Source organism: Apteryx rowi, unplaced genomic scaffold (assembly GCF_003343035.1).
Source record: "Apteryx rowi isolate R43461 unplaced genomic scaffold, aptRow1 scaffold_976, whole genome shotgun sequence".
Classification (NCBI taxonomy): Eukaryota; Metazoa; Chordata; class Aves; order Apterygiformes; family Apterygidae; genus Apteryx; species Apteryx rowi.
The window spans coordinates 12,943-79,944 of NW_020451289.1; the positions used below are offsets into that span (position 1 = coordinate 12,943).

At 39.9% G+C, this 67,002-nt stretch overlaps 3 protein-coding genes across 4 annotated transcripts; 1 reads left to right on the forward strand and 2 right to left on the reverse strand.

Annotated features, from left to right (window-relative positions):
• Positions 1 to 2,084: 2,084 nt before the first annotated feature.
• On the reverse strand, positions 2,085 to 25,739 carry SUCLA2 (succinate-CoA ligase ADP-forming beta subunit). Its single transcript, XM_026054953.1, has 11 exons — positions 25,507 to 25,739; positions 23,426 to 23,609; positions 13,250 to 13,349; positions 12,885 to 13,047; positions 10,047 to 10,175; positions 9,459 to 9,597; positions 7,636 to 7,797; positions 7,411 to 7,553; positions 4,988 to 5,108; positions 4,594 to 4,682; positions 2,085 to 2,894 (listed from the first exon to the last, which is right to left on the reverse strand). Exons 1-11 carry the CDS (start codon positions 25,591 to 25,593, stop codon positions 2,820 to 2,822), a joined length of 1,392 nt encoding a protein of 463 aa, XP_025910738.1. The 5' UTR covers positions 25,594 to 25,739; the 3' UTR covers positions 2,085 to 2,819.
• Positions 25,740 to 29,995: 4,256 nt separating this feature from the next.
• On the forward strand, positions 29,996 to 40,516 carry NUDT15 (nudix hydrolase 15). The gene is made up of 6 exons (XM_026054949.1): positions 29,996 to 30,091; positions 31,016 to 31,174; positions 36,538 to 36,634; positions 36,752 to 36,944; positions 37,045 to 37,235; positions 38,321 to 40,516. The coding sequence occupies exons 1-6, from the start codon at positions 29,996 to 29,998 to the stop codon at positions 38,464 to 38,466; spliced, it is 882 nt and encodes a 293-aa protein (XP_025910734.1). The 3' UTR covers positions 38,467 to 40,516.
• A 2,233-nt stretch (positions 40,517 to 42,749) lies between these two features.
• On the reverse strand, positions 42,750 to 51,980 carry MED4 (mediator complex subunit 4). 2 transcript variants are annotated; one of them, XM_026054954.1, is made up of 7 exons: positions 51,818 to 51,980; positions 49,355 to 49,421; positions 48,837 to 49,007; positions 48,421 to 48,478; positions 47,339 to 47,425; positions 46,477 to 46,608; positions 42,750 to 43,517 (listed from the first exon to the last, which is right to left on the reverse strand). In XM_026054954.1, the coding sequence occupies exons 1-7, from the start codon at positions 51,904 to 51,906 to the stop codon at positions 43,345 to 43,347; spliced, it is 777 nt and encodes a 258-aa protein (XP_025910739.1). In that variant the 5' UTR covers positions 51,907 to 51,980; the 3' UTR covers positions 42,750 to 43,344. The 2 variants fall into 2 exon arrangements, with proteins under 2 accessions (XP_025910739.1, XP_025910740.1); XM_026054955.1 differs by lacking the exons at positions 49,355 to 49,421; positions 51,818 to 51,980 and adding an exon at positions 51,396 to 51,583.
• Between the last annotated feature and the right edge of the window lie 15,022 nt (positions 51,981 to 67,002).

Below are 67,002 nucleotides of genomic sequence, written 5' to 3' on the forward strand. Positions count from 1 at the left end.
GGGGACATGAGAACACCCAGTTTCTAAATTCCGGGGCTTGAGAGTGTTTACACTATTCTTACAAAAAGTTATTTGCTTTTATAATATCAAGACCGTTACACAACTCCATGCCAACTACTTCAGAAGGCAGCATGTCCTCTAGTACAAATTCCTTTACTGCCACATCAAAATTCCTGGTCCTTTGAAGCTCTTAATCTGTACCAGATTTATACATTTCATGTTCTGTTGTACTTTGTTATAAGTTTTGCCATTAGCTGTATAAACTAGTTTTAGGAATTTTCCATTCTTATGCATCTTTGATAATTAATATTGCAATAAGGTACAAGTAAGCAGGTTGTTTTTAAGGCTTCARGAAGATTCAGATAATTCCTACATCAGCTTTGAGCCTTTAAATTATCAACTACACACCAAATGGAGTAACCCTTCTTGGTTGCAACATACTTTGATTCAGGCAAACTGGTCTGAAGAACRATTAAAACACACACAGAATTAAAAGATCCCACAGCACTCTTGTACCTTGTTAATTAAACCAAATTCCATACGCTTTAGTTTCAAGATACTCAAGTCAGCCAATCACTAGTTCTATTTCATCAAGTGAAGTGACAGGAAATAAGTTTTCCAGACCTCTATCTTGCAAAGGAACATACCTGACATCTATACATCCCCCCTCAGGCCACCATCAAGGACACTACTGTTCAAGCTCCTTCCATGCCTCTCGCCCTACCTGTGACACCATACTCGGCCCCTTCCACATTGCTGTTTCCAAGGGAAGTTCAATTTTTTCCAGTTAGGCAGTTATATTTGGATTTAAAAGCTATAAACATTGCCAAAGTAATGTAAAGCAACTTCCATTCTACATATTGCTATTTTAATGTTACAGAGTGATTCAGTCCATACTGAACGCTCTAGTTAGCTCCTTGCATGCAGCCATCTTCCTGTTCTGCATCTATTCCTCATCCTGTTTTAAAGGGATACTTCAAGGTTTAGATTTACTCTAATGGCAAAAGACTATTTTCTGACAAGCTCGTTTCTGAATATACTTTACTGAGAATTCCTGGATTTTACATTCCTTTTTTAAAGAGAGAAATGGTTTATAATACCGTTTTTTCTTTCCTGCTTGTCTCCCTCTCCCCATTCAACTACATTTAACAGTTCAAACAGCGTATAAGGACGTTCTTGATTAACAGCAGGATCTAGTTTTGTCTCCATTCTATTCCATTATTTGCACTAATAGACCATTTTCAATCTGTCACTTTTAGCAACATCAAATCACTTTTGTTTTATTTTCCCTCCCCCTTATTTAAAAAGATTTAGGATAGAAGTATATTTAAAAAAAAATACCTACTTATGCACCTGGAACATTATCATCCCATATAGATTTCAAAAGTAAAATACAAGAATAAGTGCAAAACTATAAGCTAGAAATGAATTATATTCTCTGAATTATTCAATGCTTAACAAGTCTATTCAAACTAATTATCTCTACAAATGCATTGAAGGCCACTGAATGAAAGCAATTCCAAGTACACCCACAAGACCAATTTAGCATGCCAGACTGACAGCAGACACTAGTCAACTAGAATCCAAAATAATCCAGTCCGAGTTCAGAGTGAAAAGAAAATGGGATTTTAAGCAAAGAAACAACACAACAAAAAATGAGAAATAGCAATTTAGAATCAAGTTTTAAACCAAGTGATAAAAGTATTATCAGCCAAGTTCCAAGTTTTATGTAACACCAAAATCAACAGCATTGCAAGGGGAGAAAAACTAGTACCGAGTATTAGATTTGTAGGTAGAAGCACCATTTCTCATAAAGGGAATATTTCCCTGCATCTTTGTTCATGCCAAGATCAGTTTTGGTCACTTTAGTAAGATGCTATACGCACAGTATTTGTCCGAGCTTTTCAACACAGCCCAAGTTCACATTTTGATTAGGCAATGCAATTGAAGGGGAAAACAACTGAAGAGATGTGATATTATAAATTTACTTCTAAAAAGCTTTTAGCTTACCACCTTAAATCACAGATTAGTCAATGAGCTTATGCTACTAATCAGAATGGTGACGTATAAAGAAAATCTCAGTAAAAGTTTTGGGAGACATTTTATTAATGTACAGTTTTATTAGTGATGTACAATAGACATTCCAGTTCTCCACGTGTTTCATCTCCTTGAAGCATGGTAAATGCTTGTTCATATACAGAACTACATGATGCTTTCTTATAAGGATGAGAAATCATGAAAATCTAAGTGCTACAGTATATTTTGTAGTGATTAAACATGTTGCCCAGAAGAGTAACCAGCCACTTCAGAGAAGCACTTCTAAAAAATGCTTCTGGGCAAGTTCAAATGCACCTGTTCATAAATAATGATTGGTTTGCTCAAGTTCATTATACTGCTAAGTACAACTGTCTCCAATATAAAATACCGTTTCAATATGTTTCTCCACATGGACAACTAGAGTCTTGTCATATTTATTTTTAACCAAGGCTAATATAAATTTACAAGTAAAGTAACTTTAGAATTTATTCAGAATAATTATTTTTCAACCAGAAGCTTTGCTTTGGACAATGTAGAAGTATATTGCCAGTGACATTCTGCAGCAGAAGCTGGTGGCTTGCAAACAGCAACTAAGGACTAAATATCAGCAATACACACTTTTACAAGAATTCTGACCATTCTGAATGTTAACATTAAAGACCAGGTACTTTAAGTTTGTGTGCCTGTCAAACAAGTTAAACCTCCACACAAAAAAAGAAAGATATCCCACAGAACACAGTATTTCAGGGAACATATCAGACAGTGGCATGACATTTCTCAGATCAAATTGGCAACTGAAATTTAACATCCACCTGAGCTTGTTTTGCTAGGCTTACTATTTCAGAGAGTTTCACCACCTGGAAAAGAGAAGATAAAGGCTTCATTTTAAAACACTCCTAAGTTGACTGAGTTGGACCAGATAATCATTTTAAACAAAGTAATGCCAGAGAATAAGATTCTTAGTGTTTAAAAACAACCACCACGACCACCCAACACACTGACCTAGTCCAGTGCTTCTTAACCACCTTTAATTGAAGAATTAGCCAAGTCTTTTGGAAAACAAAACCCAAACCATCTCACACAGTTATACAATGTCTGGTTCTCATTTACGACCAAGCAAACATCAAGCTAAATGCTGCAAGTTTACCACTTTATCGACCATGCTGCTGGGGGGCAGGGGAAGCGGGAGAAGGCTGCAAGGGTTGCCTATTTACAAGGGATTTTAGATATCTAGGATCTTTTCCTCCCGTAAGTTTTTGTTACAAGCACTTCTGGACCATACTTTGATACCTTACAGGGGCTCAACTCCTCTTGCATAATTAGTCAAAACTTGTGTGGATTAATTCCTGCTTAGAATCAAATACTACAATTGAGCAAGAGGATCATCAGGAAAGAGAAGATTCAGAACTTTAAGTTTCCCCATGATACAAAATCCACCAGACCCCTTCTAAAATTTTTTGTAGATCAATCATCTTTTTTGTTGCTACACATTTGTAATGTTTCCTTTTCCACATTACCTAACTTCAAAAGCATCTAAAATCCTAGTTAACCAAAATCATTTATGAACATCTATTGAATATTTAGGTTAAAAAAAAAAAGCCTTTAATATCTCTGGTTATAATCACTGCTTGGAATACTCAACTCATCATGCTGATTCTGTTTGTTTATCCCATTCATTCCATCATCTTACATAAAGCTGTTTAAAGAATTACCTATGTACAACATACAAATACAACTGTAACCCTTTCAAAAAGGGTCTCTGCAGACAATCTAAGATTACAAAACTAATTCAAACTCCACTTGCATGACCCAATGCATTTAATTGCCAGAACATCAGCAGGTTTAGGAGACACATTACATAGATGCAGTATAGCATAGAGACCCATATATGCTGTTAAGGAAGCTTTCTGTTGACTAAGTACAAGCTTGATCAGCCTAGCAGGACTTTACACTATTCTCTAAAATGGGAGGACATACTGTCAGGCCAAGCAGATTCTTCCTCCAAGTGACCCACAGCTGCTTCTGCAGCTTCAGCCCCAGGAAGCAAAGTAACCTGTCTGTATATATAACTACCTGATGAGGCAACAAGGCAATCAAATATGTATGGCCTTAACTATGCACACTGAAATATAGTGCTCTATCAAAGGAAATGTTGCCTTGCATTTTTCAGCAATCTAGATTTAAGTATTTTCTTCCAATTTATAAAACCAAATTCTTACCCATTCCCTACCAAGGAGGATGACTGATCTGGTAGTTTACCTGGGGGGGGGGTTGTTTTTTTCTTCAATTAAACCTATTTTTTAACCTTTTTTTTTGGGGGGGGGGGGGGAATTAAAGTCCCAAATACAGAAACTTTTGGAATGTAATAGCTTCTGATTACATAGTTCTTTGCTTTATAAATTATGTACAAATTAATTTGTAAAATATTTGCTGCAAGGGCTTGATCATAACTGACACTGTGATTTATCCTAGGATACCTTTAGTTGACTGAAAGGAGTTTCACTTTTGAATATTCTGTAACAGATGCTGTGTTCTGAATGTAAACAGCTCTCTTACCATTTTAGCGGCTTCATCCAAGTCATCACAGGCAAGGATCTTGAGGCCGCTAGCTGTTATTAAAGCTTTGGCATCATCAACCCGTGTACCTTAAGAAACAGACAAAAATGCAACCGTTACTGAACGGCATACTACTACTTCCAGAGTATGCTTATATTTTCTAGTGAAGGTGTTCCAAAAGTAAGCTGGTGGACAAAACTAGAAGACAACTACTTCAGTAGTTGTAAGAATAGGAAATCTCTATTAAAGTTGTCAATCCTTAACTCCTAAATTCTAGGTTTGCCTATTTTTCCATAGTCTTCAACTTGCAGGCAACTTGCTATGCAAAATATAAGCTTCAGAATATTTGTCAGTACAGATAGAAATACACTTACCACCCATGAAGAATACTCACCTTGCAACCGTACCACAATAGGTACTTTTAGGTCCAAATCCTTTACTGCCATAACGATACCTTGTGCAATCACATCACATCGCATAATGCCACCAAAAATATTTACCAGAATAGCCAGTACCTACAGAAAAAAATGACAATATTCAAATTAAAAATGGCCAGAGGCACAGCAGATAAAAGTAGTACTCAGCCTTTCAACTTGGGGAAAATTAAAGTTCTAGAAGTGCAATGAGGGCCTTAGCTCAATAAAGCGAACATCTGTGTTCTAGAGAACATCAGGAGCAAAAGTAGAGTTCACATACAGCAGGACATTTACTTCAGGAAAATGCTTTTGCAAAAATGCCTGTCCCTGGAAATTTCCACATTTGTCCTTCAAATCAGCATGAGATGCAGGCAATAGCCATTTCCCTTACACAGAATACAAGCTGTAAATAATTACATTAACAGAAACACAAACATTTTCTGTACTAATCTATCACTGCCCATTACTAGTCATGCTCTGAAGTCATGCTCAGAATATTCTAAAGAGAGCTGCTTTTCTTCAAGCAAATCAAACAGATGAAACCTCAGCAATTAAAGCTATTTAACTACTCAGTTTGTCAACAGTTTAATTTTCCCCTTTCTAACATTATCCAAGCAGAGGTATTTTCCACACTGGTCCCTCAGCATACTGAAGAAACCACCCTGAAGAACACAAGAAAATACACAAAACTCATATGCAAGATACTTTATACAGTTTACATCAAAAGCTATCATGTTTAAAGGTAAGACATCTGAAATATTTTTCATTCAGAAGGACCAAGTCTGAGCTTAAGGAAAAGACCTTTCCTACTTAATTGGTAGAAAGGAGGAGTGAAAAGATTTCAGTCAGTGGGTGAAATGTGGAAAAAAGTAGGAGCAAAAAAATGGACAGCCTTAAAACACAGAATAAACTTAACAAGACAAGACACTGTGCAGCTGGCAAACAGTAGCTTGGTTCCCACTTTCTTGCTATTAGACTGGCTCATCTGTGTCACATTGCTACCACCCCTCAGGAACAGGAGCAAGAGCAATCTAGACTGGCACCTACAAGGCTTTTCCAAACAATCCCTGAACTAGACCCAGCTAGAATCCAGTCCATGCCACCAGTGGGCTGCACTGCTGTTTTACTTTCAGCACCAGGATACCAGCTAGTCACCTTTTTGATAAAAGAGTAAGCAGCTGAAGACAGACAGAAAGGAAAAGAGAGTAGGAATTGTGCTTGAACAGCATCTCATGAGTCAGCAGACAATGTGGCATTGTAAGAACTTGTCTTCCAAACTGCCAATCCCCAGTTTTTTCCTCCTTTTTTCTTCTTGCTTGAGGACCATCTTCCTTTTCCCTCAGGTGTTCTGTGCCTGTGTCCCTCACTTTCTCCTCAGTTTGCTGAAAACAGGTGAAGTAAGAACATTCTAGGAAAGAATGTTAGACCCTGCATTTAATAAGAATCTTTCTAAAGGGGAAGAAACTAAGCACTGCCCTTGTGTGCACAACAAGCAGCCTCTATTTGTTTCTGGCACCTTCCTTGAAAGAAGGGCAAGAGCTGCGCTAAATTCTGGTGCAAAAGTAACATATCATTAACAGTTCCTGCAAGGCACTCCCACCTTGTTACCTCCTTTTTTGTTTTTTTGCTTGTTTGTTTTTAAAAAGTCCCAAACTGACATCCAGTTCCCATTTGGAATAGTCAACTCTCACGCAGACAATCAAGTCAGTCCTCCCGTTACCTTTCTGGGATAGTAAAGTTCTTCCCYTGGTTACAACCAATTTATTATTCTAATAATGTTCAAGCATCTCTGAGAAATTTTGAATAAGACAAAGCATTAATGGCCTTCCAAGCCCATTGTGAAGTTATTTGATCTTATATTATCATATAATTAGTACCTTAGAATCTTATTGTGTACAGCACAGAATATCCACCCTGCAACTCCATGTGCAAATCAGATCCAGCTGCAAAACAGGCACCCAAGTGCGAAAAGAAAAGAAAAGAAAAGAAAAGAAAAGAAAAGAAAAGAAAAGAAAAGAAAAGAAAAGAAAAGAAAAGAAAAGGAATGGAAATCCATTTGAATACTGGTTTCTGCTTAAACAGCAGGTGGAAGGAATTTCAGACTCAAAAGGATTTCTGGGAAAGAGTCAAATACAGCTGTTCCTTCAGTGGGGGGAGTGAGGGGGACACAAACGGCCTACTCAATATTCAACAAAAGAATATCTTTCAAAAAGGAGAGAACTTCAAAACTTTTTCAAGCCTTCATCTTTGTCAAGATTTAGCTAACATCTCCATTTTCTTCCCTTTTTAACTCTACGCTTGTAAAACCTGTTTTCTAAAGAACACGTACTAAGCATTATATTTTAAAGCACAGCTTGTCTTTCCACCATATAGTACCTTGATATGGCAACTCTTCCCTCACCTTTTTATCAGAGGTAATAAGTTTAAAGGCTTCTGTTACTTGCTGCACTGTAGCGCCACCACCAACATCAAGGAAGTTTGCTGGAGTTCCTCCATGAAGTTTGATTATATCCATTGTAGCCATAGCTAAACCAGCACCATTGACTATAAAAAATAAAGGTAACATTTAGGAATTCAGTTTATAAATCCATTAAAAGTCACTTAACATTCATCAAACAGGACATACCTAAACAGCCTATGTTTCCATCTAATCCTATATAGTTGAGATCAGCTTTTGCTGCATCCCTGTCTCTCTGATCTTCCTGTGTCCAATCTTGCATATCAAAGATCTTCTTCTGACGATAGGCTGAATTACTGTCAAAATTTATCTTTGCATCCATACACATAACTGAAAGGAAAGAAGGAAGAAAAAAAAAATCAACATGTCATTTAATGCCRTTGCTACTAAAATAATAGGTCATTTGTTACATGAACATGTTAAGAGTGTGTGAAGTCAAACTTGGTGGCTAGCTTATGCAGTGCAAACTTAAGTTTTGCTGAAATGACACATTTCACAGGAGGTAAGACTGCCAGATGCTCTCCAGTTACCCACACAGACAACCAATTAAGTCCCTTTAACTGTGCAAACAGCAAAGATAACCATATTTCTTGCGACACGCTAAAAAGAAAGAACTCCACAACAAGCTGTTTGATAAATCTGGGCAAATTATGCTTAAATAGTTAGCACCAGATTAATCCCTACAGAAGGCCTTCTTTTGGTATTTTTTTTTTACTCCTCTTAGATTTCTGCTTCTAGATTAAATATATATAGAGAGACTGTGTGTATGTGTGCATGCGCGCACACATAACAGAAAAAGCTAGCTGAGTTGGAAGAAAAGGTGTCAGAAGAACACACACACAAAATAAAGTTTCACTTAGATACAGCAGCTGAAATGGAAAATCTAGAGTATTCTTTACATCAGAACACAGTTACTGAGGGCAAGGGAGAATTCCCCAACTTCCTTTGGCTTAGCCAACTTCAGAATATTAACCACAGATTCACTGATGCATATATCAGTGTCTGGTACAATGTCCTCTTCAACATAACTCTTGTACATGTACTAAACTGTCTATACAAAGTTAATATCCACACAGCAAAAATTCATATTGGAACTCTGCTCTCTTACAACATTATATTGTGTTTCAAGGACAATACTAACTACTCTTTTTCTGTCTGTACAAATGTAATGTCATTCCCACCCCTCACTAGAGATGATATAAAAATGGCAAAGCAAGAGAAACAAAGGTGAGCTACTGCTCCATACGGTTCTAAAGCCCTACCAACGAGCATTCTACCAAGAGTAGCATACTCATTTAAGTGAATGACTTAAAAAACATAGTAAAGGTGGAGTAACTGTAAACTTGGACAAAGGAGCTGCATGCATCATTAAATTTAAAATTGTTACACCTGAGTTCAAGTACAAACATTCTCCACAGATTTTCTGTTGCTGTTGAGAGGGGAATTGGCTGTGATGGGTTATCAGCTAACTTCTCTACAACTGGATATGCTAAAAACCTGATTAAAAAAAAAAAAAAAAAAATCAAGAGACCACTTGAAAACCTGTTGTCCTTAAAACACATTGTCAAAATTAGTCTTTCTGCTGCATGAGTAGTAAAGGCAGGAGATTTTTAGAAGTTGCTGCTATTCTGGCTACCTTTTCAGTACCAACTGTGAACACCCAAGAGGGCTCAAGTTTCAAATCATGAACTTTGAAAAGACCCAGTTTCCAGGAATGCCTTATGCTGGGTACCCAAACAGAAGATGTGGCTTAAAAAAAAAAGCTATTTAAATTTTAGATGATACTTAGCAGCTAAGAGCAGATACCTACTATGCTTAGAATCCCAGATTTATTTGCTATATTAAATTCATTTCTCAAAGTAGCATGCTAATGCCAAGTCCTTTTGCTGTACACAGCTGAAGTTTTAGCAGAAGTTCAGTTTATAGCAACTACCTTAGATTTGCAAAAATGTAACCTGTTACAAGAGCAATATGAAGAGAAGAAACATTACCAACTCCTGATGCATCTTCCACCATAGGGTTTATTTCTATCATGGTAGCATCATATTTCAGAAAAAGGTTATATAATTTGATCATATTTTCGGCTGCTTCATCCACCAGATTAGGAGGAAAACCCATTTTTTGGGCAAGCTGAAAGTAGAAGAATAGTTATCTGTTCACTGGTGTTCAGGTTTTGATTTACAGTTACAAATTAGGAATCTCCCAGTCTAGCTATTATTTYAGCATCAACAGAATTTGCAGAAGAAGAATTTCTCCTATCTTCCAGAAAGGAAATAACTCTTGGGTTTGAAAAGATTGTTTTTAATATTAAAGACTGCACTTATCCAAAAAGAGAGATAGTAAAATTAGAAGCAAGATCAGCATTATATACCTTTACAAATACATATAAAACACTGCTGCGCAGAGTTAGATTTATATTAACTATTAAACTGAAAATATTTAAATATCTAGTACAATTGGTTTAAAGTGTCAAAAAGGGTTTAAGACAACTCAGCAGGCTCAAGGCATGTACACTTTATAAAATTTAGAAGCAGCACTCCCATCCTCACTAATGTGTACTTTTCCACATTAACAATTACCCTAACAGCTTGCTCCTTTTTTATGCCTTCTACTATGTCAATGGGTTCCTTAATTATCGCATCAGGATTCTCTGCAGCAACATCTTCAATATTAACACCACCCTGAGAACTGCCTATCAGCACAGGACCCTAGAACAAGAAGGGAAAAAAAAAGTGTAAATAATTTTATACCATATCATTGAAACTTAGTTCTTCCCATAAGACACCCCACAACAATAAAACCATGTTGTTAGTTGGAAAACCGGGATTTGGACAATTTACTTATATGTTCCTACCGAAGAGACTGTTACTATCTTTTCTATTCAATACATCTACACAAACCCTTTTAATAAAACTTTCCAAACTGTAAGGTGTATCTTGGGTCCAATTTCTTCTAACAAGGAAAACTCTATCCTTTGTACATCCCATATCAACAGAGGAATTAACATAAAGATACTGGTTTTAAATTTTGATAGAAAGATTCAAATTAGTAGTCACGTGTTTTATCTTCTAGGTTAAACTATCACCAGAGAAGGAACAACCTTATTTCCCCCTTCTCCTCTCACGCCTACACAAACACACATCAAAGCCAAGGCACTCCTTCATTCACCCTGTCAAGCTCCAGCTCCAAGGACAAATCCAGATCCGCACAACCTAGTGCAAAGTTAGTACAGGCCATTCCTACTCAGTTGGATCATAAAGCTCACTAACTATAGCCATCACTGAAAATAAGCCAAAGAGTTCTGACAAAACAGCACTCAATTATTCAATAATAGAAGAAATTAGATAGCTGAAACTGACAACATCCTTAGCAGGGAAAAACCAAAAAGGCTTCTGTCTCCATCTCAACAGAAGCATCAAGGACTCACTACCATGATATCTGAAAAATCTCTCCCTGAGGGAATATTCCTCCAATTTACAGTCAAGATATATTCCCTTGTGTCATCTCAACTACCTGCCCTTATCACCAGCCAGCATGGATTATGACAGCTGGCGTACTAAGGCAGCACTTCCTATTAGCACAGGTTTTAAACATTAAACAGCTTTATAGCTGTTGACAGTTAATTGCAGAAAGTGCAACGGTGGTTCACAGAATGCCTAACAACCACACCACTCYCCTCCCATCACCGTCCTTCCAAACAGAAACAAGTAGATGCTGAATTATCCTACACTGAGCAGCAAGGTTCAGCACAACATTTCAGGATATTCACATCCTGAACAAAGTCAGAAAGCTACAAGCATGATATAAAAATAATTCAACTCATCATTTGGTACAGTTAACCAAAGTGAACAGTTTTGCTTAAGACATAAGAAGTCTTGTCCCATTGATGAATAGCAATTGAGACACCCAGTTGCACTGTCAACCGTCTTAGAGGTCTTTTTCTCCCTTAATTGAAGAGATTTGCAGCAACAGAAATACACAATGTATGTTACTCAACCATCACATTTCCTTCTTTTGAAAGGTATTTTCTCATCATCATCATCCTAGACAAGTTATAGAAATTATAAGCATATCTAAAAACAAGAAATAAAAACTGAACAGTAATAATAAGGAACATTTTTATCGCAAAACAATAACCTCCACAATTATGCTCAATATACACTAACACAATTTTTTTTAATACGATAGCAAGAGCAAGTCAGGAAAACATATTTGCGTTCTCTCCCTAACTTGCTTAAATCGGTTAAGTAAATTTTCTTTCCATAAGCATGCTTGCTTAAATAGTACGAAATTTCAGATTACAAAATCCAACCATTTGTAGTATTTTAATGCCACCTTGTGGTAAGTCTGGCATGGATACTATAACATTCTGATCTTCCCAGCTTTTATGCAGTACGACAGAATACAAGTGTCCAAGTCTCTTAACTGTACTAAAACCCAAGAAACATATTTACTTATCAGAAAGAACACTATGAAGGAAGAGGAGGGAACACATACAATATTTAACTTGTGATTTTGTAAATAAACAAGAGAAAGACTAGTTTCCTTATTAATCCACACAAAATTATTTCATACTCACAGCAGAGATACTCCTCTTAAACTACAAAGAGCTCTGCCTCCATAAACTCCTAAGCATGTGGGTAGACTAACCTCAGTTTGTAGGGCTTCAGAAGGCAAAGTTCCAAGATCTGCTTTACCATGGTTTTGGTAAAGTTATTTAGCAATTCATTCTCTTTGCTTGATAACAGAGCAGTATTCTACCAGATTATACACTGACAGGTTTCAGGAACTGGTTTTGCATCGCAGCCTAAAATCTACATACCCACCATATAGAATATAGGAACATGAAAACTATGGCTTCCCTCATTCCAGAAGCTCTGAAGACAGACCTCCAGGCCCAAATCTCCTTACCAGTTTCTGAGGAGTATTAGCATAAGAAAGCTACCAGCACTTCCAGAATTACAAGGGATGCTCCCCAGGAATCTCTGCACACTGGAGGACAAGATGCCCGATTTATCCAGAACCATCGGCTCTTCCAAAATACTTTTATTCATCCTGTGTGGATAGCTGTATTTTTAAACTAAACTCTAGTATAAGCATCTGGCAGATAAGTGTCAACTTTAAAAACAAAATGAAAACAATCCCTTCTTTCCACTCATCTCCCCTGCAGCCATGCAACTCTGGATTTCAGTTGGGGCTACCACCACTCTTTTTATTATTTCCTAAATTTAAATTGTAGCACAACATTGTTAAAACATTCAAAATGCTAAGGCAACCATATAGTCAGAGATACTGGCAAAGGAAGGGCAGCTCATGTATATTTCTGAGTTTCAGATACAAGTGACCCCTACAGCAAACAGTATTCTTTTAATTCAGCTATAGCAAGTTAATTGAGTTCTATTTCTAGTATTACTCACTTGAAATGACCTTTCCATTGTTATCGCAAAATAGTATTCTCTCCTGGGATATCTGCGCTCACAGATAAATACTTGATTGCATATCCTGCCCTTTTCTCCTGTCTGCTTGGTAAATAACTTCTTTCCAATCATTTTGGAGGAGATATCTTTTGCTTCTTCTGGACTAGAATACAAGAAGCTCAGAATGTGACAAGGAAACCACTGGAAAAACAGAAGTAGCATTAAAAAAAATCTTACCTAGTTTTTGTTATTTTTAAGCTTAATAATTAAAACATTGGTTTTAAACTAATCAATAGCTTCAACTCATTCTTAACATAAAATTTTGAAGTTTTTCCACTTGGTTGGATAATTTAGAAGTGACTTACGAAAAAACTATTTTCACTCCTCCTTTGAGGCCACCTTCAAATGTTCCTTTTCCTCTACCACCAGCTAAAACCTGTGCTTTTACCACAAGGTCCTTTGAACCTAGAATGAAAGAAAACCCACAATTTGACATATGTGACTCCTAAAAACGATTTGCCCCAGGTAGAATAATAAAGGCTCTTTTCATTTTATTCCCTCCTCCCCAGATTCAAAACACAAATATGTAAATCAAAAACTGTATCATAACTCATATAGGTTATCCTGAAAATCTCAAACCATCCACAAACTGCAGCTTTAGGCTGTTCTGTGAACAAACCTTGGTGAGTTAGTAGCCGAAAAACATCTTTCATCTTTGAGTGTTCTGATTTATTTTCATAACACATTTGTCTGAATCACAAGTGATTAAGCAATCAGTTAGAAAGGGTTGGTATCTCACAGACTATTAACAAGATTAAATTTATTTTCCTCAGACAAATAAGAATACCCTATGTTTTCACTTTAACCATTATCTTCTCAGCAATGATATGTAACTATGGCACTTACCCAAGTTAATTGTATGTCCATTATGGCTTCCATTCAGCAGAGCACTGATGCATAAGCATGAGTGCTTTGCAGAAGTCAGAGGCCTAAGCAAATCCACTATTTTTTCCCAGAAGAGGCAGAGCAAGCCTTTTAGTTAATTGTCTTTAACTGTTTTAAAATTCCTTTCCAAAATACTCTTCTAGGTAGGGCAGGCTGTGCATTTGGATTTTAAAAAGTAAAATTTTTATTTTTACTATATTAAAAAGTAAAATTATAAATTCATGATCAACTGGGCTATTTTACAGTGTCACTGAAAAATAAAAAGCAAATAAAGCATATCAAGTCATTTAAGGTGATAAAGGAGGAAAACCAAAGCTCTGAGATACAACTCAAGTTTAATTACACTCTGAATACACTGCAGAAAGCAACTAGACTGCAAGATGCAAGAGCTGCGCCATTCACATTTGTGTGGCCCATCCCATCTTGTTCCATGCTGCAGTTAGCTGAGCCACTCTGGTCTTTCTGGGCAAAGAAAGAACTTGCTGTCCTCTCAGATGTGAAAAGAAACCTTGGAAAAGCATCAGAGAAATTACAGTGCTTGAGCAAAACTACCCTCTGTGCATAGTGAGAAGGATTATGTCAGGCACCAAGAAGTTGTACTAATTCAAACTTTAACCTGCACACTGTAAGCCCAGACGGAATTAAATAGGCATAATATCAGAAGTTAAGGTGATTATGAGCAAAGGGAATGCTCAAGTTACTACTCCCAATTAGCTACTTGTAGATTTATGTCATTGTCAGGATGAACTGACAGAGACATTTAAATTCACAACTAATATGAAGTTCTTTGGCATGAGAAGCATGCAGGCTATATACATGCAAGTTATATGTAGATTTATTATGGTCTCTTATTATCTAAGATTTAATTCAGTTCTTGAAGGTAACTATTTTTATAGCTACTGAGTAGTGGAAATCAAGTAGATTAACATGTTTTACGGAAGCCATGCAAAACAAGACTTTGGCCTTTTTTATTCATGAGACCCACCTTTATACAATTACTTTAAGTACAAAGTTTGCTTGCTTTAAGAAAGACTAAACGTCATGATGAACAGGATTATAAATAGTAGCTTTATAGACAAATGAAAGCCACATTCTCTAGCACACAAGCTAAAAAATAAAGTTCCACTCATTTAAACACAACTTATCTTCTACATAAGCGCAAACACAACATTTGGAGGCACATGACTTTTGAGTGTTAGCATGAAATGGAGGGAAATAATTTCTTCTCTGTGAAGAGATTCAAAAGAGACATTTGCTCCCCTGGTCACAGGGGATTTATCTAGAAACCTTTACAAGGATTTGAAGTTACTCAAATATTTAGGATTCAAAATATTTGCAGCATTATTTAATTTACTATTTTGAGTTTTCCATAGAAGTTTTGCATTGGAGAAAGATTCAGAATTTATATACTCAGCAATCAAGACCAAGAAATTCAATTTACAGACCCTTAGGAAGTTGAGAAGAGAGGGTCTTATTTCTCCACCCTACTTTTCATCTCCTACACTAAGCCTAGAATGCAAAAGCTGCTTCTACAGAGAAGTTTTCACAAAGTCTTAAATTCATCCACAAGCACCTTCTTGGTAGGGTTTATTCCTCCCAGCAATAAATACCAAAACATGAACAAGTCTGAACCAGATGCCAACTAACGTTCTGATGAGATCTGATCTGGAATTTTATGTTCAGCTCTGGCCATGATCACAGAAGTAATCTTCAACTGGAAAGACGGTTACTGAGATGATCAGTGAACTGAAGAGTTTCTCTTACAAGAAGGGACTAAGAGAGCCTAGCACTTCTTTTAATCTAGCAAAGGAGACTGAAGCAGGAACCTCATTACTGTCATTAACCATACCTGGTGAAGGACAAAACAAAAGAGGAAAAAAAACTTCTACAAGTATATCAGTACACTGTTTCATGCTGTATGTCAGCCGAAAACAACCACCACCCACCAAGTGAAGTCAGTTTAAAAAAAGAAGAAAGATGCTTCTTTACACAGATGATAGTGGAAGGCATGAGAAGAGACATGGAAGCAGAATCAGGAGATTCAAAAAGGAATTAGACAAATTCTTGTACAACAGCTCCATAATCATACACTAAAAAGACTAGGCAGAGGTGTTGCCTCTAATATTCCTAGAACAATTACGGATGCTGGGGTTACATGAGGGATATGGACTGCAGAAAATAACCAGGCTCACATTCTCCCTGAATAGCACGTTCTTCTGCCACCATGAGAGACTGAATACTGGGCAGGATGCACCACTGGCCTGATCCTATAGGATCAAGCAATTTACAGGCAATTAAACTTCACAGATGTAGCTGAAACTAACTTAAAGGCATCATGACCTGAGATAACCATAACTTGATCCAAACAAAAAGCTTATTATTCAATAAACATTTTTTCCTATAGCTCCTATTTAAAGTGGCCATAGAACCACAGATGACAGAAACGTTTGGTCACACACCTCAACTGCAGTGTAACAACTGCAGCACTACCACACAATCTGATACAGCCATTCCCACAGCAGAGAAAACTGTTGCCATACAGGAGCCCTACAATAAATTGGAAAGCAGAAACTTGCAGCATTTTTAACTTAGTGTGAATAGTTGGGCCCTTCCCCATTTTATTTACACTGCTTTGAAATACTGCTAGGCTTTTATTTAGACAAAAAAATAGCAGTCTCTGCCCAGGAGCAGGTATCCACACAAGTAATTACAACAGCTTAGCACTACTCTAACACAGCACCTATCCTGTTTCCTGCCCTCAGCCTTTCACTCCAGTTTACTTGCTCATACCAGCACAAGCACTCATGTGATATCTTCAAGAATATCAGAAGAAGTAATAACTTAAAGCAAAAGCTAATCTAGCAGACTTCCACAAGCCTGTGCACTGTGTGACAGCACTAGAAAATGCACAAGGACACAGAAGTGCACAGGCCAGAAAGCTGGACCGCTGCTTTCAGCAGTGGTGAGAAAGGGTAAAGCTTTGGCGTTAACCCTGGGCACTAGATCAAATCAACAAACTTTTCAGTACACCTAAAGTCTGAGGCAAGCAAGCTACACAGGCAAACAAGCTACAGAGGCAACACAAAACTCAGTAGACCTTTGTAAGAGCAATAACATTTCCATATTAATGGGAGTTAGCGCTAAAGCATACATAAATAAAACAGACTGAAAAGAATCAGGAAGTGTTCAGAAAATTAGAGTAGACACCAATGAGAAGAAMAAGTGCCTGAAATTAGCAAAAGATTGAGTTAGCATCTGTTCAGGACAACCAAATCTATATAGTAATACTATAGGTTTCATCTATAGCAATGGTTTAATAACTAGGCAATGAAAGATAGGAAGTGCAACCAGGAAACAGCCTGATTTTATTTCAAGCAATACTGGTATTTTTTGATTGGAAGGAATAATTTCTGAGCTTTCAAATTAGGAGAAAGGCATCTTCTCTTTACATGCATTGATCCAAGAAGTACAATACGATCTTATCATAAGTTTATCTAAGAGGCAAGAAGGATTGTTGTTCTATCTCTGATATTTTCTGTGCAAGTAGAAAGTCTGATGGTTAGGACCATGACACTCTCCTAAGTATACAAGACTAATGTGTTCTGATAAAACAGGCAACACGTTTGTGTAAATAACCAAAAAAGTAAGAGACAGAGATAGGTTAATAGCACAAGTATCAATCAAGTCCTCAACTGCCATTCAACTGCAAACTTACCCTGGGAGAGAAACAGAGACCCATATCTCCTGCCTCATTAATCCTGTATTTAAAAGCTTTTAGTTCCAAGAAGAATCTCTATCCAATTGTAATGCAAATCAATCTTTTCTTGTTGCAGAGATATAATAAAAATTCTAAGTTTGGACAATATCATTGTATTTACTGGAATCAAGGAAGGAAAAGATAGGCTTGGCAACTAACAATGCATTATTAACATGTCTCACCATAAACAGCATGCCAACCCTTACTTTGAATGGAAGCAGAGAATCTCTTAGGAGCATACTGTCTGTGTTTTGTTTTGGAAATAAATAATAACTATTTAGAATTGAACTTGAACATTTTTTTCAGCATCTGAAACTTTCAAGTGCTAGATGAATCATTACATGCAAACCACAAGTATGGTTACTGAGATAATTATATGCCAGGAATCTTCATACTTTCACTGAAGGAATCATATCAGTCAGAAGAGGGAACAAGATGTTTCATGCCTATTACAAAATATTATTTTCTACRCAAATGCATTCTGCCATTAATTAAATAACTGCATCAAATTTTTCATCAACCTGCAAGTCTGGTTTGTTTTGGCAATAGCTTAAGTCAAGCAATTAAAATACAGCAGTCAAAATTTGAATCTGCTGGTTAGATGAGTTATTTGAATTAATGAATTATTATCAATATGCTTTGATATTAGGACTTCAAAGGAGTGAAGTGTTATGCAGGCAAGCAAAGGCTGAAGCAAAATGTAACCTTCAGATGTCAAAAACAGTGTTTGCCAGAAATGCAGTAAATTTTGACTTCCTAGACTACTACTGCTGGTTATCTAAAGACTTTGGCAGGTAAGCAGAAACATACTTGAAAAAACTACTTARTATCCTTAATAAATCTGATCACTACAGCAGATTTATTTGAACACTTCAGTGATCAAGGATTTCCGCACAAGTCTGTCTCTTAGAACACCATCCATGTCCTACAATGGCTGAATAAACTCCTCTGTCTGGAGGTTCAGATTCTAAAGACAATCTAAAAGACAATCAGTTAACGCATGCAAGGAGATAATTCCCAAACAAGGAAAACTGATAATGGCAAAACAAGCAAGAAGTACTAGGAACAACAAATTAGATGTGAGCTTTCAGTGTGACACAAAGAAAAAAATAATAATAATCACAGACTACCAAGGAAGGTGTGGCATCCTCTGAGGAGACAACAACACAAGCTTCTGGGCAACTGTGTCTGGTATACCAAATCTTTTGAAGAGCAAATAAAGAAAAAGCTCGTACTTTGCCTAACAGAATCATTACACACATTTTAGTAAACTTTGGTTTCTGACTAAATCAAGCCTGAGATCAGCAAATTGATTTATAAATCTACACAGGTTTATACATTACTTTTTTTTTTTAAAATGGGTACAGAGTGTACATTTAGGCAACAGACAGAAAAAGGATAAAAACACTCAAGAGAATTTAAAGCTCAATTACTTGAGTCATTCTGTAGAAAATATACAAAGAGAGATCACTCCTTATAAACCACACTGATAAAGAGACGGACTAGATCTTTTAAACTGCAGTAGCAAGAGTAGCAGTAGAGAAGACTCCATTGCTTTAAGTTGCCTTTCAAAAACTCTGGTTTAGAAAAGTGTAAGAATGTTATACACCCAGTTTCACAGTGCTTCCTATTCTATACAGCTTATTTTATTTACTAAAATTTGAAAGTCAGTCATGAACATGAAGGTCTAGGACCTACTATCTTAAAATCCTACAACACTGCCAGAATACTAAAGATGCTTCAAGACATTAATCACTTCAGAAGTCTTACCTCTCAAATCATCAGGAACAGAAATTTATATATTACATCAGCAGAAAAGTAGGCTTTTCTACAGGCATACAGCAGTCACTCCCTTCTGCCCAAACAATTGTTATAGAGGAAGGTGTCAGGAGGCATCAAAACTTCAACTACAGGGATACATATACTTTCATAGGTGCTGTCTCAACAAACCGCAATACTATAAGCCTGTAATTTCAAAGAGCCTGTTCTTGCTGAGCTATGTGCTATCGCACTAATGAAGCAGCTGTTCTTCAAGCAATAGTCATGGGGTTTATTAGTCATGTTCTTGATAGCAAATGCCTATCACCTCCTAAATCAGCACCAGTCATTACAAGTGTTAGCTAGAATGCACAGATAGGCTGAGAGGAAACCATAAACTTAGAAGCTTTCATCAAGACAAACTACAGCATCTTATGAATACTCTGGAACAGAAGTTATTCAGCTCACTTCTTTAACATTTAAGTAAGACACCTGTGTAACATATGAAGAGCCACATATTGCAAGACCACAAACAATTAGAAAAAACTTTTTTTTTTTTAAATCAATAAGATCTTTAAAGACCACATCAGATACAAGTCTTCTCAGCTCTGAGTGGAATGGATTTTTTCAGTAGCAGAACTTAGATCTGGGTTCTAAGAGACCGAATGGAGACAGTGAACTACCGGATAAAAATTAAGTGAGCAGCAACATTTACAGAAGGTCTAAAACTCTCTTAAGTGACTGAATTACTCAACGGTAGTTGTTTTGAAGGAACAGAGTTCTATGAACTACTACGTGATAATACTTCACTTGAAATGAGATAGAGGGCTTTTTATAGGGAAAAGTTCTTTGTGACAAATAACAAATTCCAATGATGATTCTCAGAAAGGCAGATAAATACGAAAAGAAAAAACTATATGAAAACCAACGTTGTAATAATTAGTGTCCAACCTTCCCACTACAGAACAAAAAAAGCTTTTTTTTCTTACAAAAAACAAAAAGCAAAACAAAACAAAAAGCAGCTGCAGAATCACAGCTAGAAGAGGAATCTGAGTTGAAGAAAGCATTTGAAGAAATCTGGTACCAGAAGCAGAAGTTAAGCAATCAAACTTTGAAAAGTTTTAAAAAAAAGAGAGAGAGAATTTTGAAGTTGCTTGCTTAAGACTCAACTCATAAGTGATCTGTCATCATTGCTCAAAAGGTTCTCACAGCATCTAATTTCATCTCATGTTAGAGGGAATAAGACAATGCAAGTTCAAATATGGCATTTTACTTCACATAAGATTCAAAATTACATATAGGGAAGCAATATGCTCTATTTAGGACACTTTGGACTTTAGCAGAAAAAAAAAATTAGTACAAGAACCTGAAGAAATGAGGGGAGGGTGGAATGCTTTCTGGTGTCCAGACTATTTCAACTTGCTTCAGACCTCAAGAGAAACAAAGCTTTGGATGAAATTCTAACAAATGTTATCATTTTGATTATTTAAGAGTTTCCTCTTTCAATCAAGCTCTAAGAGAAACAGCAACATTACTGTGTATCAGCTTGATTCTACCTCATGCCAGTTCACTTGCAGTAATAATAATCCTTGGTATGGTTGAGCTTTGGCTTTGTTTATACAAGCGGGTTACACTGATTAGCTACAGCGATACAGCTAAACTATGATAATTTCTGTTAGTGAAAAGGGTGCATTTGCTATTAACCTACACCAGCATAAAAAGTTACCCATTTCTAACCGGAATGAGGTATTTGCAAAAAGAAGGAAAACCAGTGCCAAAAATTCAAGTTTACAGAGAGCAGGTTTCTGACAAAAGGTTATCAGGAACGTGTGGATCAGCACTAGACAGATAGCTGGTAATACTGCTTGCTCTATCTTTGTAATGTTTTAGGCAAACATTTGAAAAACCAGTTTAGCACACAAAGTGAAGCAAAAGATAATCTTATTATCTACTTGCAACAACTCTTACACAATAAAAGTAAACAGTGAGCAGGTGGACAACAGCTATTTTTTTCCCCACTCTCTTAGCGATTGTATTTATGTACATACTAAAGGAAAACAAATGGAGAAATGGCTATATTAACAGAGAAAATCAAAATACTACAGCAAAGGATAAATCTGACACTATTCAGAATGACTTCTGGACAATGTTTAAGCAATGCCTCAAAACCCACGCCCCTGCAGTATGTTCTCCATCTGGACAGKCTTCCTTTCTCTTCTCTAGTACCAAACAGAGCCAGTCTGTGCCAAATACCAACTTAAAGGAAGTTCTATACAGCAGACATCCAGAAGCCCAGAATTCCTTAATTTTTGCTTATACAGGAATGTTAACTCAAATACTTCACAACTTCACTTTCCCTACTCCTGAGAAGCTGCACAGCATCCATACACAAGATATAAGGCCTATCTGTGAGGTCACATGGATGATACAGAGCTACACTACAGCAATCACAGATATATCTACTTCACTATATGTCTCCTCTCAGAAAAAGGAATAAACAAAGGAATCCTGACTCACAACATTCTCCTGTTGTCTAGCAAAGAGCCATAGGCTCATCTCATCTGCCACTAGCAGGAAGTCTATGCAGATATTAACACAAGCAAAAGGGTATGCCATATTTGTGAAGTTCAAATCATACTACAAGCTCATCCTTAACTAGAGGTGAGAGACTGAATTTTTAAATTATTCTCAGAGTAGTTGGAAGTATTTTAACAAGTTTCTTTTGTACTGATGAAATTATAATTTTGTTTGTACCAGTTACTTTTTAATGGGAACAAGGCAAAGAAGATAAGCAGACAATACCTGAATTTCTAGGACATCAGGTCTGAAGGGAAAGAGGCTTTTCAACTCTTTTGTACATTACAAAGCAGTATAACTTGCTCTAGAAAAGAATTCTTCTCTTTGCATTAAATCTACAGACAAAGCAGAAGTGAATCTAACAAAATATATAACCTCTGGAATCATGACAAATTTGAATTAATTGGAAGGTCTAAAGAGGCTTAGGCTTTTACATATGGGAATGGAATATAACAAGCAATGACCTCCATTAAAACCTTTTGACGAGTCTAATACATTTTATTTTTTCCAGAAGAAGAAAAGCTCTAAAATAAACTATATAAATTAGTATTGCAGATATAAAGAATAGAAGCTGAATTTATATTAGATCCAAATTAAAACCAAAAATTTTATTGAGACAGGTAGTAGGTAAAAGGGGCAAATCAACGGACAGAGTCAAGTCCTAAATTAAAGCTCAAATCTAAGTAAGTATTTAAGCACCAGCCAAAGGAGATTGGATGCTTTTTCACCAGCAAGCCAGGAATTTAACACATGACTACAAGCCAACATAGTTCTTCCCCCCTACAAGAAAGGAGTAGTTGTATTCTGCCAGGACAGCATGTTCACAAAAGGAAAGGATTTTGCCCTTCTGCAATATAAAGGTAGGTATCCTTCACCTTCTCTGATCTGTGGGAGTTCTGGACTACAGAGGCCTTACCTATCACCACCACTGAAGCTATTCACACAAGATTTTCTCTACCTAGCTTGAGAGGGGAAATGTAGGATTTGCACAAACCAGAGTGCATTACACATCTCAAGGAAGTCTAGGTACATAATAAGATTTATACTTTCCTCATTCTCTCAAAATACTTTCCTTCTAAACATGGATCAAAAGTTACAAGAAAAGCATTTGCAGAGTCTGGGGTATGGGAATAATAGTGCCTCTAATATACCTTCACATCCTTCCCTGGAAGGAGGGTCAAGTGTCTCTCAACCTAAATTTCAGGGATGGAATATAACGGCATAAGCCCTTCTCAACGCAAAAACAAGAGTGTCCTTATAACTAGGTCGCTTAACTGATTTCACTGTTTGCTTGTGCATTGTGGCATTAGAAAACTTCCGATTAGAAAATGTCAGTATGTAAATACTCAAATCTGCAAGGAAGTTTATCCACRGAAAAGGCTCTCTTAAAGAGAAGGTATATTCAGAACTCCAAGAAAAGTCTTACCGGGAAAGACAGAAAAAGTAGTTACACCTTGCATCACCTCCCACATCTATATTGTATATGTTCTCTTTAGTATTATACCTATTTCTTTTGCTATTTTGTAAGCTTCTTCTGGTGACCTTGCAACCAGTCCATGTGGAACAGAAATGCCAGCCTCCTGCAACAGTCCCATGCTCAAGTATTCATGTAGTGACAGCCTCCTCTGTTGTTGCCGTTGCACCTGAAACCCATGGTTATTGAGTATTCCTGGACTTCCACCAAATACCTGAAGGAGGAGGAAAAAATAAAATAAAAAATAAAAAAAAGAACATGACTGTATTTTAAACTATTCTCTTGCTTAGGTTTAAAAAAAAGTCTATTTATTAAACAAGTACAGTTTAGTGTACCAGTACAAACATCTGAACACTAAATCCTACGGTTCTTGTACTCTCTAGTCTCTTCCATGTTAGTCATTCATGTCATGTCTAGGTTTTTACTGGGGCAGAGCTGGGGCAGTTGCTAGCAGTAACTAGCAAGGGCTGGCAGGGTTAAAACACCCTTGAGTGTTTAGTTAGTATTTAAGTACTTCAAGAAGTACATCTGTAGGGAAAAAAATCTTCAGTGAGCTTGGAAGAATAAGAAAACAGAAGAAAAGCACACGGAATAGATTTGTTCAAAAATTCTGGCAGATTGTCTTCTGTCAAGCTAAGGGAACTAAGCTCTGGGGAGGAGGGGCAGTGAGAACTACTTTACATCAAACTCAGAGGTTGTACATGGCGTGGCACATCAAATTTGCTACAGAACAGACTGTCCAGCCTTCATATAACCATTATGAAACAGAAAATTAGAGATAAACAGTTTCAAACATCAATACTGAATGAGAGGGTTGACAGAAGTGCAAGGTAACTTTAACATTTCAAATACTAAGTAAAAGAAAACATGTTGAATATTCAGTCTAGGAAACTCCAGTGCGGAGTAAGTGATTCTTAATTTCTTCTACAAAACTGATGTACAGGACTCCGAGGATTTCTGACTGGATACTTCATGTACAGCAATACCAGGAGAAATCAATTTTGTTTATGAAAAATCAGAAGTAATACTACATGAACAATGCCTCTTAAAAAGAATGGCTACTGATGGACTTTAGGAGAGAATTCAGCCAATTTATCTACATTGATTAGAGCTGAAAGATTAAAGGTATAAAGAGTATAAAACAGACTTGGATACAAGTAAGACTTTATCTTTGATTAAACAAAAAAAAAAGTATTATTGGATAGAAGTACCACAAAAATCAATCTGTATTGGGAAATTTCTAATAAACTAGATTTGATTTCATTTCAAATATAACAGGCAGTGCTGACAACACAAGAGTCTTACTATAGCATTTCAGGCTAGCAAATCATCAGAACCTATTTAATCTCTGAAGGATTCCTTCTGCAAGCAGCAGGCTCTTTTCTTGGCATCGGACCCAAGCGAGAGGTGCTGATTGCTGTGGCTGCTGTTTCTGGAGCTGACTGACTGCCCGTGCCCTCAAAGACTGCAGCATAACATGAGAGGGCAACTCACAGCGACCTTCCTCCGCAGGGGGAATGAGGACCRTTGCACAGAGGATTTTACACTTTAGACTCGCTAGTTCTCTTTTTCCTATTATTTTCCACGGGTGCTGTAGTCAAGAACGAGATTACGCTCCAAAGAAGGATTCAGGGGAAACAAGACCAGGCCAAAAGGACTGACTGCTAGGGAGAGGCGAGCTAGGAGCAGCGTGTTTACTGGCATAGCCCGGTCTCGCGTGTGACTCGCACGGCGGCAGGGATGGAAATATCGGGATTTTTCAAATAAGTTAGGAGAAGGGGGAGGAGGGGGTGGAGAGAAAGGAAACGGGAACCTCCCGGGGAAGACCTGCCGCAAGCCACAACGGGGCAGCGGCCGGGGGCACGCACGTCGAGGACGGACAGACAGATGGACGGACAGACGGCTGCGGGGAGGTGCGGGAGCGGGCGGCCACCCCTGCGCCGCGGCCGGGCGGCGGCGGGAGGGCGGCGAGCCGCCCCCAACGGCCGCTGCCCCGCAGGGGGCCACCCCAACGGCCGCCGCCGCACCCGGCCCCGCTCCCGCCCCCGCCCTCCTCCTCCTCCTCCCCCCCGGCCCGGCCCGGCCCCCCGCCGCTCCCGAGCGCCCGCTACCTTCGCCGTGGCCGTGCCCAGCGCGGCACGGAGGCCGTTGCCCCTCAGCCCGGCCGACACCCGGCTGCAGATCATGGAGGCCGCCATGGCTGAACCCCTTCGCCCTCAGGTGCCCCTCTCACCGCGCATGCGCCACCATCGAGCGGAGGCGGAGGGAGCAGAGGGAACGCGAACGCGGCGGAGGAGGAAGCGCTCGGGCGGCTCCTCTTCCCCAATAACAGCGGCCTGGGGAGGACTCTATGGTCTGCTTCGCCGCTGCCTGCGCGGCCCTGCTGCCCCCTGGCGGGGAGAACTTGGCGCGGCAACAGGGTGTCCAGCCTCGCTCACCAGGGGACATCAGCGATCGTGTTTACTCCGAAGATATACTTTTCCCCCCCGTATTTTAAGGTGTCTTCATGCAATAAAGCAAACAAACCAATTGCTAAGCTGAAGACCCAATGTTTAGACATAATTATTTTGAAAACCATGTTTACTTCCCCAGTCTACTAGGCTTGGTACATGGTACAAAAAAATAATTTCTGCCTCATGCAGCTTAAAGCTGTGCGTCTGCTTTTGCAAATTAGGGTGCATATATCTACCCTGGCGAACTTGAGTCATTTCATTAACAAACTAATGTAGAAGACGGAACTCTCTACAGAACCCAGGGAATGGAGTTTGTGAGTCACAAGGAAACAATGCTTTTTCTTTAAAAGAAAACATTAACTAAGACAGACTAGTGGCCTGGGAAGCCAGAATGAGACAAGTCCTCTACTGACAGTAAATAAGAAGGAATGATACAGTTATTTCCATACATAATGAATTTCAAAACTAGATTTAATCTTAAGGAAAGCAATGCAGGAGTTGTAATTTTAACGGGTTTTGCAATTGAAATTACCCAATAACTGGCTGGGTTGCATTTTTTGTTCTGAAACTGGAAGTGTGCTATAATAGCTTTCCTTTAGGCAAGCATTGCAAAAGACATAGTAACTATAGTTCAGTTATTTCATTTCTGGTCCTCCACTGTCTTGGATATGCTGTTATTATCTGTTAGCATTGCAGTGAACTCAGCAGAGTGCTTAGTTATGCGCCTGATCTGTCCAGACATTCCAGGCATGAGTACATGTCATTGAACCTGTAATAAACTGCAAAATTTCGATAGACCCTCCAAAACTTTCCACTGCAGCTGGTAAAATCTGAGACATTTCCTTGGTAAACAACTTCTCTCTTCCAAAAGGAAAAAAAAAAAAAAAAAACACTCCAACTTTGTGTTCTTTCTCTGCCAAATACCTCTCTGCTGTAACCACACTGACTCTTCTCAGATCACCAGACTTGCCTGTGGCTCTGTCACAGGGTAGTACTTATATGTCATTCCCTCATATAAGCTCCAGGAAATTTCATAACTCCTACCAGGAATCTCACATCAGGAGGGTCTCCGAAATGGCTTCCCCTCCTGGAAAAAGGAGGAAWAAGTATGTAGCAATGAAACAAAGTTACAAAGACAGTGTAACAGAGTTTGGCAAAACTTAAGAGGGTCATCCAGAGCTACTGTAGAGAGACTAGTATTCCCTGGAGATCAGGAAACTGAGCTTACATCCTGACTCAGTTGCTACTGCAAGAAAGTCAGACAAATCACTCTGGGCTGGTAATTCATTCTTGCCTTTGAAAAGAGTTATAAGACACTCAGAGTACAATTACTATATATATGAAGTATATTATTATTTTCACTAGGGGTGTAAAGTGAACTTATCCTGCCAGTTATGTTGTTTTAAGATAAAAATAAGGTTTTTATCTCATACATCAAAAGAAGAAATGTTACTTTTTCTTGCAATATTAAAGGATTTCTATAAAGATCCTGGCAGCTGCTGCCATTTTCTATAGTGTGATAAACAGCAGCATGGAGAGCTCTAATTATTTGGATGTTGCACTGTCTTTTTTCCTTGTTATCTATGAGATTTGATCTAACCAGGATTTATTCTAAGAATGCATGAATTTGTGTCTTTGCTTTCTGCCTGATTACCAGTGCCACCATCTGGCCCACACAGCCAGTACAAGGTGGTCTGGAGCTAGGCAACTCAAACCATAAAAACATCAGTTCTTGGAAATTACAGATTCACCTTTTCTTTGCTTCCTTAGAGAAACAGGAAAAGATGATGATCTGGGTTACAACCAGGCGAATTCCTAGTAAGCCTAGTTAAAGCAACTCAGATTTGCACAGGCTCAGCCAAGTTCAATACCTGGCCCACACCCATGGAGAATGTACAGTCTCAGGAAAGGTGAATGCATTGTAGGATTGTGATAGATATCCATATGTTTGGCCAAATTCTCAGAAAAATTTAGATATAGATTCCTTCCTTCTTATTCTAAGTTTAAAATGCTGAGATTTCTTGCTAAACTGAGAAAGAATAAGAAATCCTGTTGTCAACATCAGCTATGCAACCAATTGTTGACCTGCAGAATCTGTTGCCTCCTCCTTAGGCCTTTCCCCCTCACCAGTAGGATCGAGGAGAACATGACCTGGGCCCCCGTGCCATTGACCATTACCGCCAGAGCCATGTAGTCATGTTTGATACTTTCCAGGTCTTCCCTGGCTGTATCGGTGCCCACATGGAAGAGCAGCCGGGGACAATAGTCCAAGGGCAGGACAAGCCTCAGCAACCTCTCCAGAGCGTCTTGAATGCAAGCCCCTGGCAAGCAGCAAACCTCCCTAGATGGCAGGGCAGGGCAGCAGACGGGGACCTCCATCCCCATCTGAGCAGGTTCCAGTTATTCCACCTTACAATGACTGTCATATAGAAAAAGCAATCCAGTGTCCTTCCTTGAAGATGCTCCAGCGTCTCCCCTAAAAGGATTCTGGCATTTTCACCTGTCCTTGCAACAGGCATTTGTAAGCAGTCTGAGGTCTGGACGGGTGCAATTGTCTACAGGGGACAATATGAACATTAAGCACCAGCTCACCATCTCTCCCAATACAAGAAGCGGGAAACATCAAGCGAGGCTAGTAGGTGAAAGGCTCAAAGTAAGCAAAAGGAGGTGATTCTTCATGCAGTGTGTAGTTAAGTTATGAAGTGCCTTGCCAGAGATCCTGCAAATGATTGAAGTTTACATGGGCTCAAGAGGAGTCTTGGTAAGTTCAAAGAAGAGAAATCAGAAGAGGGTTAGTGATTACACRGACACCATCTTTGCCTTGAGAAGTCACTGAACCACAAATGGTTAGAGGGTAGGAGAGTAGTCAAGAGCTGTATCATGTTTTCTTGCCTGTTTTTATTTTCTAAACTTTTGACCACAAGGTACTGACCTAGATGGATTTTTGTCCTGAGCTAATACAGCTGCTTTCATATTCTGACCCCAAGTGCCCCGGAATTGAGTACACACAGGAGGTTTATAGAAGCTGGGAAGCCATCAATCTTTGCCAGCCTGTAAGTTGCCCAAGGTCACACATCACCAACACTAGTGTAAAAAAGAAAATTCAGGTCTCAAAAAAGTACAGAAGCTCATGATAGTCAGTGAAGGTTATAGGAATCAACTTTTTTTTTTTTTTTTTTTGCTCAGCTAGGCCCTTTCTAAAGTACAATATTAAAAGCAAGGATTTTCTGTTCTGTGAAAAGGAACTATGCAGTGCAGAAAATCTTACAGCTCTCATAAAATCTAATACAAAATGGTAATGAAAAAACATTGTTTGAAGTCTAATGTGAAGCCAGGATTGTGGAGAAGCATGCAGAACATAAATTTATAATAAAGGTAAGGTCAAGGCATAGGCAAAGGTAAAATAAGTAGGCTAACTTCTGCACATTTTCCGTTCTGTTATTTGGAAACTCTTTCTTAAATAGAAGGATTGTCTGTGGAAATGTTTCAGGTGCAGGTGACAGGTTTTTATTTCTTTTCATTATTCAATATTCTCCATACCTTTAACCTTGGTCCATCAAACCACTAATTACCCTGACTGACAGGCCAGGGGCAAACTGAAGATACTGTGAACCATCACCTATATTTTGTCCACAGATTTCATAACAAAGAAATTCTCTAGCATTATCCCATTTTACAGGTCTGGAAAAGGAAGAGACCAAGTTTAGAGGAAAAGCCTGGAGAGGAAGTCAGGCCACAGACGACCTAACCAGTGACCCAGCCAAGTAAACCCTTCCTTCTTTTCTTCTACTTCTCTACCAATAGTAGTTGCTATTTATGTAGGGACTGCCATATACACTAATAGAACAAATTAAACGTGCACTGTGAAGTGTACAGCTTTGTAACCTTATTAGTATAATACATATCTTCAGTGCAATTGTACAGGTTTTTAAGATAGCAAGCTTGATGGGAAAAAAGCAAAAATTTAGTCATGAAGTTATACCACCCCCACAGAAGGAGATAGCTGTAGACTACCAAGTTCTCCTAATTACCACCTTTCCTAATTTTAAAAGTGGCATCTGCTACTCCAGATATATTTACATGGTTAACTCAGGGACCACAGGAGCATAAAGAAGGCTGGGCATCCTCATGAAAAAGGCTCTGGCACATGATTAAACTAAAGCTGGATGTCAATAAAACAGCCCAGCAGAGAAAGGAGACAAGAGCTCCTGTCTTACAGGTGACCATGCAGCATCCTACCATGGTAAAAAGGCCCGGATTTTCTCCCAGAAGTGTGGAGACTAGATACCCTTTTGCCATCATTGTGTCTCAGAGGCAGTCACTGACAGCTTATTGGACCACATCCCAGCTTTATTACTGTGTGAGCAGTTTTTGACTGAACACTCACTTCTGAAGGTGACTTGAACTCATCTGCCTGTACTGAAAGTGACAAGGGCAGCTAGTCCTCGTCTCAGCTGTGAGGCAAAACTACCTCCCCGTTCCAGCTGAGAGCATCCCAAGGAGAAATAAGTGTGTACGTCTAAGCTGGAGGGACTGCAGTATGCCTGGTGAGGTGAAATCCTTAGAGAAGAACAGTAAGCCTCTGAAAAGTTCTGTGCACAAACAGCACGGGGATTTACTGAGACTAACTTGAATAGATTTTCATCCTTTGACCACTGAACCTCATTTTTTCTCCAGAAAGTTTTTTTTCCCCCCCAGCTCAGGTTATATTTCCCCAATTCATCTCTTACAAACAATTGAACTGGGTTTGCTGATATCTTCCCCAAAAAAATTGAGTCAGACAGCAGAAATTCTAGAAATTGATGGGAGTAATATTTATAGTTTCATAAACTTACAAAAACTAAAACCAAAGAATTAGAAAATACTAAGCAACTTCAACTACACCTGGTAGCTCCACAACAAATAAAAATCATCCACACATGTACATATTCCTGTAGCACTGTCAATCCCAGGAGATCCCAAAGGACTTCACAGACCCAGGACTTTGGGATCGTACAAGCTTTGTCATCCATTCTTGGCCTTAAGGAGATCAATGATCTTCAGATCAGTGGAGTTGCTTGTGTCAGTGTTAGGAGCTACTCTTTTTTCAATGAAATTAAAAGGTAAAATTATTATCTAAGTCAAAAGCTGTAAATCTTTCAATGAATTTCTGTACTTTTACAAATAGTGGGTACATGGTTATGGTTTATCAGAAGAAATCTTCTCTGTTGCCAGAACAGAATCACAGAATGATTTAGGTTGGAAGGGACCTCTGAAGGCATCGACTCCAAACACTCCTCCTCCCCTCACGCCACCCCCTGCTCAAGGCAGGGTGAACTCTGAGCAGGTGACTCAGGGCCGTGAGCAGTCAAGTTCTGTGTATCTCTGAGGATGGAGCTTCCACAGCCTCTTGGCACAACCTGTTCCTGTGGTCAACCACGCTCATGGGGAAATTTTTTTTTCCTAACACCTAACCGGAATTTCCCCTTTTGCAACTTGTCCCCATTGCCTCTCTTCCTAACACTGTGCACTAGCAGAGCAAAGGAAGTCTCTAGGAGACTCACTTCGGCTCCCAAATGAAAGGAGTTCTGGAGCTGTTTTTTTAGGTGAGAGTCAGCTCTCTGCACAGTAATACGTAAAGGTAGAGAAGCACATTGTATCCATTTAAAATTGTAGCAGAATATTATCAATTTCCTAAAAAAAGAGTTCTCCAGGATTTTATTATTTATATGTGATCAGAGCTTATCTATGTTTCAACACAATAACAATATATCCCACATTTCTTAATTGTTGCTACTGATTTTGATCAACTTGTAATATTACAGCAAAGGATTATTTATTTCCATAAACACAGGGCAACTCCTAGACATGAACTGAGCTATTTTAAAATAGACTTCTCGCATCTCCTCCTGTTATGTGCTGTGCAGACTGCATCCCTATAAATGACCCTATAACTGACTTCTTAATATAGCTTCCTTTTGGGATTAGCAGTAACTTAAGAAAATTCACTTTTATAGGCAAGTTAAAGCTTACATGCTTTACCGGATGTAACATTCATGTACTCTTTCAGAATGCCAGCACTTCTATTACCTATTCCACATACACATTAGGGGAAAGTCAGATACATACACAAATGCAAGCTACCTTTAACTGGACTCAAATTTTGCAGTCAAATCCCTTGCTTTCCACAGCATACAGTTGGAACAGACTAGAAATACTGTGACATCTTCAGGCAAAGCAGACAATGGAAAGAAAAAAATTGTGGGAATGGCTAACACAATGATCCAATATGTCTGGTGTTTTCATGTATGTTATTTTGCTGTTATATTTCCTTCCAATACATCAGGAATATTGAAAAGTTAAAATAATTGGCAATTTAGTGGAAGCAGGAGGTGTTGAGACCATGGAATCAACATTGAGCTGTTTCTGCTAAAATGGCAAGTGAGGAAACAGCTAACAATGCTAAAATTTAAGTTTTCTGTATTAGGTTTCAAAATAACAACCCGCTGCTTGAATGCAAAAGAAGACTTCACACATCTTTCAAGCTCACGTGTCAGTCAGTCTGCAGTGATAACTTTGATATAATGCATTGCTTTAACATTCCACCCAGCTTCTGAATGCCTGCTTTGCAATATAAAGCATTTWAAAATAATCCTCACATCTTCTGGTACATACTTCTGCTACGTGAACATGAATACATAGTAAATTCCACAGTGAGGGAACCACATGCATAAGATTCTCAGAAAGACAGATGTTTTCTGTTTGTGTAGTTGTTTTTCAAACAGCTTTTGTACAATATTTGCTTTTCTGACCAGGTATCTGTATATGTGGTCTTCCTAAGGAATGGCTGCATAGTCATTTTAATCCAACATAAATCTGGCCTATCACTATTAGTCCCATCATTCTTGTCCCCAGCTGCTCATACTCACCTCCTCCCTTGTGCCAGCTCAATCACTCATGCACCTGAGCTGTAAATCATAGCAGGGAACTGATCCTTATGAAAACTATTTTTTTCCCGGTTTACTGAGTTAGGTTTGGTATCATGCTATCTTTAGTTTGATTTAACTCTGTCCTATCTCCTCCCTGTTTTGTCCACTGCACGCTGGAAGACAAATTCACCAAAAAAGAACTTTTTTCAGCCAAATCAGTTCCTTCATCCAGTTCACTGCACAGCCACTTCAACAATAGTGCTAGCAAGAGGAACGAGATACAAGCACTTGGGCCTGAAAAGTATGCCTCTGTTTTTCAATAGCAGCCTGGACACATGCTGGATTAAACACACTGATTTAGCTGTTTATCTCACCGAAGTACTTTGTCATGTGAAATATTAATAAACATGTTTACAAGAACACATAAATCATAGCCTTGCAAGCTTTTCTTTGTATTACTATAGTAGAAGGTCCATTTTTACTTTTTAATTCTTGGGTTTTTCCATCTCTTTTCTTCATTGGAGGTCTGTTCTCCATCACATGCAGAAATGTTGGCCTAAATTTACTTCTTGATCTGTGCAAAACTTCTGAGTGCATGCCCATATGTGTAGATAAGCCCTAAAAACAAGCTAATTAGAACAGATTTAGTCAACAAGATATGTTTTATTTTCATATAGCATCCTTTATGCTAATGACAACAAACATAAGATGAAGAAAAAGGAAGATTTTAAAGGCAGTAGTGAAATAAATTGTTTAATGTGCTGGAGGAGATAGGTCACCTCCCTGCTGTATGGAGTTTGGCCTTTCCTTTGGTTGCTATTAACACACTCTCTCGTACTTTTGAACACCTCTCTAAAAAAAGTGACAAATGACCCTCCTGATCCTTAAGAAAGGGTAGGCCCTAATCATTGCGCTTTTCTGTAACTAACCTTCTCACCTTGTGTTCAGAAACATTTTCCAAAAGCATTAAGATTTTAGAGCTGATCCTGAGGATCTCAAAAAACCTTATGAAGCCTATTTTAAATGAGCATGAGCTCAGAGCAGTAGAAGCAAACATATCATGTGGAGGGTGGGCAGAAAACAAGTTAAATTAATCGTTTTGAGAAGGTAAAGATGCCTAACAAAAAAAAGGTTTCTGAAGACTCCTGAAAACTAAGAAAAATGTGAATAGATTCTGATCACTACAAAAAGTAATGATGAAGACAAAATTATATGCTCTCACCTTCGGAACGAGAACAGCACAAATTTGCAGTTTAGCAAGTCCCTGAAGCCAAAGGACTGAGTGGGGACTTGTGATGTCCACAGAAAGAACGGCAACTAACAGCAGGAATCTGTCAATGGACAGACATGAATTTTACCAAAGGAAGGGTCAGGATAAGGACAAATTCTGGGTACCTTCTTGCAGTGTTCAGGTTAGACTTGCCAAAAAGATTATGAAAGAGAATAGAACCTGAGCAGTAGTGGAGTGATAAAAGAAAAGAATAGGTAAGTTCACCTATATAGACAAATAAGAAGTGAAACTATAATGTCTCCTCATTCACTTTTGACTAAACCCTTCCATCTGAGAGTAATCTAAAGACATAAACATGGTAAGTGATAAGTGTTCTGAAATGATTTACCTCACAGTAAGCAATTAAAGACATTTGTATAAAAGTCTATTTCAAAACCTTACAAAAAAGATTATCTTAAGCTCCTGCAAAAGCATAGTACTTCATACCCTGGTTGTGATCAAGAGGCTGGTGGAGGGAAAGGGAAAATCTTAGCCTACTCGCAAATATTATAGGTGTTTATAATAAGGAACAAAGTTTTTACACTTAGTAATTACAATTATATTTTACATAATTATCTTCATATAAAGATAAGATATATGTGAAGATAAATAAATTTTGTGAGAAAGGGCATCCTGCTACCATCCTAACAAGCACAATGACCATATGAATACTTTTTGTATTTTAAATGATATGAACAGAAAGTGGGCCATGCTCAAACCTGTACTGTTTGGTGTAAGGAACAGAAAAATGGTTTACATTTGAACAGAAAGTAGAAATGTTTTTGCTGATGATCAAGTAAACAGCTGGACCAGAATGAGCTTAGTGAGTAAGGAGTCTTTGATACGATTTTTATAAGATCATTGTAATCTTAACTTGTAAATGCAGAAATAATATAACTAGCTGGTGTTTAACCTGGAGAATAAGATACTCTAGCTGTAGTGAAAGATACCAAGGAATGTGCTAATTAGTTTGGTTTATGAAAGGTCACTTAACTTGGCACTTTGGCCAAGAATTTTTTTTTTAATTAACGTCAGTAATTTAGGGTGTGGGCTGACATTACAGCTAAACTGATACAACAGCCAACTACTGTCAAAGGGCAGCCTTGCTTCTAGTACTCCCAGATGCGCACTTCTGACATTTCCTTCCTGCCAACACTGGCACTCATCTGATTCTATACTGAGAGAGTTAGGCAACTACTCCGCAGAAAACTAACCCCACAAAAATTATTAATTTTCAGGCAATTTGCCCCTGTGACCTTTATCATCAGCAAGATCAGGCAAGTCACAGAATCACAGAACAGTTGAGGTTGGAAAGGTCCTCTGGAGATCATCTAGTCCAACCCCCCTGCTCAAGCAGGGTCACCTAGGGCAGACTGCCCAGGACCGAGAAAGGAGACTCCACAACCTCTCTGGGCAACCTGTTCCAGTGCTCTGTCACCCTCACAGGAAAGAAGTTTTTCCTCATGTTCAGATGGAATTGTCTGTGTTTCAGGTTGTGCCCATTGTCTCTTGTCCTATCTGCTGGGTACCACTGAAAAGAGTCTGRCCCCATCCTCTTGACACCCTCCCTTAAGATATTTATATGCAGTCTTCTCTTCTCCAGGCTGAACAGGCCCAGCTCTCTCAGCCCTTCCTCATATGAGAGATGCTCCAGTCCCTTAATCATCTCAGTAGCCCTTCACTGGACGCGCTCCAGTAGCTYCATGTCTCTCTTGTACCAGGGAGTCCAGAACTGGACCCAGCACTCCATATATGGCCTCACCAGTGCTAAGCAGAGGGGAAGGATCACCTCCCTCGACCTGCTGGCAATGCTCTGCCAAAATAACACACTTGGTTCAAAGGGAACAAGAACATACCAATGTAGAGAGGAGTGAAGAAAAACAGCRAGTAATTAGATTAGTTGTGATGATGTCACAAGTGCAGATGCAGATGTGACTGCACTTTTATTCTGCCAGACCACAAAAGTTGGGAAAATGAAGGAAAACAAATTTGCTAGCAGAGATCTTCATTGCTTCCTCAATTTTATCAGTAAGGAAGTGTTATTCTGCCTCTTGATTTTTGCTTAACTAAGGTTGTGATTTCTTTTTTTAAACAATTTCTAGGTGATATCTGAGATGATCTGTGCACTAATGTAACAGGAGTTGCTTTTTAATTCTGAAGATGAATGAAATCTGGAGTCGGAGATCAATTGGCCAGTCTCAAGGAAATCAGGCTGAACCTGTTTTATGTTTGTTTTAGGTGCCCCTCATTTTCACAAATGCATTTAACTCTCGTTGACTTCACTAGACCATTAGTGTGCAGGGGCAAACAACCAGAGAGGAATTCAAAATTAAGCCATTTTTACATGCTGGTATTTCTCCCTCTTGTGAGCTCGTTCTTTATTTTCTTGCAGAATTTACTGCTGTTGTGCTTATATTGCAGGCAGCCATAGAGCAGAAGCATTAAAGACTCGGTCCAGAGTCCCCCAACGCCTTGTGTCTGTGTTTTGGTTTTTGTTTTTGTTTTCTGTAGAGGCAAGGCACCTTGATTTCCCATAGTTTGGAAAAAAGCGGAACCAAACGGAAGTGCTGCGCAGGCCACCTGAAGGATTACTCGGCAGACGGAACAGGTACGAGCTTTCCGTGCTCCGCAGCACCGTGACGCGCACACCGGCCTCGCCAAAAACGGCCGCGCAGCCGCGCTGCTCCGCGGCTCCGCCCCCGCCCCCACCCGCCGGCCCGCGGAGGGCGGGGCGAGCTGCGCGGCCGCCCAACGGTTGCCATAGAGGGCTCGCGGGCGGGCGCCACGGCGCGGCCCGGGATCGGCGTGGGGGTGGTGGTCACCAGCCCCGAGCACCCCCGCTGCGTCCTCCTGGGCAAGAGGAAAGGCCCGGTGGGGCCCGGCAGCTACCAGCTCCCCGGAGGCCACCTGGAGTTCGGGTAGGAGCCGCCGGCGCCCTTCAGGGGCCTGAGGCGCGGGGCGCAGGCCGCCCCCCCCTACCCCTCACACGGCGATGCCCCTCCCCTCTTGCCCCTCCAGGGAGAGCCTGGCGGAGTGCGCCGCGCGCGAGGCGCTGGAGGAGGCGGCGCTGCGCCTGCGCAACGTGCGCTTCGCCTCCGCCGTGAACTCGGCGTGCCCCGCCGCGCGCTACCACTACGTCACCGTGCTCATGAAGGGCGAGGCGGAGCCGGGGGCGGAGCCGCGCAACCGGGAGCCCGACAAGAACGAGGGTGAGGCGCGCGTGCGCGTGGCAGCTGTTGCGCTCGGGGCGGTGGCGGCCCGGGGGGGGGGAAGGAGAGAGTCAGCTGGTCGGGCCCCGTCCCCGCAGCACTGGCGAGGTTTGGAGAGCCGGGAGGTGGCGGCAGAGCGCGGGGATGGGGCTGCGGAGGGCGGGCACCGCGACGGTTACAGCCCGCTCTTCAGCCAGGCGTAGGGAGTTCCTRTAACGGGGTCGGCGGTAGTGGAGGGAGGGCTCCAAAGGTTAACGCTTGTTACAAAGTGCCTGAGCTCCTAACGCGAGGATGGTGCCGTGAGCTCTCAGAAGTGCGTGTTTCCGTCTCTGCAAGAAGAACAAAGTCCTTAGGCAGAGCTGTCTCAGCAGTTTTGATCCTCCTGGCGCAGGAACCTGCTGTGAGGTAACGGGAAAACACTGCAGTAAACACAACAAAAATGTTGCCCTGTTTTCACCGAGCTTTGTATGTAAAAGGAATGCAAATATATTCTGCAGTGAACGATTAATATTATATGTCATCTATGAATATTAAAGCTGCCCCCTCATTGTCCTCTATCATCTTTTTGTGCTGAATTAAAAAAAAGGAAATATAAGCACTGAATGTTAGAAACACCTTTTTACCAAATGGTATACATGTTCTAGGAGGCTGTTTGGATCTCATATGGGATTTTCTCATTAACAGTGCAAGACATTATACTGTGAACACAGTGAGAGGCATTGTTATGGATGCGGTAGATGTATCAATACTACTCCTCAAATTTCTCAGCATAGAAAACTGCGGGCACAGCTGTTTCCTTACTCAGTTTTCTCAATATATAGTTTAATCTTGAGCACAATTTTTTTAATTTAATACCACGTGACTTTGACATAACCAGGTAGAGAAGGGTTACAGGTACATTCCTTCTGCAAATCTTAGAGGACAGTAATTTTCAGTGGGGAGAAGAGAGTAATAAATTTAGACTAACTGCATACAGAACAAAGTTTGAACATGTTATTGGTAACTTCTGCACAAGCACAATTCATCTAGATTTACAGAGGCAGAATTGGTACATTATTAATTTTTACACTTTGTCTTTTTTACAGGTTGGGAATGGGTTAAATGGGATGAATTTCCTCCAGCAAATCAACTGTTTTGGCCCTTACGCTGTTTAAGAGAACAAGGTTACAATCCTTTTACAGAAGATCTTGATCACCTAAAGGGATACACGGGAAGTCACCAACTAGCATAAAAATAATTTTATGTTGTATAACAATCTGTTTCATGGACAGATCTGCCTTTCCAGTGTAACAGATAAAAAGATATATCATGTTCCCTCTGCCCATGTGAAAATATTACCCATCAAAAAATGCCAAATGTTTCAGTGCTTTCACCTTATTTCACATAATGGTTGTCTCTCATTCCAGGGCTAGATGGGGCTTTCCTTTATAGCTATTCAACAACAAGCATGTTTTCTAGTTGTTAAACAATTAATGTTTTCTTTTATAGAAAAGTCATACTGTTTTATCTGAAAAATCTTCAGATGAACATCCCTTTGGAAGTCAACGGAGCTACTCACAGAAGCTTACTCAGTTGGAAAGGGTTGTAGCATCAGGCCCAAGGGAAACTGATTTGTTAAGCCACTGTCCTGCTTTTTATGTAAAGCTATTTTGTATATCATGCTGCTTTCCTGTAACTATGTGTGTTGGACCCATTGTTAAACTTAGCCTGGCCTCATAGCTTCGGTTAAGATACTGTCAACATCCATACTGACCAAAAGTCACATTTTCCAGAGAATGCCTCGTATTCCTACAGACAGTAGTATATACTGGAAAAGTGGTGTATTATAAACATGGAAAGATTGCTCTGGCTTGTAGGACAGAATGAAAATTTTGTGACCCTGTCTGCCACCCGCTTTTGTTACAGACGCTTTCTTTGCAACCTCATTTACATTAGAACTGTTACCTTTCTTTGTGCTGTCGTATTTTGTGTTATATCGTTTGTCTCCAGTGAATGTGTACACACAATTTTCATGAGCATAAGTAGAGCGGCAAGCATTTAAGGAGAGAGTGTGTGTCCTTAATATACAGTTAATGGTAAGAATATTACTGTAAACTGCATTGCACTGTCTTCAGAGTATCATATTGTTCCTAACCTAATAAAATAAGTTAAATGGAAATAGGAATTCCTTTAACTTAATTTTGAAAGTTCATCTGCAGAAGTGTTTCAGATCTTGGCAGTTTATCTTCATGTGTTATTACAGCTCTTAATAGTTTAATGGAGAGGTGCCTACAGTGTCCTATTAGACTGACAAAAGAAACATTGTACAAACTAATCTTATTTACAGGTGTAGCTCTACTGCAGACTATCATACCTTTTGGCTAAAGAGGGTAGTCAGCATTCAACACTGCACAGATTGATGATGATCTTTATGGCTACTAGGATTTGATAGAATTCTTAAATCTTCAGTTTGATGTGACTGAATGATTGAATTAGTAGTGAATGATATCACAGAACACAAAGATATGCATGTAAAGCAATGAGTTTACAATTCATCATTTTTCTAGAATTTGTAACTGAATTTGATTCTTTTTCAGCTGTAGTCATTAGGACTTCTGCCATGAATTTTAGGATCAGAATGGATTATGACTCAAAGAATTTCACAAAATTGCATGTTTTCTTCTCTTCAGTGTGCTTTTAAAACACATTTTCTGTTTCCTTTATATGCACACACTGTAGAAAACATTCTGTGATACCCTTTAATTTCATTTAAATAAAACACAAATACAATATTGAAAGATTGAATTTGTCTGAAATTACAAATTGACTTGTCAGTTCTAAAAAAAAAAAAAAAAAAAAATTTGAAGGGTTTAAAGCACTTGCTTGCTTTGCACATAAATTTCTTAAATGGAGGTGGGTTTTTTTGCTGAGAAGCAGGCAGAGTGGTACAAGATGTAAGAATGCTGTTGATACCAAGCCTCCCACTTAGAATTTTAAGTATTCTTAACTACATACAGCTTCCCGTGGGATGGATATTCTTTCTCTGAAGTGAAAAAGTAGATCCTGCTAAAAAGCAGTTTTGAAATGGAAGACCTCACTGAATATTACCTTACTACAGTATCTCTGTACAAAACTTATTTTTCTATTCAAAAAGTGGAGGTTTTCTTCCCCAAAGCAACTTTTTGTACATCGAAAAATATTCCACTCAGCTGTCAACAAAGAGGCTGTAAGAAGAGAGTTGACAGATGTCCAACCCATCTGTCCCAAAGAATAATGAAAAAAAATATATATATATATATATATATAAATGATTTAGTGCTATTTTAAATTTTAGAAGGCATCTAAGTCCTTGATGTGAAAAAACGAGTTACTGGAAAATGGTTTGTAACACAGTAAATACTTTATTACATGTATTGGCTATATTCATTCTGTTTGCTGTAAATACACAAATGAAGTTGCTGAAATTAGGAACAGAAAGTATCTCCATATGTCAGGGTTATTGTATCCAGTCTAAGTGGACTGATTAAATGACTACAGTGCATTACTGCAATCAGCTAACAGCAATCTGTGACTTAAATAACTTGTTTTCAATGTATCTTGCATTTCTACTTTTTTTTTTCCAGAAAATTTGGTTCTCAGCAGTTTTTAGCTGTWAAGACCTGTTCATTTCAACTAAATGTTACATTTACCTTGATTTTTGGTACTTTTGCTAAATAGGAAAATACATTAGATACACGTCTAAGCAACTGAATATGTTTAAACCTTTGTGATTTGCTAAATTGCTTGTAATGGACAGTAGAATCCACCTAAAAATGACATTACAACTGCAATATATACAGAAAAATACTGCTGAACAGCCTATAGTTGGGAGCACTGATGCAAAGAAACTGACTAGTTGGGCTGCACCTTATATCCCAAGTCTGATTTTATGCGCTAAAGCAGCAAAGCAAACAGTGGGCAGAGCTGTCTCTCTTCTAACCTATTTCTCAGATGTAACATTTTGGTTCCATATAATCCTTTAATAGACTAGTAAACAGTGCAGGAAGAAAAGTGGTCATTTCACAAAGATCTTGCCTCTGTTCATTCTTATTTATGTCTGAAAATAATCACCCACCTTCACAATATTTTAATTAGTCAAATGATGTAGTCATATCAGAGTTTTCAGTTGACTGAACATTACATTTTTCAAAGAGTACTAATTATTTCTATTCTGATTTCATTCCAAGAAAAACCTGTACTTAAAAATGAGAAGGTTAAAGAGAGTAGTGAGCTGTGGCTGTGTCATAAGATGTGTCAAGAAATGGGCTTTTCGGGAAGAAAATACTAATGCCATGGTACAAAGCATTAAGAAACTGCAGTTTGCAATATTGTGTATGATGCTGATTGTTCATGTTTAAGAAAATGTGAACTAGAACAGGGTAGGCAAAGCTAACTAGAATGGTTGGCTGAGAGGCCAGGCTCATTTGGACTAACATAGAATTAAAGGGGAAATACAGTTGCTCTATAAAGACATTTAGGGTAAACACCAAAAAGGAAAAGATAACATTGGCACAAAGTCAAAAAATATATATATGAATTGCTTTACACTGCAAAGTAGAAAGATGAAATCTTAAGGACAGCATTCTAAACATACTTCAAAAAGGAATAGCTGAGACACAAACAAGTTACCCAGCTCCCTCTTAAAACAAAATTCACTACCTAATATTGTGTGATTCAACATGATTGCAGAGGTCCTTTTCATTTCTACATCCCTACAGGACTTGCACACATGTTGGTCATGTGTGGTAGTGTTACAGGCTGAATACTGACATCTGTATTTGAAGGATTGTCTGAGCAAATGAAGAAGAACTTCTACAAGATGGAAAAGCAGAGAGAGTTCTGATCAGGAAACCTAGTTGCAGGAACCTGTAATTGGCACAAGCAACAGTTAGTCTAAGTAACCTCTGATCAAATCAGAAAAATAGAAGAGTAGCTGTCATCACATGACTCCCTAAACAAAACAGAATGAGGTAAGGAAAGCCACAGGAAGCATCTTTGGAAAGATGAAAGAACTTTGTAGCTGAGACAGGAAATGCAACTGCTTAAGTAAACAAATTAGCAGTTTCAAAGAACTGAAAAAAATGTAGATGACAAGAATAAAGAACTTGTGAACACTTTGAACTGAAAGGAGCTGAACCCACAGTGTGCCCCAAAGTGTGCCATCTTCAGGGTCCCAGGATACCTGACCAATGCGTGGGTGAGGTCTTGTGAACAGGCACTACACATCGCTGCCTCAAGCTTTGCACCATTGTGTGCAGGTATCCAGTAAAGCTCAGCTGCTATAAGGACAGACTGACTTTCAGTTGCTGACTGCTCAGCTGCTTCTAATCCTGACAGAGCACTTTGGAAAAGGGAAAATGGAGTATAAACTTCTGAAACTCGCTCGGTCATCACATACTGGGATAAAATGTGGTGAGTAATGAAGTTACACAACAACTCATCTAAGATTTAAGTTTGCAAACTGAAATGTAAAGTTACACAAAGCTGAGTTTATTTATGACAAATCATTTATTATATATTACAATAATTACAAACATTTTTATTACACCTTATTGCCATATTTTTGTTCTCAGAACACACAAGATGATCAAGAACATGGATTTAGGCAGTAACAAAAAAATATTAAAATTACAAATATCATGCCTCATTTCTGTGCCATAGAAAAGGCTATCATCAAAAGAGTAAAGTTACTAAACAAACATACAAGGGGATTCCCCTTACACCTTTTTTCCCAGGAACTTTTGTCATCTAATGTATAGTAAATATATATATATATATATATATACACACATACACACACAGAGGTCTCTTGCAAACATACACACTCACACATTTACATAATCACTGGAAATTTGACATCTCTCCTCCAGCAGAAAGCTCCCAGTCATTTTGCTTGAGCATCTAATGGAAAAAAAAAAATCTAAAACAAAGTCCATGGTTTTAAATTAGTCACCCTATTTCTGAGCCAGCTGTATCTTCTCCCTACATAGGGCCACCAGCATAACAAGTGGGTACTGCAGTTTGTGACGAACAGCATCCAACCTGCCTTCACCACAGGAAAGGTCTACTAGGGATACTGTCCCTCTTGTACCTAGTCTGAATCACTGCTGCTGCTTGAGGAGTCTGTTGACATAACTTCTACATCATCTTCATTCTCTTTATTGTGTCCTGGAGGCTCCAACATAAAGTCATTACTATGATTAGGAGGTAGCATGTTCATTGACATATCACTTGACTGCCAAGGATACTGAGGAGCAAGCACATCTGGAAAAAAGGGGTATAATGAAGTATCAGCTTTTTATACTCACAAATTCAATGGGACTGCTCAAACAGATCTCCAGTTTACAAGGAAAACAAATCGTAAAATCCTCACTGAGTTTTGGACAGCTGGAACCCTGAAGTAACAGCTGAAAAACATCTCATAACGGAGCCATTCCATCACTGTAAAAGTCTCTTCTGCCAGAGGCCCAATAATATACGTGGTTCTTAATCTCTCATCGCTCCACTTCAAAACAGTATATACTCATACCGAGATTTTCATCTTCAAAGCACAGTTTGAACTGACTAACTTTCACAACCACAGACAGTAGTGAAAATGGTCACCTTCTGTCAGTATGCAAAAACAGATAAAAACATTAGATGAAAAAAATAAAGTAATAGTTAAGGTAGGACATAGAAATTCAAACTTAAAGGTCTTGTCTGAATTTGGCTGAAACATCTTGGTTATCATACTTCCAACAGCAAGCACAGTGCACCAAGTGCAAAAGACAGTCTTACCACAAGACCAGGGTCCCAGTCAGAGATACTTGAGAGGGAGGGAAATGCCCTGCAGTGCCCCAGCTAGGCCAGCTTCAGTGGTCCCCTCATTTCTTCCAGTCTCCTACATCCAAAGCCCTTCCATCCTGTATCTCCCCACCAACCTACTGGAAACCCCTCAGCCCTCCCAACACTTCCCTGTCCCTCCCTTCCTTGCCCCCAAAACACCTCCCACTTCAGAGCCACAATGTGTATATATGTTGCCATTTCTGCTCCCTTCTTTCTAAACTATGGTCCTACTGCTGTGCTTCAGATCCTTCCCTCTTATTACCAGTCACTGTGGCTACAGTCCATCCATAGAAGAAACCAGCTACCCCCTGCTTACAGCAAGAATTAAAAATAACTAGACAAGAGTCTGAACTTAACAAAAACCCACCCACATGGGACATTGAGGGCAGAAAGGAAGGGCACTGCCAGGGTGGGGGGGGATCATATAGGGTAGATGTAGTTCACTCAGCTGCTGCCTGACTCAGAAGCACCCAGACTCCACACACACAACAGCTTTTGATCATTAAGTCTCCACACACCTGAGACTCCATGTGTGGAACCACAGCCCCAGCCCCCTAATACTGAATGCTGTATTACTGTACATTACTGCATTATCTAGCTGTACAAATCTGACCCACCAGCAGACTCAAGGACACAATTCAGCCTTTATGCCAGTTTCATGCCTGCTTTGGGAAGACCAAGAATAGCACTGGGTGGTTTTATTCCCGCTGAGGTAAAGTTACCTAATTCTACTTGAACCAGCTGAGTGTGTAAACCGTGTTTTAGATCCTGTGGCCATGCTTCAACATTTCAATCATTGCATTATTAAACCGGAGTGAGAATGTACTGAAAAGCCTCAGCTTTTCATCAAGCAGCCCAGTGGCTGGCTCACAGTTAGACTCAACAAGGACTCAGTAACTAGACATTTCTCTGTGGAAATCTCTAAAAGGACTAGATCTCAAAATAAGCATTCTCAGGATGTGTCTGCCACATACCAACAGATTCAGGATCCCTAAATAAAATGCCATGGCAGCCTCTACTTTCTTTTAAATGAAGTTGTGATGTTTCCCTCTTAACCTATCAGTCTAGTAATTAGAGGATCTGACATAGGGAACCCAGGTTCAACTAACTCCTTTGCTTTAAGAGTTTAAATCCCACATTTTCCAGCCTCTAGGAAAAACCCTAAGCAGTGAGCTTTCAGTTCTTACAGAGACAACATTCCAAAGTGAAAGGAGCAAGTGTAAATCCTCTAAGGCAGAGGAACTGCCCTGAATCCACTCTCCCAAGCCTTAGGCAAATGCTCAAACTCCACTATGCTACAAGAAGAAGAGATTACCTTAACATCTCTGATAAGATTTCATAACAACAGAAAGACATACGGACCCATCCTCAGCACTTCCCTCCTGCGTTGCTGTGGGCAGTTTTCAGACTTCCACCCCTTCTATTCAGCTCACTGACTCAATCCTATTTTGGAAGTACCTCACACTGGTTTCTCCATTTTATCCAGGGCCAGAATTTCAGAAAGGGAGATGGCACAGAACTTTGATTGACTTTTCAAGAGATGACATTAGGATTAGATGTATGACTGGAGACCCTTTTTTTTTTAAATGCACTTGCAATAAAGCTTTTAATAAGTTCAGTGTAATTTTTGAAAAACAAGCTTTTTGTAACTACTGCAAGTGGCTAAACAGACAGGTAAGAATTGTTACAGTTCTTCTCCAAATCCAAACTAAGAATTTTGCCATATTTTAGTCTACCCCGATATGATTAAAGCTGCCCAGACACACAACTAATCCACTGAATTCTTCATTCAGTTACTGCAATTTACTGCTAAATTATATTTTAGCGTGAATGAATGAATCCCATTAAAGTCAAGGGAAGTGTCCATTTCATTAATCAATTAGGGATTTAACCTTCATTCCTACACTCAAGGCACTACCTCATCAGCTGTCCTTGTCAATGTCTTTTCAATCTGGAACTTCCAACCAATCTGGCTTTACAGAGTACAGACTTAAAGGGAGGTAGGGAGAACAACAACCTCTTCTGAATACATCTTTCACAATTCTGTACTTTCTGTTGTCACTGCAAGAAAGTTTGCCATGGAAATGCTTCTTTTTAATATGATTTGATATCACTTAATTTAGAGCAATTTAAAACAAATGACCTGAAGGGTAACTAAAGTGATTTTTGTTTATATTGACTTATGGGCTAGGTTCTGCAGTATGACTTAGCATGAAATAAAATAGAATGATGTGATTTCTAACGATTACTTCATTTACTAGTTCGTCACTGCTAGGGGACAATGTTAGCCATAATTTTCATTATTTTAACTCTGCTTTGCCATTGCTAAGGAACACTTATAACTGCTATGATTATACAATGAATAAAGAAAAGCAACACACAGCTGAGATTCCCTTACCTGGCAGTCTGCCCGCTGCAAGTGCATCCCCTGGTAAGTGTCCATTAACTCCATTGGTGGATGGGTTGTTCATCTGACCCAAGAGGCCACTCCTCATTTCCAGATCGGTAGGATATGGCCTTCGTGGGTCCCCTTAAAAAGGAATTATTTTTCAATAATTAACAATTGTCTTGCAGATATTACCTTCTTCTTCAGTGCTTAGTTTACTGACTAAAAAAAGAGCTATTCATATTTTTTTGCATCAGCAATGAGCATCACACATGTTCCATTAAAAATCCAAGTCTGTGTCCTTCATTTAGACTGTCCTTGTTCATTCACATTTTTCAGAAGAAGTACTTAAGAAATTCATGTTTAGAAGATCTCTTTGCTCTCCCTGATACTTCACAGCTAAACAGCAAAGGCAGGAATTGGAAGGAACACAATCTCATCTGGATAAGCGGGACAATTCCCAAAATTGGGGTCCGGCATAATGAAATCCCTACTTCTGACTCCATTGATTACTAACTTCCTCTGAAAAGAATACATGAAGGGGGGACACAATCAGGCATACAGAAAAAGTCTTTAACATTCTTGGTTCTAGCTTATATTCAACATACAGGAAAAAAGCAAGCAAAGAACAGCAGAGAATGCCAGTCAGTTAATGAAAGCCTGCATTTTCGTAGCCCTTTAAGGCTACGAGTCTACAGGACTTTGGATATCCAGTTTTGCTGGAGATATGTTTGCAGGTACGGCACCTGAAAACAATATATGCCCCTAATAAACCCAATAAGATGTTTTTCATTACATAAGAGCATTTTAAGTCCAGATACTGGCCACACTTCGTTACAAAAAAAAAAAAAAAAGTCATAAACATGATAGTTACCTGGTACCCATGTCAGAGGGGCACAAACAGCATTGCTAGCACTGATCCTATGGGCATATTTAATTATTTCTTCAGAGGAAATGGCACCTGAAACAAGTGAAGGAAAGTTACTAGATTCTCAAGAGATTACGTCATTCAATTATTTCAGATTATTGGGTGCTTTGTCAAAGATTGGAAACGTCATTTTGTCAGACATAAGGGGCACGTTCCAAATGCATTGACTGCTTAGAGGATTCTGGGACTCTACAAGGACAAGCTTTGCAGTGAACTGGCTCTACAGCCATGAACTCCATATACCTTCGATGTCAGCAGTTGTTCAACCTTGTAAAATACACAAGCCAATCTCTTAAGCAGCATACTTCACAAGCACAATCTATAAGAAAACTTCAGCACCTGCTTCACTGTAGAATTTGCCCTAGCACACATATCTGAAACTTCTCTTTTTGTAGTAGTTGTTGAGCACACATGTAGCAACCCTTCTCTACTACATATGTAGCTTCATTGCAAGTGATACAATCTTTGTGAAATACCTTAATGCTTTAGATGAAGTTATGATAAAACAATAAAAGATACTATATTGAACACGAATAAAGTGCATCCCCACTAAAAAAAAAAAAAAAAAACTAACCCACTAACCCACTTAGCTTGGCAAGTGCCACAGAGTAGCAGTAATTACTACAAATACAAACCAGCGTCACCAGCTAGTCGGTCTTCCATATACAATGTTATTGTACAGGCACACAAACATACTCTCCCTTTAGTCAGCAGGCCTACTGAGACAACTGCCTTTGGTGAGACACTCAGGTAATCAGATACACTATTACCAGTGCGAGAAGAGCCTGGAGACATTGGATATTAAGATATGTTTGCTACATATATAATCATTCCTAAAACATGCATTCAGCCTTTGTTCTGATGAAATGGCTTACAGGTTCATAATGAAATGGAAATGTCTTTACACAGAAAGCATCCGAAAACTGTGATTTTAGAATTAAAAAAAATAAACCCTTTGAAAACACGAACTCACTAGCAACCTTCCTTACAACTGCATTTGTGTAGTATGTACAACCAAGGAAACTCACCTTTTCTTGCCTTTTCAATTGATTTCAGCTTTTCCTTTGCTTGATAAACAGCTGTTGCCTAGTTGTAAAGGACAAAAAAACCCCTCCAATGAATCATTAATTTGTAAACTTCTGCATAAAAAGGGTTCTGTGAATAGAACCTTGCATTTAATTGCATTTTAACAGATAAACTTCTCAGGGAACATTTTCAGAATATGCAAAAGTAAACTACGTTTGGAAGAAAAATAACATTATAAAACAAAACTGAATACCCTGATAAGTAAAAAGTGTTTGAATATTGAAAAGAAAAACCCCACTAAGCCATTGTGAAATTTTAAATATTTAATTTTTTTCAAACTAACACAACACTGCTTTCTCCAGAACGACCTTTTTCACAAGTAGGTGCTCAAAAGCAAGCACATCACTTATGAACTTACCAGTATGTGCTCTGCTTCTTTTAGTTGTTTCTGCAGCTGCTGAATATCACTATCCCTCTTTTCTACTACCTTTTCTAAAAGTTGCATTTCATGATGGATTTTTCCCTGATCAACTGCCAGCTTCATTAGCTCTTGAAACTCTCCATCTCTCTGAATCAGCAGCTCCAGGATCTGTCAGACAAGAGTTTCATAGAACTTTTAATTTAGCTATAGTAACAGCATACCCACAATCATGCAGCAAGGAAGAACAACTGACATATACATGAGTATTTCAGTTTGCATGCAAAATGAAACAAACCTCTTGCTCTGTTTGCAGAAACAACCTATGAAGCATGCAGTAAACAAAACAAACAAAGAAAAAAAAACACCACAAGGACCAGGAATATCATTTTAGTGTGGTCAAAAACTCATCATCATTATTAGTCTAAGTACACACAGGGACAAGTGAGAAAAAAAGAAAGTAGCAAAGCAGAGCACTTAAGTATACAAAAAATATATAGTTAAGAGAGTCAGTTCACCTGGCTCTCTTCTCCTGGTTGTGGAAGCTTCTGGTTTCTTGAAATCGCCAAAATTTCAATTAGTTCTCTGAAAGGAAAATTACGTTTATACAATTTTCTATGCAATTTTTTTCTGTGCTATTTTTTTCTAGGCTATTTACAAATCAGACTAAGTCATCCCAAAATTTTCAGAGTACCGACACCCTTACAAAAGTATTCACATACTTGAATATTTTACAGTTTTGTAGTATAGTTGTGTCAGAAATTTCTCAACTTAGAAAGAAAAAAAAAACATGCTCYAATCATGAGACTATTCACAGAAGTATTTTTTCTCCTTTGAGCTCACAAAGCGCTCATGTGCATTCGTGCTCAAGAAATGTGCTAAGTTCTTGCCAAACTGAATAAGACATAAGCAGAAGCTGAGAGAAGAAAAAAGACACTGAAATACATTCATGCTCTAGTTTTATCACCTTTGTTTATCGCAAGAGAGCATGAAACTATAAGTTGTTATCATTATTTTACTTCTCTAGTTTTCTTCCATTTTTACAACAGAGCAAGTTCCACACTTGGGTTTAGAGCAATTAAGCCTATGCTTTCAAATATCTAAAGAGTTTGTTGTAAAACTATTATTATTATAAAAACAAGTATCCCCACAATGGTATATCAGCTGTATATCAAATATACACAAAAATATCAAGAAACTAATAATATTTTGGGACCAGGTTAGAAGGGCATCTCAAACAAATCTCGATTGTGCCTCTGTATACCCATTTACTTTGCCACCATTATGAAAAACTGTCAGTAACCTCTAAGGGGACTCACTAAACGATAAAGCCATGATGCAAAAGGTGTAACTTCTTACACATTTTACACATTACTTGGTGTAAATGGTGTAAATGTGGCAAATGTAAATGTGGCTTCTAAGGGTATGGACTGAAGTTCAATGCTGTGYACACGTAACTTTATCTGAAGCTGGCTCCTTGGAGCAACGCTGATTCTCTGCTTCGTCCAGCGTCAGCAGCTCAAGAGGGATGTACAACTAATACAGTAGTGGGGCCAGAGCCTTAAAATGACAACAAGTACTTTTCTGAAAGTCTGAACAACCCCTTCACCAACACTTAAAGCTCTAAATAGAGTTTTATAGAGCTAAATAGGATCATCTTCCTGTTCTGTGTCCAAGCAGCACCCAAGCAAATAGCATCGCAATTAGAGAATAATGAAGCCTGTGATTTTCACTCTCATAAGGATTATCACACTTGACCAACAGTGATCAGTAGCAAATAAAATCTGGTGCAAGTAGGCAAACTGACACCATCAAGGCTGATGTCATGGATGTTTGTAATTCTGTCCTGTGTTAGCTTGGTAATGCACAGATGTAGATTCTCATATATATATATGTATACACACACACATATACATGGGCTATAGATTAGGCACACATCTTTGCCCCTACCACCAAGCCAATATCATGACCGTGAAAGACCTAGTGTCATGGTGCTTCGAYACTTTGCTGATCAACAGGAAGATTCACAAAAATATTGCTGAGGGATGCTCTGGATTCATTATGATGGAATATTAGCCCCAAAATCAATAAACATTTAGATAAAGAGCAAAGCTTTTTTTTTTTTTTTTAACCTAAAACACAGGACATTCTCCCCAGTTCCAGCAACCCAAAAGCCACAACAAAATCTAAAACTGAAAATAAAACCTAACTAGAAACAAGAAGGGCAACTGACTGGTATATTGTCCTTGTCCTACCTGCGGTAATCAGAAAGAGCAAACCAGACACAAAAACAATTTAGGCTGCTCCCTCTGCTAAAGTTTTCCCAAGCTCTTGCTCTCCTCGAGAGGAAGAGGATAATCAGCAACCAGCTTCCCTGCACTGCCAGCTGTGACTCCGTAACATGGTGGACAGCTTGCCTGGGGAGTGGCAGTCCAGCCGCAAGCTTGGGCTCCAGACCCGAGCTTTGCATCACTCCACGGACAAGCTTTACAGCCCACCTGGACAGAGTTTAACAGGCAACGACCAGACGGCTTAAGTCATGCAACACCATATACAAACCTCTAACATAAGCACAGTTTTCGGCGAATAATGAAACGCCTAAAACCTTTTCTTGGCGGGGGCGCTCGCAGCAGGAAACGCCGGTGACAGCCACGAAAGGCCGGAAGGTGGGGGAACGAGGAAGCTGCCCGCTCCGCTCTGAAGCATCCCCGGCGCGGCTCCGCTCGGGCTCGGGTGCGGGTGCGGGTAAGGGTGCGGATACGGGTGCGGGCGCGGGCCCGGGCTCGGCGGCGGCAGCAGCACGGAGCCCGCTGCCGAGCACCGGCCTGCGGGCGGGGACAGGGGAGCGCCCTGACCCGCGCCCGGCCCCCTACCACCCCGCCGGGGCCGCGCTGGCCTCCCCGCTGCGGGCCCTCACCCCGCCGCGGCGCCGCGCCCGTACAGCGCCGAGCACCCTGGCGCCGTCTCGCCGGGCGCGGTACCTGGCCAGGAGCTCGAGATCCTCCAGCGCCGCCAGGAGCCGGTCCCGGGTGCTGCTACGCTCCCCGCCTCCCCCGGTCGCCGCCGCCATCGTGACCCCGGGCGCGGACCCGAGCGAGAACCGGCTCCCGGAGACAGCGGCGCTAGGCCCCGCTGCCCAGGCGGCAGCGCCCCCCACGGCGGAGGTGCGCGCTGCAGCCGCCCTGCCGGCGGCAGCGCCCCTCGGCCGGCGGGCAGCGCATGCGCACACCGGGAAGGGGGGAGGGCGGCTCCTTCCCCTCCCCCCGGCGCGCGCGCGGCGGGGCGGGGCGAGTAACGGCTCCCGTGAAGCGAGGCGGGAGGGGGCGCCGGGGCCGCGGCGCCGCGGCCCCCGGGGGGAGGAAGGGGCGGGAGGCCGAGGAGGGCGTGTGGGAAGGGAGCTCACGGGCGTGTTTGTAAACGCCCCCTCCTGGAGCTGGCTTGTTCCTCAAGGGTCAGTGCTTGTTGCTTTTAATGCGCCCCCAGTCCCCGGGTTTTCACGGAAGAGCCGCCCAAATGTGATGCAGATGTACCCTACGGACACGGAAAACAAACTCAGAGGGAGGGCTTGCGATTGAGCAACGTCATAACTTTTTTAACTCTGTGGGCCCCGATGCCCAAAAATCCCTTAGGTGCTTTTTTCAGTTGGAGGGAGGAGTGGTGTTTTCCTAATGACTTAAGAAGCTTAAGTGACTGATACTGAAAATGTGACAAAAATCCAAGCTTTAAGTCGGGCAGAACCCTGAGCTCCTACATCGGTTTTCTGTCATGCAAGCAACAGGACCTCACAGTGGCCAAGAGGAAACACGACCTGCCCAATGCACGGATGCTGCATGTGCAGACCTTTACGTGCAACCTAAAGGCAGCTTTGCGTAAATTACAGAGGCCTGCGAGCAGTGATCAGATGGTGGGGCAGTTAACAGATACAAATTCTGCCTTTGAACCTGCAGACAACCGAGCTATATTTTAAAAATACTGTTGGCGTTTTTTTTAAAGAAGTTGCTGTATATCGTCTGATACTGTAAACCGACCCCTATCTCTCAGAGGGATCACAGTGAAGCCAGTGGAATTTTTTAAATTCATGAGGCTTGCAGTAATGTGAAGAGATAGAGGCAGAAGCTGGGGTGGAGGGTGAGATGAGAGAGCAAAGAGTGAAAGCTAATCTGGGGCCAGGTTTAGAACCACTACGAGCACTTCCACTGAAAAACATGGAGTCCCCAGACTCCACCTTCTTCTGTTGTCAGCAGGCAGCTGCAAAACCCCCTGGCAAACTGATTGTCATCACTCTTGATTAGAGAAAATATTGGATAGATGATAACATCTCTGACTGCTCTGGTGTTTACTCCGATTATCTTTTTACCTTCTGCAATAAGTATGTCCCTGAGAAATTTATGCTTATTAAAAAAAATGAAAGGCAAGATACTCATTAATCAATGATTCTTTGAATTGTGGTTTAAGAAAATGATTGAACATTATGGGATTTGTGATAAAGAAATGAGATTTGGCAACCCTGAGAAGATAATTGCTAACAAGAGTTACTTAAAATGTATTTACAATATACAATAGCATTCAAAGTTCCAATCTGTAGATAGTTTGGGAACTCTCTTTAATGTAGCAGATAAAATCTCATCCAACAGTTCTACCCTTTAAAAGACTTTTGCTTGCCTTTTTTTTTCAAAAAATACAGTATTTCCCTGATTTTGTTCAAGAAAAGATGTAATCAGTGAAGCTGTCTGGTTATGCTTCCAATTCATTGATTTGCTAGAATGTCTCCATGGGTGTGTAAACAGACATAACAATGTCAGAAAATAAAGCAATCCTCTAGAGGTGAAAATAAAACAATCCCTCTGTTAAGTTGTTTTCTTCCCCCACATTCATTTCTGACATCTGAATTATTTAGAAGTATTGAAGTACTTGTAAAACATTTCAGGGCTGTACTACTAGTTTCACTAGAGTTAAAAATTTGTAGCATTAATAGGACACCGAAACTTGACAGGCCAGGGGATGAATATTGGTTGTAGGAGGTTCCTGGACGCTGCTCTTTCCCTCCTGCTCCTTGTGTCTGGGAAGCTGCTCCCCTGTCCCTTTTGACAGCAGTGCTTTTCCCACCTAACCATGCCAATACCACCAATCTTTCAGTGGAGTAGCTGCCTTCCTCTCCCCCCTTCCCAAACTGCTGCCCCTCATCTATGCAGCACAGACATCTGGCTGCAGTCCCTCCCCAGTCCTTCCCCTGTAGATGCWGCAGTGGCTGTAAAGTGCAGGTTCCTTGGCAGAGACTTATTTGTCCAAATTGATGCTCCTGCTTCTGTGTAGGAGGGTAGGATGAGCCTCGAGGCATCGGGGAATGCCTGCCTCTGCAGAGACACAGAAAATCCTTCAGACTGTGTCAGAGAGGTCGTCTCCTTCAGGACAAAGGGGAATGCTGGGTGAAATAAATGTGCCCCAAACTTGGCCCATGGGCCCGTTGGGGTAAGATCGAGAGGCTTATTTGCTGAACAGACTTTTGAAACACTTACCCGAACAAAACAACAGAACCTCTGTTTCCTCAGTTCTTCAGTGCTTTTGGCTTTCTTTCCCCCRGGTAAACTTTTTCATAGATGGGTTGGTTTTGAGTCAGATATGCTCCTTAAAAGCCTATGCCCTTCCTGAATAACTAAGCATTGTTGCCTAATTTGTTTTCAGTAGTCTGAGAACATTTTAAGTTGTGCAGCCATGACTATATCTTTCCATTCATGGTCAGATTATAAAACATTTCAGAATCTTTTTGATTTCAGATTGTCTTTTCAATGGCATATTGATCACAGTATTAAGAACCTGTTAGCACAAGCAAAAATAGCTTGCTTCATCCTGTTCAGCTGAATCTTATCTGTTCTAGAATTGACCTTTAGGTGATGATCTGCAGAGCAAACTGATTTCTACAGCTGCAGATCTATGAGCAGCTGAGCTGATCTAATAGTTCACCAACTCAAAAGCAGAGGTGTTACTCACTCCTCATCTCCCAAGCACAGATGCTTGCCCCCTCTTACACCCTCCGTCATCATATGCTTCCATGAGCTACTTAATAACAAGACCGAAAAATACCCAATGTTTTTGTTGGGTTCATTTCCTTCTGGGTTAGTGAGTGAAGCCTGCTCATGGAAGGTCTAATAGTCAAGAGCAGAGAGGGGAGGAGGAAGAGGGTGTTTCCCACATAAGTGTTAGGTCACCTAATCTCACCTTGTGGAACCATACCTTCAGAGTGCAGTTTTATGGTGCACCTAATGTRGTATGACTGTGGGCTAATGCTGAAAAGTGCAGTCTTCTCCATCTCTCTTCAGCCATGTATTCTGTCTTCCTCCTGTTTACGTAAGATCCCGTAACAGTGAGACTGCAGAATGAAACAGCTGGGCAAACCAGTTCAACGGAAAACACTTAATTTTTTGGTGGGTTTGTCTTCTGTCAGATGAGCTCATTGAAGCAGTTGACTTCAGGGCTAACCATTGCTGGGTCACTGGACACAAGGGAATGTGTGGCCAGGGAATGGAAAGAGGGATGCTACTCTTATTTCTAGTTAAGTGAAATTCAAGCATAGGATTCATCTGGTGCAAAGCCTTTATTTATTTATTTATTTATTTATTTACGCTACCATTGGGATTTCTTAATCCCTCTTGTTATTACCTTAGCTAATCATGAACTAGAGGATTGCCTTAAAACTTAGATGTTGAACCACAGAGAACTTCAGAGCCCAGAGCAGATACATGTTTTAATTTCAGTCTGCATCTTTTCCAGGCTACTGTGCTCTTCATCTGTCTTGTTATTTATATGTTCCAGACACTAAACATCAAGTGTTCAGTTGGTAGGTGTTTGGATACCACACCTTAAAATAACAATGGACTATGTAAGATATTTAACTCCTGAAGGCCCTCAGGTGTCTGATCATGGGTAATAAAACATTTCAAACAGTACAAATAGAAAGGCAACAGGGTAATTAAGGGGAGCAAGCAGGAAAAAGGACAGAACAAATACTCATATCCACTTCCCCTAGATAATGTAAAAATAAAATCCTTTCTGTCAAATATCAACTAAAATAGAAATCAAACATCTTGAGCACTGTTTGGAAAGATGCCACAGTTGTACTTTGGCCTGTGGAGAAGAGAATAATCATCCTGTATTTGTCAAGCTGTCTTTACACCATTAATATTTTTAAATGCCTCTGATAAATCATCTGTTTCTTATTGCTATTTAAAAAGATATCTTTATTTCCCTGCTCACATGTGTTGGATAGCGCTTTAGACCAGTGAGATGAGAGAAAAAAAAAAGTGGTTTTGCTTAGCTGGTGTTAATTCTAAATAGGTTAAAGATGAGACAAATATAGATAATACTATGAGCCAAAGCTTATTTTTTGTGGAAGGAGTGTGAAACACTAGTACATATGTCCAAAACCAGAGTTTGGTATGCCATTCCAGAGTGTTCCAGCACAAAATTAGCTCTGCTTTGAGCTATATTAAACTTGAGTTGCACTGATTTCTGCTGGTGTAAATCTATGCACAGAGCCCTCAAGGCAGGAAGTCATCCAGGCAGAAAGCAGCCACAACTTTCAGTCTGCTGGAGGGCTTGTTGGAACCTGTGCTGCCTATGGAGTAGGAGGTTTTCAGTGGGAGAGAGGGAGAATCAGAACTGGCCCTGGATAGTGATGAAAAATAAAGAAAGTCCCTATGCAAAGGGGAAGCTTGTTTGACAGCCTGGCCTCTAGAGATATTGGCAATTCCGCCAAGAATTCCCAGGAATAGGGGAAGATATAGGGGCCAACTAAATATGAGATCTTTTCCCTAACCAAGCCAGAAGTTAATGATGACTATTTCATGAAAAAAAACACATCCAATTAGGGATAATGAACCTCCTGGGGTAGGCCCCCAACACATATTAATTTTGAGTCTTCATTAAATTAAACTTGTTTATTTGAAAAAAATCTTATTTTCCTTGCAGCTTCTGCTATAGCCTGTTTACCAAACACTGCAGGGACACCCACACAAGCTTCTATAGAAACCAGGCTGAAATTTAGAGTTGTTTACTTCCCCTCACAAAAAAAAATCCAAGGGCAGCGATGACAGCAACAGTCCCTGCTCTCCCACATGCTGAATTCCAACTAGGCTGATAGAAGAAGTTGTAATTTACTTATGATGAATCTCTACCCACACCTCCCTCATCCTTTTATTGTGCCCCATTGCCTGCTAAAGATAAAGCTGTCATCTCTTCCATTTAGAATAGGCCACCTGTCTTTTAATTGAGTGAGTCTATCTTCTGATCTCCAAGATGCTACTTCCAGACAGCTTTTCAGATATCTGCAGCTGACATGCACTTCTACCCATGAGATTCAGAAAGAGCAGAAAAGTGGCCATAAATAGGGGTATCTGGCTTAAATTAGCTGTGAGGACTGAGCTGTTGGGTGAAGATAAAATGAAGATTTATTTAGAAATCTACAAGAGCAAAAATGAAAACTGTGATTTTTTTCCTAGCAATTGGAGATGGGTAGAGGTAAAACTCCTTTTGAAAGATTAGTCTTGGGAGAAATGAGGCAAGCTTTTATTGGCAACTGAGAAAACAGTATGATAAACTATCCCAAATGCAATTACAGAATGAGTTTTATGGAGCAGCCAAGTAGGATCCCATGGGAGATTATGAAATCTTAACTAATTACTAACAATGCTGCTTCCATGTGAAACAAGGGAAGAGATCATCAATATTAAGTCTGAGATGGACTATTATGATCAGTAGTAGTCTATCCTGTGTAAAGCAGGCCATACAATTACATGCTGGCATCTCTACTTCAGGACTATGGCATATATTTGAATTACAAGATACCATTCAGAAAGAAACCCTGCTCTTCATTTAAAAGTTGGTGTATTTATTATGTCTGTAGATGAGTTGTTCAAGATTTAGTGGTAGGGCCAGATGAGGAGTTACTTACATAGTTTTGATCATCCACATAAAGAGATATCAAGAGCACATGGAACAGTCATTCTTCATTAGTGACCTATGTGGATGCTTTTAGGTGGCTAAGAGAGACCTTTAGAGATTCACCTCATCTACTTCCAAAATAGATTAAACCATTCAGCAGCATTCTCAATGCAGAATCAGAGCATGTCTCAAATTCACACCAAAGCTCCCTCAAGTAGACAAATCATAACTAGAGTTCATGTTTATTTGTGTCATGTCTCCTTTTGAGCTCAAACTGCAACATAGTATTGACATGAGGTCATTGAAAACTGTGTAGTCTTATCAGATGTCCTTGTGCTATACAGGTGGTAGACAATGAAAATAATCTGCCAAGAATTCACACATAATTAAAATAATTGTATCATTGACATCCAGGGCATTTTGAAGTATTTTGAAGTTAAACTTTTTTTTTTTTTTTTTGCCTTTAGATAGTAAGCCGCTTGTGCCAGAAGTTGTCTCTCGTGCCTTGTAAGGACCCAGAATCTTGATTAGATACAAGCTGCTTGTCAGAATTTCATATGTTATCTGACAACACTACCATTGGCAAATGTTTCTTTAAAAGCCACTTTGTAGGCATGAACTTGGGCACATAAAGTATATATGCAAATGCACTGTGGAATACAAAACATGAAAAGCAGCACAATCTGTCACTTCTTTACAGACCCAGTGAAGTTTCATGACAGGACAATCATTTACATTTTGTTGTTTTCTCTTGGACTCACAGAATTCCTTTCTTCACCCCTCCCCCCTCCCCCCCGGGTAGGAAATATATTCATTAAATAGAAGGGAAAGTGGCCARGTTGGGATCCCATATAATTCTTGGCCTGAGGTTCTTCATGAATTACATTTTCACGCTTAGGTTATCTGGTAATAAAGTCATCAAAAAAAAGGATGCTGTAGCAGGAAGAGGTATGTGCATTTGCAGGTAGTGTGGCAGCAAGTTCACCCCAGAGAACCTTCTTACTCAGTAGTCTGCTTCATTCCCCACAGTACACCTTATGCCTCTGATTCTCCCTTGGCTCTGATTTTGTTCTGATTACTCGATGCCTGGGTTACACACTTTGAAGTGACAGTGAGTTGTTCATTTCCAAATTTAAGCCTCAAAGACATAAGGCATATTATGGTTCTTCAAGCCAGGCTTGATTTTGCCAAGGGCTTGTGAAGTGCTGAGCATTCTGCCCTCAGTTCAACAGCATGACTGTCCCTGTGTTTAGCTTCTAACTAGTTGCTTAAAATTAAGCTCATATTTAAGCTGTTTTGTAGATTGTGACCTGAGTATACAGTACTTGGCAGATTCCAGTCTTCCAGGACAGAGTAGTCAGGAACACATTTGTAGTGGGGCTACCCTAATGCATTTATTTCAGATGTTGATAACTCTGCCAAGTGCTTCTGTATACCCTGCCTTCCAAGCTGAGACATTTTGTCCTGTAAAGTATGGTATTTTTCTACTGTTCTCAGAGCATTTGCACAAAGGGGAATTGCATGCAGTATGGATGCATGCAGCATGCTTGCAGAAGTGTGGGCAGTTGTATGGACTAACTGGGTTGCTTCTGATAAACCACTCCACTGCCGCAGGAGAGAATCCTTCCATGGTCACCCAACAGCTCAAACTCCCTATACAGTCAGTATAAATGGGACATTAGTGCTGTAGACAGCAATACACTGTAGTCTTCTTGTCAGCACTGACTATACCGTTCTATTACATGTGTCTGCAAGCACTCAAAGAATCTCATGGGTTATGTCTAAAATCCATAACCCAGGAGTGCTTCCACAGTCCCAAATCTAGGCACTTGTCTCTGGTATACCCCATTTTCATGTTGGGGTGAGTCTTGAGTGTGCATCAGCCTATCCTTTTGCCTCACCCACTTCTACACACCTTGGTTTCCTGGGGAATAAACTCAGGCCGAAAGACAACCATGACATGTTCTTCAAGACCCTCAATTTGGGTAAGCAAGGGTTGGACTGTGGAGTCTTCCTGCCCTACGTTCTAGATGTAGCCCCATGTCCTCTGTTGTTTTAGAGACCTGTGATATTCTCTTTCTGGTAATTTATACCACCTGTCTTGGAATACAGTTTTTAAAGCTTATTTTTCATGAAAAATAGGTATTTCAAAAACAACCTTGCTTTTCTCTCAGTGCCAAGGTTATCCCACACCTCTGGCACATTCCCAGCATGGGATTTCTACTTCTCTCAGACTATCAGTTGTCTTGTAAAGATGTGCCTTGCTTGTTAGGGACCCACATAAAACTCCCATCTTGTGGATTCATACTTGCGTTTGGTTCTCTCATCTCCCAGAAAAATAGATGCTTCTTCCCCACCAAAACACACAGTCCAAGTACCAAGGTGCAGCTTCACAACACAGGACCATGACAGTCTCTGCAAAGATAAAATCCTAAGTCCCTCCTTCTCCCCCAACTTCTTTTCCTGGCCTGAACACCAGTGCCAAGGAGAATAAGAAATGCAGAATTCTGAAGGAGCGAGAAGTGCCTTTATAAATGGTAGCCTAATGCTACAAAGTTTTGTAAATAAGAGAAGGATTCAAATCAGTTTTTTAATATTATTTTTGCAAGGAAATGATATAGAAATTCTGTTCTAAAATATGCAGTTAGTAAAGGGTTTCAGGCTTAGATAAACTCTGTCCTCATCTTGAAAACTTTTGCAGAGGGACTATAGTTTTGTTTTTTTTTCACATGATTTTAGTGACTGTTGCAGTCCTATACATGTATTTGCTGTTATTCCCATGTGCCTGATTACCTCAGGCAGTTTGTTTTTATCGAAACAAAATTCTGTTGTTTGTCTCAACATCTGAGTATCAGAGATGTGTTGGTTAAAGCAGCCATGCAATGTCCCTAGTTTCAGATTGACCTCTGGCAATCCTACCTCCTGATAGAACAACAGCATCATCTGTTCACTTCCAAATACCTCACATGCACTAATTTTCCAGACGTAACAGTAAGTGGCAAGGGGATCTAACCCTCAGTCATACCTGATTGCATTTATCTTTTGGAGGGATGACAAACTTCTATTAACAGAAGTTGAACTGAAACAATCCTTTCCAGTTTGAAGTTTCACACATTTACAAGAATATGCAAACCAAAGTTTGCCGAAAATAAAATGGAAAGTGATGTGGAAGTTAAATTTGTTCACGTGCCATATTCAAAGCCAGACTGTAAATGGATTTCTTGAAATTTCAAATTTTAACTGTAAAGAAACTGTCAGAATGCATCACATATGAACACAGAAAGATGTTACAGGCTGCAGGGAGATGAATATCTGCGATGAGGAAAACAACCCAACTGGCATGAAGAGGAATGCTTGAAGCTTCCTTTGTTATGACTACAGTAAAAATACACATGTATTTTCTTCGAATAACAAAGCGTTCATTCTATCTCCTGCTTGGAGCTGTTGGGTATTTACAGTGTGTTATTAGCAACTGTACAAGTATCTTGTGTTTTGAAAAATCAAAGGAATTAGTGGGGAAGGAGAATTAAAACATTCCCTATAACTCTGCCCCAGGATTTGCTTATGTATTTTGTTTTAAGGAGTCACTGGATAAAAAAACATAATCTATGCTGGAATCAAGGACTGGCACTCAATATGTCCATCTCTCAGGGGAGCACGTCTATAATTAAGATACAGAGTTGGGCTTCCTATTGCTTATGCTCTTCCTAGCTCCATGATTTTTCAGTTCTTTTCTGTCTAGTGGGCTCTGCTGCAAGGGGTAAGACTAGTTAGTGCAGTGTAGCCTCTTAGCTCCTGCTTAAGGAGCTCTCTTCCTTTGAGAAGAAGGGAGCTGCAGGTTTGAACACTGTCCCTTTGAAAAGGTCCTACCTAGAACCCAAATTTCTTCTTTCTTGCATGGATATTCAAACCACTTGAGGTTTAAGCAATAGATCAGCACAACGTTCTCCTCAGAGACCATGGTTCAGCAAGACATGCATAAGTACCCAAAGGCAAGAGCTAGCTACTTAAATCAAGAAGGGAATGAAAGGAAGGAGGGTTCAAAATGCATTCCAGTCCCACACACGCAAGAGTCTAAATCTGGGAAGAGGCAGAATCTCATCTCTCATCTTATCCTTCTAATTTCCTACTGGCTGGTTTCAACAGATGCTGCTCCCCCCTGTTCAGAGGTTCTGTTGCTAGGAAAGGGATGCACAGCTGCCTAACCCTCCTTGCTCCTGGAAGGGGACAAAGAAGCCAAAATCAAGTTCATGAATTACAGTCCTTGATTCCTTGCCTGAGTCCCATTGTGGATTTTTCCCTTTTCTTCTTGGCGCCTGAGCTTGAAAACAAGCCTGTCATGCGTGAGATAAAACCAAAAGCAAAGGGGAGGTTGTTAAGAAAGGCAAAGTAACTTGCTCTTCTTTGTTTACTTGAGGAAAGCTGGAAATGACCATGGTTACTATTATCAAGTGCTATGGTTTGTTTCAGATTTTCTTTGTGCTCACAAAAAAAGGGGGGAGGGACACTGAAAGGGTTCCACCAGTTCAAGCAACTCTAGATTTGAGCTGACATGGTCCCAGCCTGCCCCTGTCATCAGCTAAATGTTCCCACCCCTTCACTTGCATGAGATAGATTTGTGCAGTGGTCCAGTTCAGCAGATTACTGAGGAAACAAACCACTTTACTGTTGGGTTAGCTTCTAGCTAGATCATCTCCCTGAGTTTGGTTCATCTTCTGGTTGCACTGGCACCAATGCCCATGCAAGAGAGAGGCCAAAATGTACAGGAAAGGAAGAAACGTGTGTGTGAGGAGGGAGGGGATCAGGCAGCAGTAGTCCAAATTTAGAGCAGCTTATGCTGCGCTGGAAACATACTCTAAGGTACTGTTTGGGATGTTATTTGCCCAGTGGATTGCCATCATCCATACCTCCTGTAAAATAAATCTGTTTGAACTGCACACTGAGTCCCAAAATAGATTAGATATCACCCACTGTAGGGTTTGTGCTACAAAAAAAAAAAAAAAAAGACTTGGCAATGAACAAGGCCCAGGGGTAGGGTTTCATGTGATGCTGAACTCAATCTAACAGCTTGCTGCTGCTGAAAGGGGGGCTGTTCATCTTTTTTCCCCTGCATTTCCTCCCCCACAGCCACATGCCATTAATGCTTCCCTTGCAGCAACTCCAGTGTTCATCTTACACTTCTCAAGTGGGCCAGTTTGTCTTGCTAATCCCATCAGAAAAGAGCCAGGAAAAGTGAGTCACAGTCTACTGGGCTTACGAGCTAAGCTAGCTTGCTTGGTCACTTGGCTTGGTCTGATGACCACCACCACCTCACTGATACCAGGGAAGGGACATGAGCCCAGGTGGGAGCAGGATCATATGTGGGAGAGATGGGAACAGGATCACAGCCTGTCAGCAGCAGTGAGCTGCTAGGTTGGCTCAACTTCCTGCCAAACTGCAGTCCAGCTCTTCTTGGACTTTGCTATCGAAAGCACATTATTAAATGTATGCAACTCCTGCGTCAGAGCCCCACCAAACTTCTACTGCTACAGATTATAGGGCAAATGAATTTGCAGATCCTTACAGACTCAACAACCAGCTTTGTACTTGGCTCTTGCTGGCAGCTCAGGCAAGTTATGGAACAGTGGTGCAATGTGCTTCCCCTCTGGGAAATTCTGCTTGCTAAAGGAGCAATCTAATTATGTGCTTGAAGCTTTTGGAGAATTTCGAACGCCAGCCCCCTGGAGGGGAACTGCAGTAATCCAGATGCTAGGCAACAATAGTAGGAAATGCTGTGATGAAGCCTGCATTCAGTAGGAAAGAATGTCACTGAAATGACAAAATACCTACTTGAGAACTTCCTCTCTTTGAACAGCAGTCTAGCAATTCCTATGTTAAGAGGAGTCAACATTTTGCTCACTGTCAGGCCACAGCCTTTACAAGCAGCTCTCATAAGAGGCCCGACCTCTCTTGCTGGCATTTATGAACCAAGAAATTCACAGATCTGTTTCACAGGTCACAGTTCCAGCCCTTCCCTGTTCCTCAAACAAAAGTGATTTCAGTTGGCCAAAAGTCAGGCAGAAAGGAGAGCGTTTTTGCCCCTGAGGAGCAGCACGATGCAGTTTGAGTGATTATTATCTACAAAGTCATTGACATTCCTCAGACTGAAAAACAATCAGCTCTGGCCCTGGATGTAAGGAACTCAAACAGAGCAGGATCCACTCAGAGGAGCTGAGACCTACTGTGATTTTGTAGAAGCTGTGGTGGAGACAAGGGAACCTTTCTTCTCTCCCACACGTGAACAATGTGAGCTTTCCAACATCCTTCACACTGAAGTCATTTTGCCTCAGTGAAAATTCCTCTCTGTGCAGTATAGCTGAATTCCTAGCGACAGCATCTGTTGCTGAACTATTGTTGAGTATATAACGAAGCCACAGGAACTCCAGATTATTCCTCATAGAATCATTCAACTTCTGTGTTTCTAGGCTGCCAAGATTTGGAAAGAAGATGTGTGCACTTTCTGCCAGAATATGGGAAGTACATGTGTTTCACTAATGTAGACAGGAATTTCTGAAGAGGAGGTGTCCTGAATCTCTTGGTGGGGGTGAAGGAAGCAGGTCTGGCTCACCCGTCATGCAACAGAGCTTCCACATTTTCATGCAAGTTCCATTTTCTGCTCTTCCGCCATTAAGCCATGGTGTGCATGGGCTTTGCACCCCATTTTTGTACAAAYGGAGATGCATCAAGCCTGAAAGATGACTCGTTGTGGCCACATTCAGTGTTTGGTGCGCTGCCTGCTTTCTGAGAACATGCTTGCTTTAGGCCTGCAGCATGAATCTTCAGATATGCTTAGTATTAAGATGTGGTTAACTCGGTTTCTAACCAAACTGAAATTTTACAATTAGGGAAGATGCCGTGCAGTGAAATCGTACTTTTGTGTTTATTTATTTTTAGCTTCTACGGAAATTACAATGATACAGTCACGCTCTGAGCATATGTGTGCTCTTGTATGTCTGCCTGTCTTTCCTTTGCAAATAACTTCTGGCCATCTTGAGTCCAGTTTCATTTAAGGCTAATGGTTTGAAAGATATTAGGCCCCTACACATTTCATGAAAACAGACAGTTGAATATAGCAGAGAGAAAGGCTACAGCCTTAAACTAAAGAAAATGTGTAGTATCAACCCAGGCCATACTAGGCATGAAAGAATGCACGCAGGAGAACAATGTTACATGTCCCAAACGCAGGAAAAGCTTTAGTCAGAGCTGGCACCTTATTAGAAACCAGAGAATCCCACCTTGAGATGAAAATCAGTTGGAAACCAGGTGTTGTTTGTTCTGTGGTATATGGAATTACTTCTTTACTTAAGAGAGTAAAAAATAAATACTGATTTTGTCTCCCACTCTTACCTGTTAGACTGTCAAGAAGGTTCCCCCTGGGATCCTGTCAGAATGATTTTCTGATGTTTCTCCTAGGATATGCAATACTTTCCCACACAATTCTTGGATGCTGTTTGGTAATTAGCCAGCAACCGTTCCCAATAAGCAGTTTGGATGCAGCCTTGCTATTTTGGGAGGTAAGAGTTTAACAGAAAGGGTATGGGTCATTCTATCACAGGTGACCTCAGTGGGATAATGAGCACATTTGATTTACTAATATAAAGATAGCCTTAGTGTCTTGCACTCACTGCTAGGTGTACAGCTAATGTGACTTAATGAGGTTTACATTATATAAAGAATCTACTTTACAGTCTGACTAATTATTTGCAACCCCTGTTTATCCATTTTGTTCTTTTAAAGATAGTTTTAACATCAGTTCCCCTTCGCATGTCTGCTTACTTTAGAGGCCCAGCTGCCAGCATTTCCCATTTCTACAGCTCACTCTTACACCAAGGTAGACTCCTTATGCTCTCCTAAGAAGCAATGACATCAGCAAGCATTGCAGAAGCAATGCAGAAGCTGGAAAGAGAAACCTAAATTCAGCTTTGGCAGATTTAAAAGCCTGTCAGGCCTCAATGCAAGAACAAGCCTGTGTAAGAGGGGTTTAGTTCAGAACGTATTTTACATTAAAATTCAAATACTGCCATAAGAAAGATATGCTTTTCTTCTTTTTTTTTTTTAATAAAGGAACACATTCCAGTGAATATTTTGATCATTGTTATTTCTGCTAATAATAAAAGCTTGTGGAAGAAGACTAAAAATAACAAAATATTATTTTAAAAGGGCAAAGTTTGAGTAATTGAGAAGTCAATATTTTTTTTTTCCTAGTCATAGATGTATACTAGTCAACAGTTTCAAAAATATTACCTCCTGCTGATTAGTCCTCAATTACATTTCACTCCCCTTCCTTATTGCTATTTCTTTGTATTGTCAAAGCACCTAGAGGCCTAGTCCTGACTGGGGACTGGGTCTTCAATTTGCTCTCCCCAAGAACTTATGTTTGACTGGTTTACCTTTCTTTCAAATTGTTTATTCATCTATGGTTATTACTCAAATGACGCAGTACTGAGAATATATATTAGAGCTTATGACTACTATAATAGATGGTCTTGAATTAGTTCATTGTGTTTTGTTTTGTTTTAATTAATTACATCCTTTAATTAACATAAATCCCAGACAGACATTTGCCTATCAATTTTCCATAGGCTTTCAGACTCCTTTGCCCTTTTAATTGTATCTGCAGCCATTTAACATTTAGGTGGGCAGAATATCTATAATAGCACAACTTTTTATTGACGCTTTTGAAGCTGCTCGTGAATCAAGTGCTTACAGACAAGTAATTATCCTCTCAGTGTGCTCGCCTGATCATGAAAAGAGCTGATATCAGAATTCTTTGCTTTGCTGGAAAGTATTATTCCTGTTTTATGGAGGAGGGCAGTAAGAAACACAGTTTATGCCCTGATTTTTGAAAGCTATTATCAGGCAACTTTTCTCTCTGGGGGTGTCTAAATTGTGGGGACAGAGACCACTTCTCAGTTCCTAAAACGTACCCTGGCCACACTGTAACTTCATATTGTGACGAGTCTCTGATGTACGCTATTTCCTCTTCTGCATCATAGTTTCCACTGGAAGGGAATTCAGGTATATGGGAAAGGAAGGATCTACAGTGTGCTCCAAAAGGGCTCCACTGGACAAGCAGAGGACAACAACTGGGGGATTAGGGGACTGGAGCATCTCTCTTATGAGGAAAGGCTGAGAGAGCTGGGCCTGTTTAGCCTGGAGAAGAGAAGGCTGAGAGGGGATCTTATCAATG

Excerpts from the sequence above, each read along its gene's own strand:
- SUCLA2 (XM_026054953.1), bottom strand. The coding sequence starts at position 25,593 with ATGGCGGCCTCCATGATCTGCAGCCGGGTGTCGGCCGGGCTGAGGGGC. Across the intron at positions 9,598-10,046 it reads AAAAGGAGCAAGCTGTTAGG|CTTGCCCAAAAAATGGGTTT; the intron begins GTAATTGTTAAT and ends TTCTACTTTCAG. Across the intron at positions 7,798-9,458 it reads GGAAGATGCATCAGGAGTTG|TTATGTGTATGGATGCAAAG; the intron begins GTAATGTTTCTT and ends CTTTCCTTTCAG.
- NUDT15 (XM_026054949.1), top strand. The coding sequence starts at position 29,996 with ATGATTAAACTAAAGCTGGATGTCAATAAAACAGCCCAGCAGAGAAAG. Across the intron at positions 36,635-36,751 it reads TTACTCGGCAGACGGAACAG|GGCGGGGCGAGCTGCGCGGC; the intron begins GTACGAGCTTTC and ends CGGCCCGCGGAG. Across the intron at positions 36,945-37,044 it reads GGAGGCCACCTGGAGTTCGG|GGAGAGCCTGGCGGAGTGCG; the intron begins GTAGGAGCCGCC and ends TTGCCCCTCCAG.
- MED4 (XM_026054954.1), bottom strand. The coding sequence starts at position 51,906 with ATGGCGGCGGCGACCGGGGGAGGCGGGGAGCGTAGCAGCACCCGGGAC. Across the intron at positions 48,479-48,836 it reads AAGAAGCAGAGCACATACTG|GCAACAGCTGTTTATCAAGC; the intron begins GTAAGTTCATAA and ends CTTTACAACTAG. Across the intron at positions 47,426-48,420 it reads AATTGAAAAGGCAAGAAAAG|GTGCCATTTCCTCTGAAGAA; the intron begins GTGAGTTTCCTT and ends CACTTGTTTCAG.